Consider the following 72,089-nt stretch of genomic DNA (forward strand, 5'->3'; position numbering starts at 1 on the left):
TTGGAGAAAGCGTACGATAGAGTGGATTGGGGATTTCTGAAACAAACCCTGGTGAGTTTTGGCTTTCCTCCTCCGACAGTCAATCTGATTATGCGTTGTGTCACTGCTTCCTCACTGTCTATCCTCTAGAATGGGGATAGATTAAATAGTTTTACTCCGAGCAGGGGTCTTAGGCAAGGAGATCCTATATCACCGTATCTGTTTGTGTTGTGTATGGAGAGATTGTCCTATTCTATTAATCAGCAAGTTGATAAGGGCTTGTGGAAGCCAGTTGCGGTTTCTAGAGGGGGTCCAAGAATTTCTCATTTGATGTTTGCCGATGATTTGCTTCTTTTCTGTAAAGCTGAAAAACAGCAAGTTCCAACTGTAATGGTAGCTTTGGAAAATTTCTGCAGAGCCTCTGGGATGAAGGTTAATGTGGAAAAATCTAAAGCGCTATGCTCCAGGAATGTTTCAGCGACAAGAAAAGAGATTTTCACTGGAGTCTCCTCCATCAGATTCGTTCAGAACTTGGGCAAGTATTTAGGGGTGAACCTTAATCACTCTCGGGTGACACGCGCAACTTTCAACGATGTTTTGGACAAGATTCGGGGAAGGCTAGCCAGCTGGAAAGGAAGATTGCTTAATAAGGCAGGCAGACTCTGTTTGCTCAACTCGGTAGTGACTGCGATTCCTACTTATCGCATGCAAGTATCTCTCTTCCCTAAAGGGGTAACTAATAAGATAGAATCCATGATGCGAAACTTTCTATGGAAGGGTCAAGCTGATGGTAGAGGCCTGAATCTAGTTAACTGGAAAGTGTTGGTCACTCCTAAGAAGTTTGGAGGTCTGGGAATTAGAGATCATTTTTGTGCCAATATTGCTCTTCTTGGAAAACTAGTTTGGCAACTTTTTCACCATCCCAACAAGCTATGGGTTCAACTGTTGACGGAGAAATACCATTCTTCTAAGGATGATTGTTTTAGTCAGTCTCGAGGAAGGGGATCTTATGTGTGGAAGAGTATATGTCGAGCTTGGGATATCCTAAAGGAAGGTTTTAGTTGGTGCATTGGGGATTTGGAACAGAACTTTTGGTTTTCTAAATGGAGAAGAGATGGGCGACTGTGTCAGGAGATGGATTATGTTCACATTTCTGATTCGGATCTCAGGATCTTGGACCTTTGGTCATCTGGACAGTGGAACCTTGAGAATATCTATTCTCCTCTGAATCAGTCTCTGCAGAGCAACATTAATTCTTACAACCCAGATGTTCAAGCTGGTTCAGAGGTCGGTTGGTGTTGGACTGGTGCAGCCTCAAAGGTTTATGATGCTCATAGTGGTTATTTATGGCTCAGTAAGAAGATGTTTAGTTGGGAGGATAGGGGTAATTGGTTTTGGCTTTGGCGTCAACATGTTCCGGAAAAGCACAAATTTTTGGCCTGGCTATGTCTTCGGGAGGCTCTTCCTACTGCTGCATTTCGTTTTAGAAGGGGCATTTCGCACACGGATAGCTGTCCACGATGTTTCTCAAGTCAGGAGTCGGTTTTACATTGTATTCGGGATTGTCCAAAAGCCCAACTTGTTTGGCAACCTTTAGGGATCTCCGATCAACCAGTGGATTTGATGAGTTGGTTCTTACATAATAGCAAACAGCGCCCCTTTAGATTCTTTTCTGGTCTCTGGTGGATTTGGTGTTCGAGAAATAACGAGATCTTTCATCCTCACGAGCATTGGACCACAGACAAGGTGATTGGTATGACTTTGTCCTTAGAAAAGGAGCTCCGAAATATTTTTGAGTTGCAACGACTATCTATCCCCTCAACCATTAGTGGCTCTTGGATTCCCCCCTCAGTGGGTACCTTTAAGATTAATTGTGATGCTAGCTATCTTGGCAGTGGTGCTCGAGTTGGTTTTGCTTGTGTTAGCAGAGATTGGAAGGGAAGGTGGCAACGAGGCTGTCTGGGAACAATTGAGAGTCGTAGCATTTTGCAAGGAGAGTTGTTTGCTATTTGGAGAGGCTTTCTTTTAGCATGGGACTCGGGACAAAGAGACATTATATGTGAGACAGACTGTGTGGAGGCTTTTACTATTGTCAATAATTTACAAGATTGCTCTGGGTTTATTGATCCTTTGGTGTTAAAAATCCGAGATATCATGTCTTGGAAATGGCGTGCTGATCTTCGGTTGATCTTGAGAGATGCAAATACAGTAGCAGACATCATGGCAAAGACTGCAATGAGGACTATTTCTCTCCAAGTGGAGCTTCCATTGCCTTGGAAGGAGTTTGAGAGTAGTATTCAGCGAGACTGCCTTTCTTAAGCAGTTTCTTGTTTTTTTTTCTTTCTTAGTTTTTGTTTATTTTCTTTTAAGTCACCATAAAAAAAAATTCAATCATAGTTCGATTTTGATTGAATTATTGAATCAATTAGTCGACCAATTTAATAATTGGTCTGATTTTCATAACCTTAATTAAAAATTATATTTAAACCCATAATTTTTAAGTGAGTATAAAAAAATTATCATTTGAGTTAGAGTTTTTTGGCTACCGTATGATTGAATGATAATTGTTATATGTCCGTTAATGTGTATAAATCATCTTCGATATATTATCATTAATGCGTATATAATTTAGCTCCTATTTCCCTCTCTCATGGATTTGATATGATATATGTAATGTGTGTTTTATATACATACACGTGGCACCATATTACTTGTTAATTGATTAACAACGTGATTTACAATAACGGTCGTATCTCTTCCAATTTTCTTAACTAATGCATTTGGCTAATTCAATCATTTTCCCTTTCAAATCAATTCACAATATTTGACTAATTAATTGCCTCGTTACAACTCTTTTACAAATTCTAATACAATTTTTTAACGCTCGGTTGAAAGGATTGACAGAAAGATAAAGAAAAAAGAGAATAAAAGAAAAAAGAAAAGCATGTCACAAAATTCAAAGACAGAAAAGCTAACCTCAAAAAATTATAAAAGGAATTGTGTTTCGGAAAATGAGCCGTTGGTTTTTTAAGGATTTGAATATGAATATTCGTCACATACTCACATGTCCCAATCGGAATATGCCGTTGTAATCATGTTTCGAAATTCTTTGTGACGACACTCCTAACAAAAGAAAATTAAATTTAAATAAAAATATAGACAAAGCACTAAATTAATCCTCTATATTTGGATATAATTTTATTTTAGTGTTTAAAATTTAAAATATTTTATTTAAATCTAAAATAGTTTTATTTAATTTTATTATAGTTTCACCATAAGGTCAAAGTTAAATAATTAACAGCATATCTTACGTAACAACAGTACAAGAATAAGGTCGGTAATATAAAAAAACAAGTACAAGATCCAGAGATACAAAATCAACTGTAGATGCATTAATTCATTTATTTATCATTTTTTTACAATTTAAATGAAATATTTTCTATAAAACTAAAGAGAATGATAAATAAATGTATTGATGCATTTACGGTTGATTTTGTGCTTTTGGAGTTTGTATTTGGTTTTTAGATTATCGATCTTGTTCTTGTATTGCTGTTATGTAGGACATTTCGTTAATGATTTAATTTTGACCTCATAATACAACTACTAAATAAAACTTTTTTGAATCTAAATAAAATATTTTAAACTTTAAAGACCAAAACATGATTACGTCCATACGTAAGGACCAATTTAATACTTTACCTTAAAAATAAATAAATAGAGCTCGTAGATTTGGAACACTTCACTGAATTCTAGAACATGAGGAATTGAAGTTTCCAATAAATTTTAAAAAGAATTTCAAGTGTTTTTGAAATACTAATATTTTAATAATTTAAAAGGATATTCATAATAGGAGTTTAGCAAGAAATATCTTCACAAGATCGATTAAGAGATTAATTTTTTTTATTTATTACCCATAAAATGGTTTTTGTCACAAAAAAAATCAATGTATGATCGATTATATTAATACACAATAATATATAATTATTTCTTTAATTTAACTTTGAATAAGTTAATAAATTTAAAATTATTCTATATGAATATAGAATATATTAAAAAATATGATTAGTTAAAAATATCAAACTAATCAAAATTTAAGAAATAAGCAAGATGGCACGATCATGTGCTAGACTGATTTATTAAATTAGTATTTTTTAAAATAAACCAATAGAAATTTGATTGGTAAATACTTCTTCAAGTCAATAAGCTTACAAAGTTGTTTAAAATTATCGTTGACTATAGATAATTAATTTTTCAACCCACGAGAATGAAAGCCAATTCGATCTGCAAATTTTGTAACCCAAACTTAAGTATTTAACCAACTTTATGTAATATTTTAATTTATTTATTTAATTCCCCCCTTCCCCCTCTCCCCTTCCCTTCTCAAATCCAAACCGATCTAAATTAAACCGTTCATCTAATTCAATTCAAATCGAAAACTAACTAAAACCTCACTAATTCAGATTTGATTTGATTCTATTTTTTGCAAACCACTGGATCGGATCGGATTTCGGATCTACTTTTCATAACCGATCCAATCCAATCCAAATCGTGCAATGTGTTATAATATTATTATTTTATTATTATATTTACAATTATACTTTTAACATGTTCAATTTGTTATGCATTTTTATATTATTCATGTATTATTATTATTTAATAAATATTTTATGTCCAAAATATTATTTATTTACTTATTTTAACTAACCTAGAATTTTATTTCCATTGTTATGTTATCTTAGTTTTTTTAAGATATTGTTGAGATTTGTTATGTCATTGTTGATTATTTAAAATTTGATGTTGAGGCTTGTTATATGTATTTAATTTTTTAAATTTACAAAACCGTAAATCCAATATAATCTAAATCGCTTGAAATTGGATCGGATCGGATCTATTTAAAAAAAAACATCCAATTCAAACCGCAGCTCAAGTAAAACTAGTGTTCGAATTGGATGAGTTTTTACTCAAAACCGATCCAAACAACACTCCTACCCCTTCCCCCCTCAAAATTGTTGTCTGATGTCTTCATCCAGCTGTCTAAATCTAACGATTATTTTTATATGTATAATTATTTTTATATAAAATTTATAAATTATATAAATAAAAACTGTTAAGTGATTTTTTTTATGAAAAAAAAAATTATTAAATAATAATTTAGTTAATAAATTTATCAAATTATCTAACGATTCTTAAATATCAACTTCACACCAAAAAATTTGCATACGAGAACATCTAAAATTTGAAAAGTGTAAAACTGTAAACTAGTGCACTACTCATCGGTTAGATGACTGAATCTCAACACGTTTAAAATTAAAACGGCATTATCTTTTTTTTTTTGGAGAATTTATAGTTATATATGAAAAATTGTAATACACTAAATTAATTTTGAATTATATTAATATAATTTATGTATTAGACTATTAAAAATATAATTATTCATGTCAAATTGTAATACATTAAATTACTTAATTTGTACAATAATTTTTTTTATTTGTCTTATAATATTTGTTACGGTCTGCCCCAAACCATTTGTGAGCCGGCTCGACCCGAACACCACCCGACCCGGACGGTCAGGAGTGAAGCGGTCAGTAGTCGACCCGGACACGCGTCCCTGACAGCTTTGCTACAACTGTGCGAAGGAAGTATCGAAGAAGGTGAGCCTGTCCTTGCAGGGCCCACCTCTGACACGGTATATATGGAGAATGTCATACCCTTCCCCCAAGGTACGTCACATACCATTTACCCCTTTTTTGTCTACACACTTTGCTGACTAGAGCGTCGGAGTGTCTTTGCAGATGACACCCCCTCACACGAAGTGCTCGGGATATCGTCTACTCCAACCCGTTAACTTACGACCAGGTGAGACCTCCCCCTCATCAACCAGGATACTAATCCGATCCGTCTGGTACTCGACCTACCGAATACTATTTTTTTTATTTTTTTAAAATTTACCAAAAATCAAATTCTAAATTTTTAGAACAAAATTCTGATACTATGTTATAAAACCACTTTTTCTAAAAATTTAAGTCGATAAAAAAAACAATATAAAAAATTATTAAATGAATTCAACCATTGATCCACATATTAAAGAAAGCAACACAAACACAAGTATATAACTGAAGAGAAAATCTTTTTTAGAGGTTATTAGCACCTTGTTACAAAAAAAGAAAGGATGAGACATGAGCAAATAATTTTTGTCCTTCAATAGTAAAGGAATTCCTTATACATATACGGATTCTGAATCTCAATGATTTGTGTTGTGAAATAAATTAGGAAAAAGCTTCCTGATTCATACCCTCCCATGGTAGTATTTGTTTATAGCATGAGGAATTCGTGTAATTAATTGGTAGTTGTAGTGCTAGTACTTGTTAAGTCAATTTATTTTTTTTCTCAAAAAAAAAAAAATATCAATTTCTAATGAAAAAGACTTGCTATATATATGTTTGCTATGTATTTTTTTTTAATATTTAGATAATACACTTAATACCTCAAGTACATAAAAAATATTTTAATAATTTAAAACATTATTATTATGAAAAATATGTTTCAAGAGATTTAATAAGAATTTAACATTATTGCGAGAGGCAAAATATTAATTTGGCTTAGGTGATGATTGATTATTAGGGATGGACAGAGGCAATTAATTAAGAGGCTTGAAATTAACTTGACATATTTGTCCACACAATTGACAATTCCACATTAATTATAGCGAAGTACTTGAGGACAATATATTAAAAGCGAAAAAGGGTGGTTAAAATGGTTCATTCATTGTTCATAATGCTTAGCTGTTTAGCATTAAACTTGGACCCCCTTGCCTCTTGTTCATTTCTCTGTTCCTACTACAAATATATATAACTGTGGCAACAAATAAATAAATAAATAATGAAAATTAAAGCTAACTGCTACACTATTTGGTTTTATCTCTTAAAAGCCAAACATTATAACCTTGAAAGTTTATGGGGTACATTTGGGCAACAAAAAATTCCCACACTAAAGCTGGCAAATAAACACTATCGTAATGCATTGAATTAAATTAAGATTTAATTTGGTAAGGTTTTTATTTTTTGGAAGTAGCTTATAAAAGTTAATTTTTAAAAAATAACTTTTTAAAAATTATAGCATTTATATTTAGTAACAATAACAACAACAACAAAGTCTTGTTTCACTAGGTGGGGTCGGTTACATAAATCAAAGAACGTCATTAAGTTCTGTCATGTATAATGTCTATAGAGATACCGTTTACATGTAGATCTCGTTTGACCACCTCATAGATGGTCTTCTTAGGTCTTCCTCTACCTTTCATCCATTGTTCATCTTTCATTTTATCCATCCTCCTAACTGGGTATTCTGTCGGTCTTCTTCTCACATGTCCAAACCACCTGATATGCGATTCTACCATTTTTTCCATAATGGGTACTACTCCAACTCTCTCCCTTATATCTTCGTTCCTTATTTTATCCAATTGCGTATGACCACTTATCCATCTCAACATCTTCATCTCTGCCACACTTAACTTATATTCGTGCTCCCCTTTGGCCGTCCAACACTCCGTACCATAAAGCATAGCCGGTCTTATAGCAGCGCGATAGAATTTACCTTTAAGTTTTAAAGGCACTTTTTTGTCACGTATAAAACCAGATGCACTCCGCTATTTCAACTAACCTGCTTGGATCCTATGATTTACATCATTTTCAATCTCTCCATTATCCTGTATGATGCACCCAAGATTCTTAAAACTTTTAACTTTTCGTAGGATGTTTTCTCCCATCTTCACCTCTATATTAGGGTTTTTCCTTCTCAAACCGAACTTACATTCCATATATTCCATCTTGCTACGGCTTATGCGCATACCATACACTTCTAGAGCTTCTTTCCATAAGTCCAACTTCTTATTTAGGTCTTTCCTTAACTCTCCCATAATCGGCAAAAAGCATGCATCATGACACAGGCTCTTGGATGTGCTCTGTGAGTACTTCCAAGACTAATGTGAAAAGATATGGACTCAGTGGTGGAGCTTAGTTTAGACAAGGGGGGCCATGACCCCCCAAATTTTTTATAAAAAATTTAGTAGTAGTTTTTCAAAAGATAAAAAATAGTTCAATTGACTTAAATACTTTACTATGACTTAATGTATCTAATAAGTTCAATAAACATTCTCTCTATCTTTAAGTTCAAATATAAAAAATTAGATATTTTTTATTTATTTAATTTAATATTATTTTATATTTTACTATTTATTTAATTTAATTTTTTATATGATAAAAAATAATAGAATATTCAATAAGTATTAATATTATTATATTTGTATAAATTGATAAAAAAAATTTAATAAATATTATAAATTTTAATATTTGTCCTTCTAACTTCTTCTTTACATATTTTATAGAATATATATTTAAATTTTTATATAAAATAATAATAAAAAATTAAAGAATTGATACATTTTTTAAGAGGAAGGCTAATATTTAAGAAGGAGAACATATAACTTTTATAGATAGTTCTTCTACTTTAATAAATCATAAAGAAAGTGAGATATAACCTTCAAAAGTTTAAAAAGTTACATCTGATGACTTTAGCTTTTTTTGGAACGAGATCTTGAAAAACGGCTTTAAATTTGGCAATATCACCCAAACCAGAGAGATGAGATTAGACGAGCTTATCTTAAATGGAGTCCATATCAAAAATATTTTGACAATTATTTTCTATCTGGCCCCCCAAAATTTTGTTTCAAGTTCCGCCACTGTATGGACTTAAGGATGATCCCTAGTGTAACTCTATACCAATAGGAAATTTCTCTGTCACACCACCTTGAGTCTTCACACTAGTTGTGACCCCATCATACATGTCTTTAATTGAACGAATATATGCTATCCTTACTCTCTTCTTTTCTAAAACCTTTCATAATACCTCCCTTGGCACCCTATCGTACGCTTTTTCCAAATCAATAAACACCATATATAGATCCTTTTATTACTGAGATACCTCTACATCATCCTTCTTAACAGGTATATCATTTTGGTGGTCGATCTTCCTGGCATAAATTCAAATTGGTTCTCTGTTACTTGTGTCTCTTTTCTCAACTTCCATTCTATCACCCTCTCCCATAAATTCATGGTATGGCTCATGAGCTTAATCCCTCTATAGTTTTCGCAACTTTGTATATCTCCCTTACTCTTGTAGATAGGTACCAAGATACTCTTTCTCCACTCATCAGGCATCGTCTTTGACCTTAAAATCTCATTAAAAAGCTTGGTTAACTAATTGATGTCTTTTCCTCCAAGGCCCTTCCAAACCACAATTCGGATATTATCAGGTCGTACTACCCTGTTATTTTTCATCTGTTTTAGAGCCTTTTTTACCTCGAAGTCTCGAATCTTTCGATAGTAGTCAAAGTTTTGATCTTCTTCCCTTGTGCATAACCGACCAAGATTTGAAAGAGTCTTATGTCTTTCATTAAATAACTCGTAGAAGTAACTCTTCCACCTTTTATTAATATTCTCCTCTTGAGCCAGCACCTCTCCATCCTTATCCTTTATGTACTTAACCTGATCAAGATCTCTCGTTCTTTTTTCACGGCTCTTTGCGATTCTATATAAACATTTTTCTCCTTCTTTCGTGTCCAAAGAGTGGTAGAAACCCTCATATGCTCTTATTATTGCTTCACTTACAGCCACTTTTGTCTCTTTCTTAACCGCCTTATATTTTTTTCAATTAATTGCATTGCGGCATACAGACTGCTCTTTAAAGCACTCTCTTTTTATCTTTATCTTTTCTTTTACACTCGCATTCTACCACCAGGACTCCTTGTCTCTTGGTCCTATCCCTTTATATTCACCAAATTTTTCTTTTGTTGTTCTTCTAATAACTTCTGTCATTTTTCTCCGCATCTCTTCCGCGCTTCCATTCCCATATTTTAAAATAGCTTTTAAAATTTAAAAATATTATAATAGACATAAGTGCAAGCATTAAATTTAAAAATTAATTAACATATGAGGTTATATTAGACTTTTAAATTTTAAAAAATATAAATCAACTTTAAAAATTTATATCTTAGATGCTTTTAAAAGTACCCCAATTTTTAAAAGTTGTAAGTATAAGTACATAATCTTTTTTATTTACCAAATACAAAATGAGGAGCTTGAACTTTTAAAAAGTACATGCACCTCTTCAAAAAATTTTACAAAACCAAGTCTAAGAATATATACTCAAATTAGTCTCTAAAGAATAAAAAACTAATTTCGTTTCGAATGTTTTCGTCTTCAAAAAATTCTTATTACGTTAAAGTTGCTGGATTTTATAAAATCAAAATACATAAATCTCTATTTTAATTAGATTTATTGTTTTTATTTAGACAAATAAATTTTAAAAAATGTAATAAAAATACCTATATATCTTATTTTTATAAAGTTTAAAAATTTAAGATAAAAATATATGATCTAAACTTTCTTAAAGATTTATTTGGTGTATACTTTTAAAGTAATACTATTTGTCATATTAAACTCAAACAATATATATGAATAAGTAAAAGGTTTCTTTTGCTAACAAATTATAATTTAAATAGCATAAATTTTTTATCTTCACCTAAAAATTTTGAGTTTGAATATCATTTCTAACTTAAAAAAAAATAAAAGGTTTTTACTTATATATTTATGTATAAGCGTGCATGTATTTTTTATAAAGAAATAAATGTTTACTTACTAAATTTTATTGAAAACTTCCAAATTTTATCTTTTTGTACTTTTGCCTTTTTTATTTTTAACATATGTTTTATGGTTAACCGATTAATAGTCAAATTCGTTTTTAAAAGATCACTTATTTTTTAATTTAGTTCTCAAATAAATTTTTTAGTCATATTAGTCTTTGAAAGATAAAACGTAAGTCAAATTAATCCTTCTGTTAGTTAGATGATGACGTGTTATGTTAAGTGCTACGTGACATGATGATGTGGTAAGTTATGCCACGTGTCACCAGCTGATTGGTTGACGTGTCAGGTCAGTGACACCTAGCATGTCACGTGTCATTTGATATGTAACAAAGTTATTTATAATTAAAATAGTCCCTAAAAATCTAGACGTAAGTAATTTTCATTCGTAAAATTTTAAAAATTAATCAAATTAGTCTTTATATAATTTTTTTTATTTTTTTCATAATATTAAATTTAAATTTTTTTGATAGTACTAATTTTAATATTATTTTTTGAACCTTAATAAACAAATTTTTTTTACATAAAATAATAAAAATAATTAAATTATTACAAAATTATTTTATTATTTGTATTTTAAAATTTTATAATTTTAAATTATAATTTTTTATAATAAAATTTTTTATTTAAATAAATTTTTTAAATTATTGTTGATTATATATTTTAAAAAATTTAAATGAGTTTTTTAAACGAGTTTTTTATTTAAACGAGTTTTATAAATTATTGTTGATTATATATCTAAATAAAAAATTTTACTATAAAAAAATTACAATTTGAAAATCTAAAATTTTAAAATATAAATGACAAAATAAATATATAATAATTTATTGATTTTTATTATTTTATGTAAAAAAAATTGTTTATTAAGGTCTAAACAACAGTATTAAAATTAATACTATCAAAAAAATTTTAAATTTAATATTATGAAAAAAAATAAAAAAATTATATAATAACTAATTTGATTAATTTTAAAAATTTTAGGGATGAAAATGACTTATGTCTTGACTTTTAGGGACAATTTTGATTATAAATAACATTTTTACATGTCAAGTGACGTGTGACGCGATAGGTGTCACTGACCTGACACGTCAACTAATCATCTTGTGACACGTGACATTATCCTACTACGTCATCATGTTACGTGACACTTAACATGACACCTCATCATCTAACTAATAAAAAGACTAATTTGACTTAAGTTTTATCTTCCAAAAATTAATATGACTAAAAAAATCATTTGAGAACTAATTTAAAAATTGAATGATTTTTCATAAATGAATTTGATTATTAATCCAATATTTTATATTTAAGACTTGTTAAGAACTAAAAAAGAATTAAATAAATAAAGTAATACATAATTTTTTTATCTATTTAAAAAATAAAACAAGAGTTATAACTCGTCTTTATTTGTCAAAGTAACGATGATTTTAGTATAACCAAACAGTCAAAGTATCAACGACAACTATATACCTCATCAAAATAATAGCTATATGAGTCATCCTCCATTCTACCTCTTAACAAAGAACATGTCTTATGCTCTAATTTTGCATTTTCTATAATTCACTTACCTTAGTATAATGATATATCTCACATCTCTAATAATAATTTATATTACTTTACGCACATATAAGTATTACTAACTTGATTATTAATTAGAATGTCTTTTTAGAGTTAAGGATTAAGGAAGTCTCAAATTAAGTTTCCAATCTCTCTCTCTCTCTCACTCTTTCTCTTTCTGTTTTAAATGAATGAGTGTAAACAATACGGCAAGAGCGCCCATGGCCTAATGGATAAGGCGCTTGACTTCTAATCAAGCGATTGTGGGTTCGAGTCCCACTGGGCGTGTATCCTTTTTCTTAACCATTTTTTTGAACTACATTTACTTATAATCTTAACAATTATATATGTTGTGCTTTTTGTTTTTGGTCTTTATAATATATCAACAAAATGCATTCGGACTATTATGTGTTTATTGGAATGAAAAGTCTTTTTCAAGGTATAAGATAAGATACTTTTGTTTATTCTAAGAAATGTATGCAGTTAACATCGTATATAGTTCTCAAGGTGGCATGGATGTGTAGCATTTTAATATCTTAATGCAAATCCATTGAATTTTGGGATGCTATATAATATATATTATTCCATGGTACCTTGTAACAACTGAAGTTCAAGTTATATTTGATTAATTAGTTTTGAAAATCACACTTAATTATTGTTCTAAAATTATAAAAAATTACATAAATACCTCTTAATTTATTACTCTTTCATTAACCTCTATTTTGATTTGTTTAATTAGTATCCTTTAAAAAAGAAAAATTGATGTTAAATTTCACAATAAAAAAAAGTTAAACATATTTATTACATTAGAAAACACTTAATTATAAAATTAAAAACAATATAAAATTTTAATTAAAAATATTATAAAAATTTAATTATAAATTTGATAAAATTATAGAACTAACACAATAATTAAACCATTTTTCTATTCTTAATTTCTCTATACCATTACACCTATATAGAATAAAAACAACATTTACAGCTAGCTAGTTGTGATTAACAAATTGGTGGTCCATGAATTTGTCAAGTATTAATTAATTAAATGCTTGCAATTTAGAGAGAACAGACAAAAATAAAAATGTCAACAAATTATGAGTAGCTAAAAGTTGTGTATGTAGTCCCTAAATTAAAGAGAAGTCATAATCAAATTTGTTGATGAACATTATCATGATAATAATTGCATTGTCTTCTGTTTAGAACCTCATAATTGTATTCTAAGTTTTATGTTATTTGCATCCACCATTCGTTAATGTCAAAAGGGTAAAATAGGACAATAAATAATAATAAATGTGGAATGAATAATCGGACAAAGCTAAGAAAAAAGCTTTTTTATAAATAATGCCAACACTAACAGAGCTAATAACAAAAAAATAAGAAAAAAAGGGAGGTTGAGTAAATTATGAACCTTTCAAAATTGGTAAAGAAAACATACTTGTACAACGTGTATCATCACTTAGAATAATTCATGGGTAGTTAATTATATATTTAATTATTTATTCACACCTTTAGTCCTTTATGAAAATTCATATTATATATTTTCCAAGACAAACTGCATTTTCTTCTCTTTTTATCTAATTAATTATTCTCTTCATCACTCTTTAGTTTTCAATTATAGAATGTAATGCTTTTTTAAATTAATTATTATTAAAGAAAAAAAGAAAAGTAAAAAAAAAAAAAAAAAAACATCTTAAATCTCACTTCGTAAATTCTAAATTTTAAATTCTAAATATGGACTAATGATATAAAATAAATAAATAAATAAAATATTAAAATTTGTTTAATTAACAAAGAGTGTCATACTCGTTACTAAGTAAATAACTTTTAAAAATAAGCAGAAAAAAACTACTAAAAGCATCTTATTTTTAAATACATTAAAGTGATTTTTTAAAACTTGTTTTACTCTTCATTTTTCGCGTATTTTTTTTCTTCGTTTAAGAAAGTTATTAGTGGAAAAATAACTAATATTGAATTTTTGTTTTAGATAGACACTTAATTATTTGGATGCATATAATTTTTTTTAATCGAAAAAACTTATTTGAGAAGAAAAATGGTAGTTTATAACGTGATCGTGTTTAATTTGTTCAATGTGCGTGACATTAATAATCTCGTGGAGAATATTAAAATGGTTTCTAATAAAAAGTATTTTCTTCCCAAGATTAATGAACAGTTGACAATATTATTATTTAAGCACACATAGATCGCATTTAATTCAATCAATGTTTAAATAGTCTGTGTCAAATTTAAATTATTTGGTATTTGAATATAATATTATTCGTTGATTCGGATCAATATATGGAATGCCATTTAAGATAAAAATAAAAAAACTGAATTAATTAATTATATTGAACAACTCCGGTTCGAGCATGCATGCTAAAATAAATTAATTAAGATAAAAAAAAAAAGCAAACAAAAACTAACGACCGGTTTAATTTTTAAATTTTCAGTTTTTTTAACTCATCATCAAGACTTTTAATATTACCACCTAATCAATATTTTAAGCTTATATAGAGCTATGTTTTGCCATTAGTATTTATATATTTCTCTTGCTTTCCATTTTTTCCTATCCTTATTTTGATTCTTTCAATTATGAAAGTTGTGATTATTCGATACCTACAGAAAATCTTATCTTTCATAGAGACAAAACTTAAAAGAAGAACAAAGTTACGCTTTTTATCAATGACATAGAAAAAATTTCAATGGGTGTTAAAACATTTTAATTTTACAGATTTGAGAATATAGATGATTTAATATTTATTTCAAAAATGGCCTATTAGCTCAGTTGGTTAGAGCGTCGTGCTAATAACGCGAAGGTCGCAGGTTTGAGACCTGCATGGGCCAATTTATAATTAGTAAAAAAAAATACTTATTTTTAAAAAAATCAATTCTAATAGAATAATCTGAAATTAAATATGTCAACTAATATGATTTTTTTGTTCAAAAAAAGGAAATATTCCATGTGGATTGCAATCTAGAAAGTAATATCATTGTGAATATGGTGGGTTCTTATAATCATTGTGATGTCACTGCTGATACTAGTACTTTGTGCTCATTGAGCATATTTACTTTTATTTTTAATTAATTATTTTAAGTATTTATTTTAAATAAGAGAATCCGATTGGAAAGAGCATAGGATATAATATAAGCATTGTTGGCAACATGTAATTATTAGACAATATATATGCATGTGCTATATGATTAATGATATATCATTATTCATCTATAAAGGAAGAACTTATTGATATTAACAGATCATAGAACAATTATTTGCATGGTTTTGAAACATGTGTGACTATGTGAGAATACTATTTATTCCTCTTTTTATAACATTATGCAAATGCATAAATATTAATGTTAAAAAATAACACTAAATATTAATGTATTGAAAACATTAAAAAAAATCCGTTTTTTCTAAGAGAATTTTTTATTGTTTGTTATATCTGTTAACTAATGTTTTTAGAGTATTTATTAGTATGATAATTATAAAATGTCTTTGTCACTTCTCCTAGTGTGTTGTGCACTAAGCAAAAGGCTATTTCTCACTTTCTTTCTCCTTTATGTTAGGCATCTTTTTTTTTTTTAATTCCTTTGGTGGAAGAAATTGATCATTATTTTTCATAAAAAATTGATAATGAAGAATACATTATGCCTAATACAAACAATGTTGGGAAGGACCATATGTAAGTCACTGAAATATGCCTGAAAATATAACATGAATGTTCCTTTTCTCTTTTTTTTTTTTTTGGAAAGGAATGTTCCTTTTCATTTTTGGACCATGGTATTGAAAGACAACATTTACAAGGGCCCATTTTTAGGTAGATGGGCCCAAAAAATGGACCGCATCCTACCAAAAAATTAGAAATGAATCCTACTATAAAAAAAGTAAATACAGAGAACTTTTGTCCCAAAAAGAAAGGAAAAAACGTTTCACCGCAGAACTCAAGGATTATTTTTTTTTAAATAAACATTTGAAACATTTTATTTACCGAGCTAATTTAGATACAATTTATGTTTTTGTATTCTATTACTTATCTCATTACACAAGAATATAAACTATATCCAAATTATTTATATAGATAAATAAAAAATATTTAAAATATTTATTTAAAAAAAATTCAGAACCAAAAAGAGAAACAAATAAAGAAAAATTTTCTAATAGTAATAGTAATAAAGTTTAAAAAATTTTATTACTAGTAATAATTTTAGTACATATTCTTAACTAAGTCTTTCTTTTAAATGGTTCTTTATGATACTAATTCTTATGATTTAAGTCACAACGATAAATATAGCTAAGGTACCAATACCCTAGTTTATAAGGGTACCCAATGAAAAAAAAAAAAAAGTAAAGCAAAGAAGAATAGAAGATTTTAGTTACTAATCAACAAAAAAATAATAATATAATAATGAAATCAAATTAGCTGATAATAGTAAGTACAATAGTCAAGGTTCAAATTCTAAACAATACAAACTCCAAAAGCAAACTAATAAGCAATCAACAAAAATGAAAAATAAAAATAAACAACTAATGATAATTAACTAACAACTAAACTAATAAGAATCTGTCACCACATAATAACAAGAACAATAATTCATGGTGCTAAAACTAGCACAACTACAAAGGTGACAAGAAGAGCCATAAATGCTGAACCAATCATCATGAAACGTGATGTGGATGAAGAAGCATTGGAGCCATGATAATGATGATGATAATAGGGTGAAGGAGCTAGTTCTGATGATGAGGAAGCGTCTTCGGTTGGCGCAGGGGACGCGGCTGGCCGAAAAATTGCCATGTGTTGTGGTGATATAACTTCCACAATAAGTTTTTGCCCATTATGGCAGTGATTCTCTGTTCCACTTATGAAGTAGAAGAAACCGGACCTATCAAGAATCACTGTGCTGTTTCCATCATCATAAGATGTTATGGGATTATTTGGATCACAATGGAAGTACTTCCATTTTTCAACAACTAGAACTGAGTCATTTTGGTACTCAAATACTGCACAATGAAATTAATTTAAGGAGAAAACAACATCATCAATTAGTAGTAATAATTAATGCAAATAACATTATTCTGGAAACACTCGAGAGAGAAAAAAAACATGTAATTTGGATTCAATTTTTTAGGTATATTAAATCAACCATTAAATTAATTATTCGGCCTAGAATATACATTAAAAATATAAAAAATAACACATAATCTCATTTTTAATAGTAAAAACTAAAAATCTTATAAACTAAATAAAGTACATCTCTCTATTATTAATTTTTGTAAAGAAGAGAGTTTAACACAATAAATTAGAACCAATAGAGAACAATGCAAAAAAAATAACTAAAAAAAAATAAACCTATCCCGTTATTATTTTTAGTATTGTCATCAACAATAAAAAGATCTACACCACTCTCGACCTTATAGCTAATAAGATTTAAAATTCATTTTATATGAATCTCAATTCTATTTTAGTAGTAAAAATTGAAAAAAAAAAAAACAGAGTATGAACCATATATATAATACAAAGATGAAGAGGTGATTGAAGAGAAAATAAGCTTACCGAGAGAGTCACCAATTTGGAATCTGTTCATTTGAGCCCATTGAATGTAATATGAAATATTATTGGGGCCAGGTTCATGCCATCCCAAGTGATCACCAACTTTGAAATCTCTAGCACCTTCAACAGCTGAACTAGCACCCAAGAAAATTATCATCGTCATAATCATGCAGCTACACACTACTCCAAAATGTTGTGAAGCCATGTTAGTAATACAAATTGTTTTTTGGTGACTATGCTAGTAACACAAATGGTTCTGAATTTCTGATGATGATAACTAAAATGCAAAATGCAAGGTACTCGTAATATATAACAAACAGGGTTGCAGTGTAAACGTATATAGTAGCGGTTATTACTTATTATAGGTAGTTTTCAAATTTAACGTGTATGTGAGGACCGAGAATGTGGCTAAACGTGGCAACAACAACAATCATTCAATTAAGATCAAAGGATTAACTGAAATTTTTGTTATTCAAAACTGAAAATTCCAATTCAAATTCACACTAAGAGTTGATTGGTGTGTGAAAATATGTTTTGTTTTAGTTTTATTTTTTTTAATAATTTTATTTTTAATACATTTTAGAAAATATGATTAGTTTGTGAAAAGAAAATTCATTTTTAAGTATCAAAAATAATAAAAATGTTTTGTTGGTTTAGTTTTAAATTATAGTTTTAATAGTTTAAAATTACAAAACTATATTTTTATTAAAGGTACGACATTAGTTATTTAATTTTTTATTAAATTAACAATTAATTTTTATACGGTATTAATATGGAATAAATTACTATCTTATTATACTATTTTAAAAAATTTGGTATCTCTTATACATATGTGATTTTATATTTTTTATGAAACTATATAACAACAAAAAATATCAATCGAACAAAAAAATTATTATCAATATTTTTAAGTTTTTATGTATTCTTTTAATTTTTATTATCGATATTTTTATAATTGATTGTCGATTTAAAAAATTATTTTCATAAAAAAATTATTATTTTATACAAAAAAATGAAGGTAAAAAATAAAGAAATTTAATAAATACATGTTAATTTAAAAAGTACGTACTCAATCTTAAATAAAATAAAAAACTCAATAAATATATATTTTAATTATAATTAAAGCTCTATTTTTTTAATTACTTTATCTATATATTCAAAGATACAAAAATTAAGCCTAAAATAAGAGATAATACTCAATTTAGTCCCTGGAGTTTCCATTTAGTCTATGAAGTTTTAATTGCTTCTATTTAGTCCCCAAACTTTGTGAACATAACTCATGTTAGTCCTTGAAACAATTTTCAACGTACAAACGTTAACGGAACATTGTTGTGACAACCGGATCCATACTAAACTTTGTAAAATGATGTCGTTTTGGTTTTAGCACTCAAATAACCTAAAAACAACATCGTAAATGGTATTTATTAAAATTTTACCTAATAAAATAAGTAATACAATGCCGTTTTTGAGCTATTTAAATGTCAAAACCCTGCATCATTTTACAAGTTTTAACGTGACATGTGATAGTCTACAGCAGCGCTCTATTAACGTTTTTATACTAAAAATGGTCTCAGGAACTAATATGAGGCATGTTTATAAATTTCGGGGACTAAATAGAGGCAATTGAAACCTCAAGGACTAAATTAAGACTCGCGTGTAAGTTCAGGGACCAAATTGAGTATTATCTCCTAAAATAAAAAATTGAAATGGTCAAATAAAATTAAAAAAATTCATCTTTTTAAAGAAATGTATGTATAAATTAGTGAAAAATAATGGATATCCATAGAAAAAGACAGAAGAGAACGAACAAAGCGTGACAAAAAAAATGAGTAGAAGAGATTGAAACCTTTATCCGAATCCAAAAATATCGTGTTTTAGTTTGAAAACGTTTTCAAGAGTTAAGATTGAAAACATAAAAATAGCATTTTTAACTTTATTCTATCTTTTTAAAATTATTTTTATTAAAAGTATTTTTAAAATATTTTATAAATTATATTTTCATGTCTTATTTTTATTTTTATCGAAAATCAAAATGAAAACGCTTAATCCAATGAAACCGGAAGTTAGGTGCAAGGCAAATAACAAATTCTTTTAACAAAATAGAATTTGTTTCTTGGAGCTTGTTGGGTTCGAGCCTGTAGACCTTTAAGAACTTTTTAAAGGCCTATTTGCCAATGAAAAAACGTAAAATAGAGTTGCACCAACAGGCCCTATGAACTATGATCACTCATTTATTGTTTACAATGATTCTATCACTTTTGCGGAGGCAAAAGAGGAAGAGTTGTTCCAAATTGTCACTATTCTAACTGATTATATTGAGGCTTCTAGACAAACCATAAATATTAATAAATCATTGAGAAGAGAGTAAAAGAGATACTGGAGATGAAAGTTTGTGAAAGATCTCTGAATAAAGCTCTAACATGGATTGAAGAGAGGGTGTTAAACAAATTAGAGAGTTGGAAGGAGAAATTTATTCAATGCTATTTGGGTTAAGATCCTTAAATCTATATATTATCCTAATTGTAATTTTTGCAAAGCAAAGACAAAGGATGTGTCATGGGTATGAAAGAGTATAATGCATGGAAAAGAGATGTTTATGGAGCATGGCAAGTGGAGAAGCCAACGTGAAACACTTTTCAATTTCATGTGATTATGCATGTAAAGGTATCACTTAAAACTAAGATTAAAGTGCTCAAATTGCAACAGATATGTAAAATGCAATTAAACCTTAACTTGTACTTAGTATTCTTAGTCAGGTAGAAGATTGATCATAACAATAACACGCATAATACTCCCACATAATACATTCACATAAGGCCCATATATATTTTCATATGATTTTGTTATATAAGTATATATATATAATTAGTTATATATTGAAGTAAAACTCATGAAGAGTGTTGGGAGAGCCAAATTACATCTTGGACAGCAGAAATAGCCAGCAAGAAACAGCTGGTGAAAGTGAAGGCTATTGAGATGGCAACATGATCACAGAACTTGTGCAATGGCTTGCAGAAATTTGGCAGTGCCGTGTGCCGGATTCCGGTTCGGTTCAGGTTGGTAACCCCAGATGCAGCAGATCCAGCACTCATCAATGCATAAGCAAATGCCTAAACAAATTTCCACCAAAATGTATTAAAGTAATTTAGTGTTACATCCGATTTTTTATTGTTTAAAAAAAATTAATTTTGATGTATTGACAGTATCAATTACATCCGTTTTTTGGATGACCGTTCTCGTAGAATAATGTAAAAAGTAGTTATTTTTGTTAAAAACATATTACGTATCTAATAGTACATCAAAATTAAATTCTTGTTTAAATGTATGTCATTCTATTATCTTATTAGTGTATGATTCATCAAGTTGATCCAAATTAGGTTAGTTTTAGGGTTTTAGCACAAGTGATAGCTTAGGAACAAATGTGAGTATGTTAGAGTCACTAAAATTGTATTCAATATAACGACTTTAATTTTGATGCACTGATGCGTGCAATCACATCTGTTCTTTTGGGTGATCATTCACGCAGTTAATGTAAAAGATATTATTTTTATTGATGTGACATTATGTAATTAGATACATATATAAAACTATTTTACAAAGTGCATCAAAATTAAATTCTCAATATAATTTAGAGGGAATCATAAAATTTAAAGGGTACCTGGTCCCCAGCAAAAATAAGCCATGCATAGTTTCTTGAGGGAATGACAGAGGAATTCCTAACAAATCTTGATGTGCCAATCAGTAGTTGTAGCAATGAGTGAGCAGCAACAGCAGCTGAAACCCCAACAAGATATCTGCCCCACCCAACACAAATTCAGAGAAGAAAAAAAGTTTTAATTTAAATTAATGAACCACAAAGGTTTAGATCATTCAATACTGGTTACTTCAGAGTTTATTTATTTCTAGTGTATTAATAAGTAATTCACCTTTTTATAAATTAAATGTGTGTAATAATAACAAATGTGCTAGCTAGTATGTAATTATTCAAACTATATATTGTACTTTCAATTTTCAGATGCAGAATAATTAGCAAACTATCAAATTAGCCCTTAAAAAATCAGAGTGTGACAATTTGGAACTAAATATGTATAATCCATGTTTATCAAACACTATAATCTTTGAGAGACCAAATTTAATAATTATTTGTCCAATTAAAGTCAAAACATTTGTACCAACATCATGGAATCAATAAAGATCACACTTTAAACAAGAGTTAATTAAAAACTAACTGGTTAAGTAGACAAATTAAGGGTATGCGGAAAACTCAACAATTTGATGAATTGAAAAGACAAAATGGGTAGTAATAGAGGCAAAAGGGACAAACAAACACAAATAATAATAATTAGTGTTAGAGAAAGGGAAAAGAAGATATAAAAAAGAGAAATTCGAATTCACGGGTGCATGAAACTGTTCATTCAAATACTATGATGACATGACAAACCAACCCCCTCCCAGGCCCCCACTTTTTTATGGTCAATTTTGTCCTCATCCCTCGGTTATTAAAAAAATGTCCAAGGACATTGCTGGCAAGATAATAATAATAATAATAATAATAATAATAATAATAATAATAATAATAATAATAATAAGAGAGGAAAAAAAAAAAACATAACCTCTCATGTATTCATGAAGTTGTGGTTGGCTGCCAAGAAAATGCAGCAGACCAAAAAAAAAGGGGGAAAGAGAGTGAGAAACCAACACTCAGAATTGAACAAGATATTTTCCTATGTTTGCTTCACTATCTTTTAAGTTACTAAGTTTTAGATAGTTCATGATCACCATTCACAAAATAAAAAGAATATCTTTAGACAGAAAAAGAATATTTTTAATAAAATAAAAGTGAAAAAAGCAACCCAAAAGAGAGAAGCAGAGGAATGATGATGAAGCAATATAAGATCAAAGAACATGGAAGAAGAAGAAGAAGAATGGTTACTCGTATGATTGAGAGAAGGACCACTTTGAATTAATGGGGAAGCTGAAGCCATAGATGGAGACATTTGTAGCTTGTTTTGCAGTAACCATGAGAGACACTGCAACAATGGAAGAAGCCATGCACATCAACCTCAGACACAGCTCCACCGCCTCCTTCCTCCGCCGCTGCCGTGCTCCGACAGGGGCTCCGCTCATTCTTCCGCTGCTCTCCAAAGCTGCCACCTTTGATTCCTCTCCTCGTATCCTCTCTTCACTCACCATGGAAAACACTCTGTTTTTCTTTTTTCTTCTGTTTCCTCTGTTTTCTCTGTTTTCTTTTTTAAAAAAAAGAGAGAAAAACTAAAAGAAGTGTTTTTTTTTTCCTTTCTTTTTTTCTTGTTTATTTGTTTAATTTTTTTATTGAGACTGTTGAGTGAAACTATGAAAGTGTGTGGTTGTGTTGGTGGGGTTGTGAGAATGAATGAGTTATTGGTGTTTTAAAGGGGGAAGAGGGTGGGATTTGTGTGTGACATGGGAATTAATATTTAAACTCACTTTTCTTGGTTTAAATATGGACATTATATTTTTGTTATTCATCTTTTGTATTAGCTTTTTTATGAGCCTTAAAAAAAAAAAAACAAAAAAAAAACAAAAAACAAAAAACTGATGGTTAAGATCTATTTATATTTGAAAATAAATAAATAATGGGTCTAAGTGTCTAATCTAACTATTGTTGTTTGGGGAACTTTCACATTTCATTTTTCCTTTATGGTGACTAGTCCCTATGGCTTGTCCATATGTACCCTAAATAGGTCATGGACTAATTAATTATGGTAAAAATTCAGGTAAAATCGACTTCACGTGAAGTTGATATCTGAGAGCCGTTAGGTAAAAATTTAGTCAAATCAGTCAAATTATTTAACGACTCTCAGGTATTAACTTTACATGAAATCGACTGCACCTGAGTTTCCACCATTAATTATACTTTTTTCATTTGGTTTAGGTAATAGAAATTTAGTGAATTATATATATAACTTTTTGTTAGACGAATTTAATTTTGATGCATCGTCAATGTGTAAAAATAATTTTATATATGTATTTAATTACGAAATATTATATCATAAAAGATAATTATTATTTTTATTGATCACGTAAATAGTTATTTAAAATGACGAATGTAATCGTACAACTATGTAAAATATTTTATACTATCAGTACATTAAAATTAAACTATTTGTTAAATATTTTGTGTTTTTGAAATTATATTTTTATTTATTATTTTTATATAACATAATAAATATATAAAAATTATAATTCAATAGTTAAAAAAATTTATAAAAAGCATAACTTAAAATGATTATGTTCAATTTTTCACAATCCTCATTTTAGAATTATTTTTCATGAAATTGTACAAGAGGAGATAGATATAAAAGTAAAAAAAAATGTGATGAGATAAACCAAAATTCAAATCTAACATTCTAATCCTCTTCATGTATAAATAGAAGTATAGATAATGATCATTATGAATATTTTTATCCTTTTCAGAAAAAACCAGGGATTTTACCACTATTTAAAACATGACACTTTGTTTCTTATGTTTGCATTTAAAGCGTTTATTGTTTTTTATCTCAAGAGGGTTCACACTTCACAGTGAAGACTTAAGAGAACCTTACGTATGCTTTGAATGGAGCTATGTGAATTGTGAAGAGAACGAGTGAAACTCTAAGACTCTAATAACTCCAATGCATACATCATCCTTTCTATTTTACTCAAACATCAATTTTGGACTATATAAACAAATGCCTATGATGTCACAACTCACAAGAAAATCAATGGGATTGCGTTTTCGTTTCAAAGTGCTAAACATCAAAGAGATTAATTTGGTCATCACATAGTCGGTCTATGAAATATATGAATCTCATTATTGCACAGTCCAAGGACAATAATATACATAAATTTCATCTAGAAAAAGAGGAAAATACAACCTGTATTTGTGGGTATTCTATATATTACCATTCGGATCGGATAATTATCTTATCTTATGCGAATAAAAAATATTATTTATATACTAAAATTAATCATTATATATTTATCTATAAATATACGTATTTTTAATATATAATTTTTATTTTAATATATATTTTATTTTAATATATATCTAACATGCATGATTGTATGTAAAAATATTTTGATTGAGACATTTTTTTTTTAATGGAGTTGAAATTGGAAGGTGTTAAAAATATGGGAAGTTATTGGAGAAAGAGAGAAAAAGAAGTTTTCAGAGAATACAGTAAGAAAGAAAATGAAAAATGAATGAAATGAAATTGGCAATCAGTTACTGATTCTGTTAGTTGTCTGGCTATTTATATTGGCTATGACTAACAAATTCATTACAATAATAACTTAACTAATCAATCTAATAATTATTTAAATAATATATTATTAATTACTAATCATACTCTAGCTAAATTACGTAAGGGGTCAGGTAATTTGCCCCCTCAAGCTGGCAGTATTTGGTTGATGAAAATCAAGCATGCCAAGCTTGAAAACACAAGAAGAAAAGGGAGCTAGTGACAAGAGTTTTGTAAACACATCAGCCACTTGATCAGTGGTGTGAATGGGTAAGAGATGAAGCATGCCACTAAGAATTTTATCACGCACGATGTGACAGTCGATCTCAATGTGCTTGGTACGTTCATGGAAGACTGGATTAGTTGCGATGTGCCGGGCAGACTGACTGTCACAATACAAGGAGATGGGTTGAGGATGAGGAATCTGAAGATCCTTGAGGAGATAGGAAAGCCAGCGAGCTTCATAAGTGGTTGTGGCGAGTGATCTGTATTCTGCTTCAGAGGATGATCTAGACACTATTGATTGTTTCTTGCTTTTTCAAAAGATGAGGGATGAGCCAAGAAAGAAGCAAAATTCCGTGATAGAGCGACGTGTATCTGGACATTGAGCCCAATCAGAATCTGCAAACCCATAAAGTCTGAGTTCTGAGGATGCTGCAAAGAATAAGCCAGAGGCTGGTGCAGACTTGATGTACTTGAGGACATGAAATGCAGCTTGCAAATGAGAATCTGTTGGTTTGTCGAGGAATTCACTGAGCTTGCCTACGGTGAAACTGATGTCTGGCCGTGTATTCGTTAGGTACACCAAACGCCCAATAACTCTTCTATACTGCTTAACATTTGTGAGAGGGAAACCAGACTCTTTTGAAAGCTTCAGGGTATATTCTATAGGGGTGGAGGTTGGTTTGGCACCCAATAAGTCACATTCTTCCAAAAGATCTAAGGCATACTTCCTTTGATAAAGACTAATGCCAACTTTAGTTCTTGCAACCTCGAAGCCAAGGAAATATTTGAGATTACCAAGGTCCTTGATCTTGAATTGAACATCAAGGATGATTTTGATTGATTGAATTTTGGTTAGATCATTGCCGGTCAATACTAAATCATCGACATAAGCAAGTATGACAGTAAAGGAAGAATTAGCAGCCGACTTGGTGAAAAGGGAATAGTCATTCTTTGATTGTTTGTAACCATGAGTGAGAAAAACTGAACATAACTTGAGATTCCATTGTTGACTTGCTTGCTTGAGTCCATAGAGGGACTTGTCAAGCTTGCACACTAAGTCAGGAGATGAGATGGGTAATCCCGGTGGAGGTCGCATGTACACTGTTTCCTTCAAATCGCCATGTAAGAAGGCAGTGTTTATGTCAAGTTGGTGGCAGTGCCAACCATAGATGGCAGTGAGGTCCAAGACTAGTCTCACAGTGGTGATTTTAACCACGGGACTAAATGTATCCAAATAATCTAAACCATAGCGTTGAGTGTAGCCTTTCGCCACTAATCTTGCCTTATGTCGCTCCACTAAACCATCAGGATTGAATTTCACTTTGAAAACCCAAACGGCATCCGATTGCCTTCTTGCCATGTGGTAAAGGGTAAGAGACCAGGTTTTAGACTGTTCAAGGGCCAAGAGTTCTGTACTAATAGCCTTCCTCCAACAATCTTCTCTGATAGCATCCTCATATGTTTTTGGTTCATTAATAGTAGTAACAGTAAGAGAAAAAGAGAGTTGAGTAGAGGATAATGAAGAGTAAGACACATAATTAGAAATGAGATATTTGTAATTAGATGATTGTACATATTGTTGAGTAGTGATGCTATTTGCACATTAAAAAATTTTTAGATACACTGGAGGCCTCTTGACTCTAGTAGACCTTCTAAGATGAGATGATCTATCTATATGTTCTACAGGATTATGCTCTAAAGAATGCACTGGCAGTGGTGGTGAGTTATTTTCTGTGGAATGCAATGATATTGACGGAGGAAGAGGGAAAACATTGTTAAGAGGAATGACGGGATGTACACTTGTGTGATTTGTGATATCAGATTGTGTAAAGTATAAGTGTGTGTATGGATCATGTGTGAAGAGATCATCTCAATGAACAGAGGGGTTCGGCATAGCATGCATAGTAGGCGAAGGTGCTTCTGAATTGTCTTTTGAAATAAAAGGAAATACAGACTCAGAAGAAAACATTTCTCGAAAGAAAAAATTGTCTTGTTTTTAAATCATATAGGAAAAAACCTTTGACATCTTCTTTATAACCCAAAAAACATCATTTAGTTGCTCTTGCATCTAATTTCTTTCGATTATGAGTTAAAGTGGAAGCAAAAGCTAGGCATCCAAAAATTTTGAGATGAGCTAATCAGGTAATCGTCCATGTAATTTTTCAAATGGAGACACATTTTGAATAATTGGACTTGGAATTCGATTGATCAAATGCACAGCATGGGAGATCAAGATGCCAAAAATATTTAGGAATATGAGACTGAAATAAGAGTGATCTAGTTACTACAAGAATGTGCTAGTATTTTCTCTCAACAACTCCATTTTGTTGAGGAGTTTCCACACATGAATTTTGGTGTAAAATTTCTTTTGAAGCATAAAAATCAACAAGGTTAAATTCTGGACCGTTGTCAGATCTTATACATTTTATTGATTTTGAAAATTGATTTTCAATCATTTTTGTGAAATTTTGCAGTAAACTAGAGACTTCAGATTTTGTCTTCATGAATCTTATCCAAGTAAAACGGCTATGATCATCTACTATGGTTAAGAAATACTTATAACCAGAAACGGATGTAATAGAAATTGGCCCCCAAATGTCTACCTGTATAAGGTCAAATACAGACTGTGTAACATAATTACTTATTGAAAAAGAAATTTTCTTTTGCTTAGCTAAGTGGCAGGGTTCACAAGGTGAATTGTCATTATCACAATCAATAAAAGGGAAAACTTTCTTCATAGTTTCTAAAACAGAATTACTTGGATGCCCCAATCTTTTATACCAAATTTGATTGCTTTGGGCTCGTGATGATGATGCATGTGTGTTTATATGATGCGGTGTGTTTGGTGATGAATGAGAGACCTCAGTGTGTGTTTTTGTGTGATCGAGCGCATATAATCCACCATTACTCTTAGTTGTGCCAATCATCTTCAATAGATGATGGTCCCAAATCTGACAGAATTTGTGAGAGATGAGAAATAGACAATTTAGTAATGAAGTGACTTTAGAAACCGACATCAAATTAAACTTGAATGATGGTATATAAAGGACATTTGTAATGTATAAATCTTGAGAAAAATAGACTGTTCCGACAATTTTTGTAACAACTATGGACCTATCAGGTAAGTGTACTGAGATTGGAGTGATGTTAGTGAATGAATGAAAGAAATCAAGTGAAAAATATACATGATCTGTGGCACCTGTGTCTATAACCCAGGCACCAGATTTGAGAAATTTTTTATTAACAGATAACGAGATAGCAAGAATAGTACCTTGAGTGATATTGAGATTCTTGGATTGTTGTGTAGAAATTTGATTGATTGTGGATGATGGTGGTGTGGACTGTTGAAGAAGTGATATCAGTGCATTCCTTGGGTCATTGGTCAGGCTATAAGCTGAGCTCTCACCCTTTTTAACATTGGCATTTTGTGAATTACTGGTTTCATCAACTTCATCAGTGAATGTGTTGTTGGCAGCACCATTTCTTTGTAAGTGAGGAGGCAGACTATGCTTCTTATAGCATGTGTCTATTATATGGCCAGTTTTTTCACAAAAGAGCAATGTTTGGTGTTGTAACCTCTTTCTTGACCTCTCCCTCTGCCTGTAGTGCCCCCTCTACCCCTACTTCTGCCTCTATTAGAGTTTTGACCTTGTGTTACAGCGTACAAAATCTTGAAATCTTGTAAATCAAGTGAGGGGCTGAATTGGCGTTCTTGTTGACTTAACATGGAAAAACGGTGTCAATATCGGGGAGGGGTTTTAGCAACATGATCTGAGTCTTGGCTGTGGAAAACTGTTCATTGAGACCTCGGAGGAATCTTGCTATGTAGTCTTCATTTCTGTAAAAACGCATCACTCCTAACCCACAATTACAGTCACTGGTGCATGTGGTACACAAAGGGATTAGTATGAAATTGTCAATTTCTTCCCAAAGACCCTTCATTTTTGTGAAATAGGATGTGATGTTAAGATCACCTTGCTTAGCATTGTATAATTCTTCATACAGTTCAGACACATGATAGAGATCACCCTAGTAATATCTTCTTCGCAGATCATTCCATAAATCATATGCATCATCCCTCCATATCACACTTTGAAGTATATCTTGAGATAGGGACAGATTTAACCATGAGAGAACAAATGTATTACAGCGATCCCAAGCAGTGAATAAGGGATTAGAAATTTCAGGCCTGGAGAGAGAACCGTCAATAAAAGGGATCTTGTTCTTCGATTTCAAGACTAGCCATATAGATCAAGACCATGTAGTGTAGTTCTGAGAATTGAGTTGAAAGGAAATTATAGGGTTTCCTGGACTCTCACCTGGATGAAGAAAATATATATGGACTGTTAGGATTAGCCGAAGGATGTATTGAAGGTTGATTCAACCGATTATGAAGTTGAGTAATCTGAAGAAGCAACTGAGACAGAGTATTGAGATCGACATTCGGAGTAGCATTGCCGAGATCACCTTGTTGAGAATCCATGAGAGAAACCACGAAGAAAAAAAATTGGAAGCAATGGAGTAAAAGGCACAAAAAAAAAAGAATCAAGAACTAAAAAAGAATGAAGAGTAATCAATGAATCTTGAAATGTGAGATTCAGAACTTCTCCTCTTGAACTCGCTGATCGGAACACTGTCGTGGAAAGAACCAAGCAGCTCTCATCAGTCTCTATGGTGTGAGTTTAGGAGAAGAGGAAGAAGAAGGAGATGGTAAAGAGTGTCATAGATCTAAAGGCTCTGATACCATGTTAAGAATGTGGGAAGTTGTTGGAGGAAGAGAGAAAAAGAAGTTTTCAGAGAACACGGTAAGAAAGAACGATGAAAGATGAATGAAATGAAATTGACAATCAGTTACTAATTCTATTAGTTGCCTTGCTATTTATATTGGTTATAACTAACAAGTTCATTACAAGAATAGCTTAACTAATCAATCTAATAATCATCTAAATAATATATTATTAATTGCTAATCATACTTTAAAAAATCACGTAAAGGATCAGGTAATAGAAGGCATTCATCTCCACCCGCCTAAATATAAAAATTAATTTAAAATTTTCAAAAGTGAAATAAATTACAATCCAAAATTTTATTATTCATAAGTATTTAAATGGAATGGAATCTATATAAAATAAGGTACAAGAGTCAGATAGTATAATTTATTGTCATTCTTAATGTCAGGTCTAATTTTAACATATTTTAAAGATTAAAAATAAGTTTATAATTTTTTATTAAAAATTAAATTGTACGTCTAGCTAGAAAAATATTGTTAAAGACCAATTTAAAGTTTCATTCTAAGTTTTAAGATATGGAGCAAAAATTTAAATAGTATTTTTTAAAGTGATAACAAATTAATAATACATTTGATTTAACCGGAAAAAAAAATTACATGAACATAAATTTATGTAGGAGTTGATCACGTGCAACTTAATTTATATATACATTTTAAATCAATCCTTTTCTATAGTTTGAGAATCAAGCACCTCCTTGATTTTGTATCTTTTCACAAGAACCCTAGCATCCACTCCAATGAAAAATAATAATAATTCCAAAGCATAATTCCCTTGACTTTGCTGCACTCACATAATAAGAAAAATACTACTTGGTTACTCATATGTCTTGCGATAGGGATTTAACATATAGATATATAATCATTCATTAATAAAATAATTTTAAATATTTTAAATGTTTTTATATACTATAGATTTTTGGTAAATAAACAATAAAAATAAGTAGTTGAAGATATTTATAAACTATATATATGTCTCAATGTATATATTCCCAAAGTATAAGAAATTTAGCACAAATGGTTTTATAACGTTTAGACTATTAAATGAACCTATAACAAAATATATTTTTTAAATTTTTTAATAATTATTAAATAGTTTTTATTTAATTTTAATTATAAATTAATTTTTTATATATTATTTACTTATAAAATCTATTTTTAAGTTTTTATTTGATTTAGATACTCTAATCTTATTTTTTTTAATTAAGATTATAAATTGGTGAATAATCTATCATCAATTACTCAATTCTATAATTGGAATCATTTATCAATCTCTTTAATTATCAATTATTTTTGTTCATCATTTATCCATCTACTTAATATCTAATTTTTCTTCCTTGTTTATCCATCTCTTTAATATCCAATATTTGTCGTTAATTATGCGATAATCATAGTTGCAGCAATCGGCAGAGATCCAATCAATTTCTTCATTGTAATGTTTAGAAAATAGTCTATTGTTTTGATTAAAAAATCGAGGTTAGTCAATAGAATCTCTAATAATGTTGCAATTTTTCGTTTCGATTCTTTATTCTTGAAATTGATTGTGTAATGAAAAATATTTTTTTATCCTTTAGTAATTTAATTTACATACATTGAAGAATATTAGAAAGTAAATAAAATTTATTATTTTTTATTATTAATTAGCCAACAATATTTAAAAGTGTGGACTTAAAATATATTATTGGATTATTATACTAAAAAAATTATATAGTTTGTATTTCTTTTGTCATTGTGAGTCGCACTATGATGAACGTTCAACGTTTTGATAGTATTTATATAGCTTATATTCCATGATAAATCGAATTAGATAAATTCGATTTATGGAATTGGTTGAGCGTCATAGCAAATCGAATCAATTAGCATTTTATCAAATCTCTAAATCGAAGTAACTAACTACGAATTATATCACTGGTACTTATCTTTGAGGACAAAAACGTTCAATAAAAAATATTTTGGGACTAACTTAAAATATTACTCAAAATTATAATATTTTAAATATTAAATATTTAACTACCAAGTCTAGCAATTCAAACACTTCCATTGGATACGTTTATTTGTGTATCTTAGAAAAAAAATTAAAAAACACCACCAATCGATTGGGTAACACAATCAATCGATTGAATTGTGAAAATTCATATTACTTTGATGACTTCATTCGATTAGGTAACAAGAACAATCGACTGAATTAGAAAAAATCCACATGCCTTTCAAAATTTAATCGATTGTGTTATATGTCCAATCGATTGAACTTCTAAGAAATACGATTTTACCAGCGTTTAAGGATGTAACGGATCAATGATAAAATTCTAATTGATTAGGATTGCCAAAATATTTATTACGATTAATGGAAGATCTATTTTGTTATTGTTTTTGTTTTTGATTATTAATAAACATGATAGATGAATGATAAAATAATAATTTATAAAATAAAAATAGATTTTATAATTAAATAATATATAAAAAATTAATTTATAATTAAAATTAAATAAAAACTATTTAATAATTATTAAAAAATTTAAAAAATATATTTTATTATGGATCATTTAATGGTCCAAATGTTCTGAGACTATTAAATCTTATATCAAAAAACTTTATCTTTGACATAAAAATCAACACATACTACACATAATATCTTTATTATAAGATCGACATATATACATATATTATTTGAGTTAAAAATAAATTAATTCTCAATACCATTGGAATTTTATCTTTTCTTTATGATAGTCATTTTGCCACCACCATGATCCAATTAGCTTGAAAGGTTGCTATAATAATAATAATAATAATAATAATAATAATGCCAACCATAAATTATCAGAAATATATAGATGCAAATAATCACTGAAAATGATTTTTTTTAATATCGAACGAAGGACGACACAAAAGTAACAAATAATGAATTGATTCTATTCAATTTCAAATTTTCTGAATTACTATTAAATATGTTGAATTGGTTGTGATAGTAAAAAAACTTCTACCCAAAATACCTTTATTTTATACTTTTTTTCTAAAACCGTACATGACTATTTCATAGACCTCTCATGTTGTATTAATTCATCCCATGCACATTTATGTTTGTTTTTTGTTTATAGAAATGTAAAAAAAATGCTATAAATCATTCAAAGTAATGTTACACATATTAGGGTTCTAAAACATTGGCCATATAAAAACACGAAAAAGTAATCAATTTAAATTTAGTTTTAGATTTTTGCTTCTTTTTTTGTAATATAGTGTTGTTTGTTATATGATTGTATCCACATGAATGTTATAGGAGCAACGACAGAGAAAGTGCATTGGTAGGAGAGAGATATGGACCATGACTCATAAAAAATGATGACTCGTATATAAATGACGATGTCCGTGTTGTTGGTGTAAGACATATTTTTTATTTTTCACTTTTCTTTTTGAATTTACAACAGTGAATTTAAAATTAGTGTAACTCTAAATCTCCTATGTCTGCAAGAAGCAATTGCACAAATTGAGGGTAAAGATGCATCTAATAAGGAGCTTTCATAGAATGATCCCCTTACACAAGTTCTTGGAAAGGTGCACCCAAGACGAGTTCGTGGACTAGGTTTCGGACCATGTCCCACTTAGTGTTTTTGTAATATTACACAATAGTCGGACTTCGATGTGCAAATTGAGGAGAATCAGAAGGAGATTGCAGAATTTAAAGCAGAGGCAGCAGAACTAAACCTAGAGACAGCAAAGAAAAAGGCAAAGAGACAGATAATGGAGAATTTGTTAAGATACCGAATCCAGTAACAAGAAGATAATTTGCCACCTGACATAGCTGCAGATCTGGATTCTTTGAAAAATGCACCGACCTTATCCCGAGCAAGATTATCTTCTGGCACTAATAATGTGCATGATAAATCATGAGTTTGAGTCAACAAAAATAGATACACTTGAATCTGATAACTTTTTAATTGTTCACTCTTTAATTACTTTTGAGTTATTTATTTCTTCTTAATATTCACTGATGCACTTAAGACAAATTAATATTATATATATTGACTTTTGCGTATATATTTTTATGCTATTTTTTATTTTTTAATTTGATTGGTTGTTGTGTGTTTTACTAAATTAAAGCAAATTACATAGTGAAAGAACGTAAAATGAATTAACGAATTGGTCACCTATTAAAAAATTCGGCTTAAAAAAAACTGTAATACGTCATTTAGTAACAGTTATGAATCCACTGCTATAATTGAAATAAATAATTTTAGCATTGAACATTTTGCAGCGGTTAATAACTGCCGCTAGCTACAAGTAGGCTTTGTTTCATTTTTGTAGTAGTTAGAATTGCCGCCAAACCAATCCGCAACAAAATATCAACTAGCAGCAATTATTCCAGTGGTTATTATTAATTCCTGCTAAAAATTTTGTCGCATCCTATCTTAAAGCTGATTAGTAACTGCTGTTATTCGTTTTACAGCGATTAAAAATTGTTACTATTCAGCTCTATAACCGCTGCTAACTGTTAGATCTAGTGTAGTGAAAGTTGTATTCTGATTAATAGCTACGGGTTAATTAAATGTTGGATCTAACCTACAAGATAATGTGATGTGAAAAAACATTTTATCTATGATTTCTTACTCGAACGATGAGGCTATAAAATACAAGAAATTAAAGAGCATGAGACAGAAATGATGATATAAGTATGATGCAAGAAACAAAGTGAAGTTCAAAACACAAATGTAAATTGACGAATGAGTTGTTAAGAGTGTGAGAGTCCGTGACCACAAACAAATTATATATATATATATATATATATATATATATATATATATATATATATATATATATAATTTTTTTTTCCTTTGTAGTGCCAAGAAGATTATAGCCATTATATTTAATTAGATGGAGATAATTATAGCCTAGGAGTTTAGGTAGATGGAGATAATATATCGGCTAATATTTTTTGTTGATATAATATATAGGATAATTAGTGTTTGGTATATTTGGCTTTAGAAATTAAGGTAATCTTTTTGCTTGAAATAATAAATAATATTACTAGATAGATAAATAAGTTATTGTTCAACAAATTCTGCACTAAGGTACTAACTGTTCTAGAATAACCAAAAAATTATGATTAAACTTTTTTTTTTTCTTCTTTCCCCCTTAATCTTTATTCTTCTTCTTTCTCCCTTCACATTTATTAGACTTTTTTTTCCCGCTTCTGATATTGTTTTTTGTTCTTATCTCTCTTAATTTTCTTTTTCTTCTTATCTTCTCTTGCATTTTATTCCTCTACTTATTTTTCTATTTTTTTTCTTCTTTTCTCTTCTTATTTTCCTCAAGTTCTTTCATTTATACAAAATTTATATGTTTTATCTAAAATTTTCTATATTTATTTTCAAAAATTTTATGTCTTTTTTTATTTATGTGTTAATTATAAAAAATATCTATATTAATTTCATAAAACTTATGTGTTTTTACTATTTAGAAAAAAATTCTTTTTAAAAATTTAATTGAGACTTAGTTTAAAAAAATTAAAAAACACTTATTCACTTGACATTTTTATATATTATATTGGGCTATTAGAATATTTGGGTTACGCTACAAATAACTCATTATACTTAATTAGTTTGTAAGTTTTTTTTTTTTCAAAGTTAAAAATGAAATTTAAATCCAAAATTTTTAAATAAGAATGAAAAGATTAGACCATTTGAATTATACTTCGTTGACAATTAATCCGTAAGTTAATCGTACCAAACCTACAAAACCGTATTTAATGTTTAGATGTGGTCTTCCATCCACATATACTATATATACATAGAAAACAAAATCCTAAAACTATGAAAAATAAATCCTATTATATGCACTCCAAAGCTGTCCCCATTTTTTTCTTTATCACAATTATTTTGGTCGATATCATTTACCATAAATTTATTTTCAAATTTTTAAGTTTAATCTTTTAAGCTTTTGGTACTTACTCCAAAAATTACTGGGCCTTTCAGTTTTATAGATAATAATTACTCGGCCTTTCTTTTTATAATGACAACAGGAGTTTGGCCCAATATTGATGGCCCATCTTGTATATTTTTAACCTTTAAAAAATTTGCCTAGCAAGCACAAAACCAAAAAAAAAAAAAAAAAATGGTTAAAGAATAGGAGCTAGGAAGAAGAGGAAGTCTCAAATGTATATTTCCAACTTTGTCCTTTATTAGCAACATTTTCATTTACATAACTTAATCTTTCAAGATCAGTTTTATTTTTATTATTATTTTAAAAGGAGACTAATAAATACAAGCATGGAATAATATAGCTAAGCAATTGACACTAACTTAAAATGGTGCTGAAAGAGGCTCTTTTAGATTAACATGATTTGTGTTTTCATTGTTGAAGGAACATTGGCATTCACATTCTTTAATCTCATCATCATCATCATCATTAAGAATATCCTCTGCCTTCTCAATTTTGCCTCCATTTTCATCCTTCATTGGATGCATCAGCCCCTTCCATTCACAAAAATAACCATTATTCAGTAATAATTATTAAAGAATAATTAACCAAGTGTAATAATTAATTAATTAATTAATTCATGTACCTCAACAAAGAGAGCTGAGGCTTCTCTTGGTTCTAACTTTTGAACTACATCCGCAGCCACTTCCTGCATGAATAAATTTAGCGAATGCTTATAAAAATATTTATAAATTAGTTACAAATGAACAAATTTAAAAGTCAAATTCAGACGTGTAATGATCGTCCTTAAAATCAAAATCAAAATCAAGTCATAATGACAAATAAGAGAAAAAAAATTATTCGCATAAATTTAGAACAAGAAAATACCCTAAACACTAACAAGAAATGAATTAATAAACCTCCAAAGTAAATAAAATAATTGGGAATAAATAGTGAAACAAAATTGAATTACCCTAACTTGGATGAGTTGCACTTGACTTAAGGTCCTAGGCTCTAGTTCAATGGAGCAAGATCTCTTTTCCATGTATGATGACAAAGAAGCCTAGATTTGATCTCAAGAATATTTTTTGGTACACGAAAGAATATGTAATTTGATGGGTAGAAATTGTAGCCCATAACAAAAAGCACTTAATGTAGACAATTCATAGATTAGACCTATATATACATACCAATAAGGACCATTAATTTTTTTTCAATGCATTCACGGGGTCTTTTGGTGATTGGAAGGAAAAATATTTGTGGCCATAATCAAAGAAACGTTGCTTTAATACTTTTGGATCCCGTGGCCAGATTGGGAACAAAGTTTTCTTGCTTGCTTGGGACATTCAATGCCTGAGATATTTGGTTGGATTGTGGCCAAAAAATAAAGTGGGGGAAAAAGTGCTAGCTTATGCATGTTACCATTATTTTCTTTTGTTTATCCTCCATTAAAATGGCTTAGGCCCATCTTATGGTAGAGGTTTCCTTATTAGTAAGGTTCTTTTGGGGCTTCTAATTTATTTCAGAGAATATTTTTTAAGTCATTACTCTGTAAAGATAATAGTTAATAGGCCAAAGTATATTTTTTGTCATTAAAGTTTAATAAAAATTTTAAAAATATTCTTAAATTTTATTTTATTTTAATTTTGTTTTAAAAGTTTTTGATTTGTATCAAATATACTCCTGATGGTTAATTTTTCAAAAAATTTAAAATCAATTCAACAACAATTTCATAAGAATAACCCTCAACACAAGCAAATTAAGCATAATTTTCATGTATTATTGTTAGATTGGTCTTAAATTTTTTGAAAATTTAGCCGTCGAGGGTATATTTGATGCAAATTGAAAATTTTTGGGACAAAATTAAAACAAAATAAAATTTAGGGGTATTTTTAAAATTTTTGCCAAACTTTAGGGATAAAAAATATACTTTACCCTAATTAATATGTTGTTACATATTATATTATGCAATTTAATCAAATATGTTGAGTTATTTAATAATTTTTAGCTATTGAACACTAAATTTAATAAATATAGTTACCATACTTTTATTTATTGGGCATCGACAAATGATTTTGTCCCACTTTTTATTTTTTCATACTTTATTTACCATAATTTATGTTATAGTTGTTATTTTGTTTGCCAAAAATAAGAGACAAATTTTGTCCTGAAATTTATTAGTATACTATCTCAATAGGTTCTTATTATTTTTTCAATTATAATTTTTTAAAATATAAGATTTAATTAAAATTTTGTAAAATTATAAAAACTATTACTTATTAAACTAATTTTGAAGAACGAGTATTTTCATTTTTCAAGGACGAGAGATAAGTTTCTCATAAATTTCATACACGCATAAGAGTCAAATCTGCCCAACCTAGGAATACCCATTTTTTTAGTTTTGATATATATTTTTTAAGCTTATGATATGGTGATAATTAACCAAATTGGGTCGCCATGCTTGCCACAAAGCTATAGTCAAATAGATAAATGTTGACTCTATCATGTGCCAAGTGAATAGTTGGTGCTAGCTCTAAGTCTTAACTAGTTTGAATTTATTTAAGGCCTATATATGAACCTAGCTACTACTACAAAACCTACTTATCTTTTTAATTAATTATGGCATAGATGATATTTTTCAAGTAATACACACACAGCACCGATCACGCATATGTATTTGTTTAATTAATAATTATATATGTATATACCTTATTTATGTGAACTGAATACTATTAGGGGGGAATATGTACCCTATCTGCGGGTACTCAATCCGACCCTATCCGGTCGGGTAGGGTGCGGGTAGGGTTTTTGTGCGGGTCGGGTAGGGTGCGGATTGAGCCTTAACCCTACTCGACCAATCCGCACCCTATATATGTATATGTTATATACTTATATAAAAATATATTTTAAGTAGATGTTGAACTAAAGATTTCTCACTAAATACAAAAGATCCTTAGTCGTTAAAAGAAGATCATTAATTGATAATTTAATAAACTTTTTTTACATAAAAGTCAGTTCTATTTTAAATTATCATCAAGTTATATAATAACATTGCATTTTTTTTGTAATCCGCGGGTAGAGTCGGGTATCCGCGGGTTAAGAGCGGGTAGGTTAGGGTTGAGATATTCTCAACCCGCGAATAGGGTAGGGTTGAGTTTATATAAAAATCTCAACCCGCAGGTAGGATTAGAGTTGACTCCAAACCCTACCATACCCTACCCATTACCACCCCTAAATACTATATAGTAAATCCATGCCAGTTCACCCACTCGAATCAGAATCTAATGCCATTCCAAAATGAAAATGAAAATCACATAAACTAATTAGGTATCCACATAAACTTTGACTTTGTATGTCATTTTCTCATTATTATTTGATGCATGCCTTGAACTCAAAGGCCCTTTACTTTAATTTCTTAGTCAATATTACATTCTTGCAAGCCAAAATCTCCCTAATTATATAATAACTAGTGTGATACATAGGCTTGCCAAAAATGCTCCCAAAAATGGGAATTTATATGAATGATTTATATACTATTTATGATATTATATATGATAAATAATCTAATCCTCATGTATGTTGATCATTGACATAAATTTTTGTGGATAAATTAATTACGAAAATGTTTGATAACCAAAATAAATTAACAAAAAAAATCTAAAATTTATTATTAAATAAAATAAATTTTAATTTTTTTTTATCTTTCTAACATTACCCAATTAATTAATCCGTCCCTCGTCCTCACAATATTAAAAGTCCAATTATATTTGAACCCAAAAACGCTGAGTTCAAATTAAGCTAGACACCATAGTTGTATAGCAATCATCATAGGCTATGTTGGCTACAAATTTAGTGTTTAATTGTCAAAAAATTAAATAGTTAATACTTAATTTAAAAATTAATAAATTTTAAATATTTAAAATTTATTAAAAAAGTAAGTTCGATAAAAAGTCAATATTAAATAATAGTGGATCGGAGTTTAATAAGAAATTATTTTTTAATTAATATATTTTTATTTTAAATCTTTCAAAAATAAAGTTAAAAAAATATATATTATATTAAAATCTTTTTAGAATAATTATTATTATCTAATTAAAGTTGATTTTTTTTGTATAAAAAAAATATAAAGAAAAAAGAAAAAAAGAGAAGAAGAGAAAAAGTTTTTTGCTTGATAAATAAAGCGAATATATAATCATATTTTTATAGAATATATGGATTTTTTAAGTAGAAATAATTGATTATTCAAAAAATATTATTTATTTAAAGATTATTTTAAATAAAATAATATAAAAAATTAATTTTTAGGTAGCTAATATAATTGAATTAATCAAATAATTAAAGCATCTTAATCCAATTCTCAACCAAATTAACCCTAAGCGTTTATCTTCACCTATCACTAGTATAACATGCTTGTAGCTAGCCTTCGGATAAGAAAATAACGTGCATTTATATGAACTCTGTAGAATATATTAAGATTAACTAGTATTTATTAGAATTATGAGTTATGCTACACATACAAGTTTTACAAGTTGGATCAAGTTTAACAAAAATTATATTTACTCATTGGAGCGTAATAACACGCGCATCATTCAACCGTTTCCAAAGCGCGCTCTCACTCACCATTATGGAAGACGTTTCTTCTTCACGTTCCTTTTTCTCCTCCTCCTCTTCCTGTTTTTTCTCATTTTTCTTCGCATGTTTTATCTTTATCGTTGTTTTTTATTACTGTTGTTGTTGCTGCATTTTTTTTCCTCCTCTTCTTTCTATTAATTTTGTAATATTATGTATTTTTTTCTTCTTTGTTTGATTTTTTCTCCCAACAAAAATTATAAGAAAACGAAATAAGAAGATGAGGAAGAGGAAGAGCAAGAGTTTTGAATTATGTAGAACTTATCAGAATAAAAATACACCCAAAAATTCCTAAAATCAAGGTTGTGAGAACCGGACCGGTCAATGAACCAATAAAGTGACTGGTTTAATAGTTTAAAGGTTCAACCGAAGTTCAACCGATTTAACTAAATATATAATAAAATTATTAAAAATTTAATATATAATTTTAAATATTTAAATTTAATAATTTTTAGGTTAATAAAATTTAAAATTTTATAATTTTATATAATAAATTATTTATGGTTAAAAATTAACAAATTATTTCAAACATCAAATTTTATAACTAACAAAAATTAAAATAGACAAAAATAAAAAATCAAAATTTAGAAAAATCAGCATATTCATCTTAGAATTTTCAAAAATTTCAAACTCCACCACAACACATCAAGAACTCAGCATCAGAAAGAACAAGAAGCAGAATCACCAAATTAAAAAAATCAGCATAAACTCAAAAACAATTCAAAATCAGAATCATAGCATAAAGTCATAAACATCTCAACCAAAAATATTTCAAGATAAACAATGTAGTGAAGCAATGCATCATAACACCATCAACTGAGAATAAAAAAAATCATCAACAAACAAGTGAAGCAACTCATAAATCACAATAAATAAAATTAACAAATAAGCAGTGACTCGTTCCACACACAACAGAGAAAACAAATAAAAAACTAAAGTGAAAAAGGGAAGAAATCAGTGAAAATAAAGAAGAACACAAAAATGTTGAGGGACAGCGAAGATTGAAGAACACACAGCGACGGAGAAGAGCCGACGTCGGTACAGATATGTTCGCACTTCGCACAGAGTGGTGCTCGACACAGACAAAGAGAGAAAGAAAAATGCCTCAGAGACAAGGCATTTTTGACGACGAAAAAGAGGCAGCCGATGACGAAAAAGACAGAAAAGAGTGGCGGCGTCTAAGACTGAGAGTAAGATAGATTGGAGCATTTTGCCATTTTGTCATTTTTTAATTTATGCGTATCACACAAACTTTTTCAATGGAACCATATATAATGTTGCTTGCTAGCTTCGGTTATCACCTAATTAAAGACAATGACTCTCCAATAATGATCCCTAACCCGTGCTTCTCTTGCTAATAACATCAACCCTCGCCAGTAGTTATCCCAACACCCTCTCTCATATTCTCTTTCAAAAAGAAAAAAAAAATGCTGAAAATTATATCAACATGCATGATAATAATCACTGGTAGGTTGAGCCAACACTTTAGAAGTCTTTCTCTACATTTGACTATTTGAGTATAGAGTCGTATGTTTGATGATTTCTATTCTTCTCTTCTTGTGTTCTTCCAAATATTTTTTGAATTAGTTTTAAATTTGTTAAAAACGAAAGTGTTTTGTCATAAAAATACTTTTTTTTTTAAATTTAAGTTAATAGAAAGTAATATATTAATAGTTATATTTTTAAGTGATCGATTTTTATCGATTTATTTCAAATTTGACCGATTTATTCTGATTCTCTACTTTATTTAGTTTAATTAATAAATTGGATCGATTTAAAATTTGGTTCACCGATTTTTCAGTCAAACTGGTCAATCCGATCCAGTTTTAATAACACCGATATATGTTATATATATATATATATATATATATATATATATATATATATATATATTTTAAGAAATAAAAAAATCGAACTCTACCTTTTTTTATCATAAAAATTCTGATACTATATTATAAAATTATTTTTTTTAAAAACTTAAATGGATAAAAAAAATATATGAATAGTTAGTTATATATCTAATAATATATTTAATCTAAATTTTATTAAAATTAATTTAGATATTTATTGAAAGTAAAATAATATTCTATATTAGTTTTTTGCAGTGCTAATGCAAAAAAAGGAAAAATGGCAAATTTCAACTTGTACATGTTTGTTATTATCTAGGAGAGGATATATATTGAAGTGAAAATTACTGGGTCACATGCATAATTATTGAGAGATTGGATAGATGAGAGTACTACGTAGGTCACTTGTCATTTAATTTGTTGGCCATTATTCATATTTGAATAAGTGAAAATTTTCCTTATATGATTGGGGAATCAAGTGACTTATCATTTATGACTTGCTGCTGCAATTTGATTCTCTAGTCGTTATCTCTGTGAAATTTCCAATATTTCCTTGTACTATTCAAATAATATATAACTCCTAAAAGGGTCAATTCTATAAATATTCTTATTAGTATTAATTATTATTTTGACTAATATTTTATTTTTATATTATTAAATTTTGATATTTAAAATTTAGTTTTTAATATTCAGAACCAATCAAATACAAACTAAAAATGATAAATTTTGTTGCTTACTTAGTATTATTCATATCTTAAAGAAAAATTACAGGATCCTAATTAATGAACACTTAATTACTAGAATAACTTTGCTAGTACTATGTTACTAAAATAAAAATGTAAAAAACTCTTAAAATTTAGAAAAAAAAATAGATAAATCCTTAATCTTTTTATTTAAAGATACATAAGTTTTTTATTAATTAAAATTTAAAAATACAAAAATATTTTTAACTTTTTAAAATACGAAATATTTAAATTTTTTTCATTTAAAATATATAAAAATAAATTAATCTTTTAGAGAAATTTAAATGTCTGACATTTTAAAAAATAAAAAAATTTGTGTATTTTTAATTAATTAAAAATTTATTTATCTTTAGAATAAAAAGTCAGACACTACTTATATCTAAAACTGAAAATGAATAATTGCTGATATATACATTGTTGGAAGATTTTCAAGTGTACCGTTATATCGGTATATCAGTGATTTTTAATCGTTGATCTTAATTATATATATTATATATATTTTTTATAATTAAAATCAACGGTTAAAAATAACTGAAACACCGGTATGACGATACACTTAAAAATTTTTCTATATTGTTATGTATATATACATGAATTTGTTGTAAGAAACAATAATTTAAGGTTAAAAATAACTGAAACATCGTTATGATGGTACACTTTAAAATTTTCCTATATTGTTATGTATATATACATGAATTTGTTGTAAGAAACAATAATATAAGGGCCCCAAAAGAAGGGGCATGTCATATATAGAGACATAAGTGATGTAAATAGATAGGAAGCAATTAAGGATGGTGGGAGGGGACAATGCAATAACCCATTATTATTCATCTCACCTCACTCTTTACACACATAACATGCAAAGATCCCTTCACTATGGGGTCATTGCTCATATACCACCACCATAGCACTTATATATAGAGCCATTTCCTCAATATCTTTTTGGATTTATATTATCATCAAACAAATTCAACACACTACTCAGGCCTCAGTTATTAAATAAATAAATAAATAAAAGAAAATAAAAGTAGGTAGTAGTCATGCATGTCACTTAGCACATGTGCTTTGTTTCATCAGCCACATGCACACACATACACTTGACACTACTACTCTCCACACCCTTCCTTCTTCTTTTTTTTTTTTTTTTTAATTTTTTTAATTTTTTATTTTTTATTACCAAAGATAGGAGACTCGAACTCGCAACCTCTTAATTGAATATGAAAACTATACTATTTGAGTTATAACTCATTGGTCACATCCTTTCTAACTATAGCCATACATTCACATCATATTTCTAATAATAATGTGTTGTGTTACAAATTTTACAAATTAAATAAGTTTTTAATTAATTAAAAATATAAAAAAGTCTTTAATTTTTTAAAATACGAAATATCTAAGTTTTTTCGAATGACGTATTTGTCTTCATATATTTTGGAAGGAGAGACTTAGATATCTCGTATTTTTTTAAAAAAAATATATTTTTATATTTTTAATTAATTAAAATTTTATTTGTCTTTAAATTAAAAAAAAAAGTATAGAATCTTTTTTTTTTAATTTAATATAGTTGAAATATTCGCCTGCAAATTAAATATTTTCACTCCAAAAGTGAACAGATCTTTAAATAATTTTCTAACCCTTTGTAATTCGGCTCTCTATTCTATCTTATTCCTACATATGTCAATAATAATGCTAGCTATAATAAATTTCCATTCAAAGAAAATATTAATATATCTAAATAATAAAACTTATTAGTAACTACTTCGTTTTAACTAGCTAGTGGATTAGTGTGTAGTAATTTATTTTTTATTTATATTATAATTTTAACAATAATTGATGTGTAAATAGTAAAATTAGTCAACATAACAATATCTTTAATTTTTATAGTTAATGGTATTGAGTTTAAGTAGTTCTTTAATTTATTTTTTCTAAGTAAAAAAAAACCAAAGAATGAGAGAAGAGATCAAAGAAACCTATATATTCTCTGATTTGTGGTTATTTTGAAGCCAAATAGGTATTATATTTATTCAGTGATATATTTATACATTGTAATTATATTTATTAGTCCATCAATAAATACTAATGTGCTTATTAATTTATCTTTTTATTTATTAAATATATATAAAATTAAAAAAATAGTATTATAATTATTTAAAATGATAAATAACTTATAACTTAACTAACAAATTTTAAATAAATTATATAGAATAAAAAGTATTTACAAAAAATTGCACACCAATTTTTATATATTCTCTTTATATATAATATAGAATTTAGATATAGACATATGGTATAGAAATATATAGTTCCAGTTGTGTTGCATTGCATTGCATTGTAAAAGCTATAGAAATTAAAATGTGCTTGATATTGCTACATTTGTGATGCGGTGCAATAATGCGGTTAAAACTATGTAGTCAATAGATACTTATTTGACAAATTATTTTATTTTATTTTATAAAATGTTAGATTGTAATTAATAATGGATCTAAAAAATTTTAATAGTGAGGACAAAATTTATATAACATGATAATAATTTTTATAATAAAAATAATATATTATATAAAAATTAATTATTAAATTATTTATTAACTATTATGTAGTTGTGTATAAATACATGTATTCTTTAACTCATTTTTAATTGTGTATTTTATATTTTAATATGTATTTTATACGGATAGTTATTTTTTATGTATATAGAGCATGATTATTGTTATAATTATATTTTGTTATTGTAAAATATGATTAATCTTCAAAATATTTAATTTATAAATTAAAACACTAAAATAGTAATTTAAATAATAATATATAAGTTAAAATTCTATTTTTTTTAAGTTTTATATTTTTAAAAAATTAAGTAATTTTTTTCTTAACACTACAATCGAAATTTCTCTCTTTCTATATATATTATTAAATAATTATTTAAAAATTTACTTCCTAATATAATTAGAAGCCGACTCTTATTGATATTTATAGTTAGAAAAGTTCTTTCAATTAATACAGTTACTACGCAAAAACTAAACCTAATTTCAAAAGAAGATAAAATAATATTTTTTTGAGTTAATTTTTAAGAAAAAACACTAATTTTATTTAAATATAAAAATTGATCCTTCTAAAGAATATTTAATATAAAATTCTTAAATTTACTGTTAAATATTAAAAATTAAGTAAAAAATTGTTATAAAATCAAATTTAATAATCTAATAAAGATAAATAAATATTATTATCATACTACTTATCAAAAAAAATTTAAATTATAATAAAATACTTACTCCTACAACCCTACACTTAGAACCGTCACTGATTGTAATCATGTGAATGAAGAAAAAAAAAATACCAAGAATTCTATCTTTATTAATACAATCTTTATTAATATCTATAATAAATCAATGTCCACTCTATGTAAGCTATGTAAGTAGTTAGAAACATCATTAGAAACAAGAAATAATAAATAAAAAAAAAATTAAAAACAAAAAATATTTCTGAAGAGTGCCGACATATACAGTGGATAGCTACACACAAATTTGTACATACAGTGTACTTTGTTTGTACCATTTCTTCTCTTGAAATAGTGAGTGTATTATTATTATATGGTGGCTTTGTGAAAGGCTTAAAAAGCTTCAAAAAAAGATAACTATATCACTATGTTAGCCATATACTTAGCCATGCACTATGCATATGCATGGAAAGTTTCATAAGACCCTTTTTCTTTCTCTTTTGCTTTTTTATTTAATATTTTTTTCAATTTCGTTTATGAGTTTGAGAATTGAAAGTCACACTCACGCTACATGCTTTTCTAAAAGTGCGAGAAATAAACGAGACCTTATCCCTCCATGCATTATTTAGTAGGGTTCATGTGGTAATTAGTCATTTCCATTCTTTCTACATAGTTTTTGTCTTACTCAGATCATTGGTAATAATTATAAAAAAAAAACACTTCTTTCGTTTTAAAATAATTACCATTTTAATTTTTGTATATATTAAAAAGCTAATATATTTGGATACAACATAGGTTTAGGTGTATTAATTTTCTAAAAAAAATTAAAATAATAATTATTTTAAAACAGAAAGAATAATAACAAAAAATTATTATGAAAATACTTTTATTACACTAATAACTCAAATTCAATTACACAAGATCCCGTCAAAGAAGCAAAGTGAATTGAAAATTAAAGACTGATACAATATTCGACCCGATTTGGAGTGCAAGCGTAATTACTAATTAATATGTTACCTATTAGTTATTTGAAAATATTTGAGAAATAATAAAAATTAATCTAAAAGTATCTTATCTTATTATATTTATTAATTATTTTTAAAATAAATATATAATATTAAATATAATAAATATATAATTCTAAATGCTATATACATAAAATTATAAATGTTTCACGGAATAAATATTAGAGTCATTTACACTTAGTTTCATTATTGACTTAATTAAATATACAAAAGGAAAGGAGATTACTAAAACAGGATTAGTAGTTCTTGCTTCTCATTTCACCATTTTTCTATCTAGTTTATACACCAAATTAAACTACTTTATCAGGTGCGGCATTAACATATTGTGAAGAAAAATTCAGCCAATTCAGCCAAAAGAAACTAGTTTGGCAGGTAGAGAAAAGTGAAAACAACAGATTTATTGTGCAAAGTTAGGAGAATTAAACGCTTTTTTTTTTTAATTAAGCAAATAGATTTTGGAATTTCACTGGAATTAATTTTTTTTTCTAAGACAAAAGTTTCTCGAAAAATGTAACTTTTAACAAAGTATATTTTTGGGATAAATCCGAACAATTTTGTTAAAATTAATAATGTTAATAATACAAAGTAAAAAATAATAACGGTTTTCCTTGAAAAAAAAATAAAATAATTTTAAAAATGTATTTAGACCTTCTATATGAACAAAGGGGAATTAATTGAAATTGTGTAAAAAATAAAAATAATAATCTTAATAAAAAAATTTTAAATACGACGAATTAGTTAAAAATTGACTTTTTATTTTTTTTCTACGTTATTCATGACGAATCAAAATTTTAATAATTTAAGTCAATGAGTTATAACTCAAATGATATAGTCTTTCTATACTTAATTAAGAGGTTGCGTATTCGTGTCTCCTATCTTTGGTAAAAAAAAAAAATTTAATAATTTAAAACATAGATAAAATAATATTGAAATTTCTAATATTTACTTAAATATTTTCATGCGTAATGGGCTAATGGGTATGTTAGAAGAAAGAATGAGAAATTCACAGCAATTGACCCGTGAATAGTGTTACTTACTGTATTGCATATAATGAAATAGTGGAGCCCATGGAAGAGGATATGTCTAGGATCAGGTGGACAGTTATATCACCCCTCAATGTGTACCTAATTCTTTGTTTATTTATTACTCTCCTCACATGACCTTGCTGCACCATTTTGCAAGCTAAGCACTAAGCAGTAAGCACCCCCCTCATTTTTTATTTTTTAATTTTGATTTGAGAACTATAATTTAGGGCCTCCCCACGTTGGGGTTTCATAATTCCTATATATATTCTTCTCTTTCCTTTAACGCACTTCCATGTTAGAGAGAGATTATGGTACGTATAGAGGACGATGCGTGAATGGCTACTTGCTAACATTGAAGAAATCTTCTTTTTAATTTCACTGAAATCTATGCCAATTCTTTTTAGTATTTTCATATTTGTTCTTCTTCCCTTATCCCCACTTGTTTGGGACTCCTCAATGCACAAAACCAAGTGCTACTTCAGTACTTCCCCTTTAATCAAGCCTTCAAAATTGTTGGTGAAAAACGGGTCAACTTCATCACATTTGGTGTATGTATATACATGTGTCGGTTATGTTTTTATACTACTAAAACTAAGTTCAATTATCAATATCAAGACTCAAGAGATAGAATCACAGTTTAGTGGTTATCACTTACATTATTTTTCATATCAATATAATAAATTCTCATATTCTTAAAAATCAATATCTTTGCTAGATAAAAATACGCACATCATGATGATGATGATGATATTATTCTTAATTATTCCCTCCTTGCAAAGAGAAGAAAAATTACAATGGTATCAAGAGTAACGTAACCCACCTTTTATGATAAGGCAAAAAATATCAGCACATTGTTTCATCATTACATATTGACCAAATTAGCATATGAATCAAGCAACCATCGATTTCGGCCAATTTATTACTACTTACTATTACAAAATAAATGAATATCGCCCAAAAATCATATCCCTAGCTATTTAGGCAATCTGGGTTCTATGCTTTATTCATTGACCCATAGATACACTAGCATTTTAGAAAAGTGATCAAGCATTTTAATTTCTTGGTCTGGTTAATTTTTTCTTTTCTTTCTTTTTTTTTTTAGTAAAACGTAAATCTTCATAATTACCTCACTCTTGAACTTTAATTAATCCTCATTTAGTCATTTCCAATTAACAAAAGATAAAAACTTTTGATACTCAATTTGCCAAATTCGGCAATGGAACAATGAAGAGGCAGATAATTGATTCTACAACTCGAATGAAGAAGCTCTCTCTTCCCTAATTTTCCCTTCTTCTTTTTCTTTCTCCCCTTAATTCTACAATTTTTTTTTCTTTTTTTCGTCTTTTCCTTCTTTTCTCACTTTCTGCCATAAAAAGCAACATTAAGAAAAGAAAAAAAAGGAAGCAAAGCTACAAATTAAAATTTATAAGACAAAATTTTCAGAGCCAAAAGATATTTGAAAAAAACTTCTTTAAAAAAAAGGAAGTGCTGTGGTGTGATGTTAATTAAGTTTAGACCTCTCTCTTCTCCACCCTAAATTAAGCTAGACCCGCACGCACTAGATAACATGCCTAAAATCAGGGCCACAATGGTGTTGTTGATGATGATGGGGATGATGATGATGATGATGGATTAAGAACTCATCTCCACCGTTGGATACACCAAAAATGGAAGTTTGACTCATCAGTTGCTGCTGCTGCTGTTGCTGCCGCTGCATATCCTTCTGCCTCCTCAGTTCCAGAACCTTCCTATGAGAATTCGAGTGCTTCGTTGAAACGAATGTTGGGCTCGCCGCGGGCCTGTACTCAGGCACAAGTCGGCCCGACTTAAACCTCACACCGCAAGCGTTGCACAGAGTCTTTGGGCCCATGGGCCCTGTTCGCCACTGTGGCGTCTTATCTGCGCCGCAGTGTAGACACTTTCTCCCCAAACACTCCGCATTCGCCTCCCTCCTCTTCGTCATCGTCGGTGCCGCCACTTTCGGTGTCGGAGGCTTATGCTCCATCGCAGACGTCTGGAGTTTCGGCGGCGGAGGAGTCGAGAGGTGAAGCAAGCGCGTGGACCAATCCCCCGGCGCCGCGCGTGAGCGCTTGCTGCGAGCTTTGCCTGGAAGCGGCGTCTCCTGATGAAGAAGAAACGGTGCGTTTCGCGCGGTGTCAAATGGAGGATGGAGCGCGTTTTCCGAGGAAGATGATGACTCCGGCGTCTGAGGTTTTCTGCCGTTGATGGCAGCGGCGCCACCGCCGGAGAGAAGCTGCAGCGTTTTCAGATCTTCTTCGGTGGAGAACGAGTCCTCCACGAAGTTCGAGAGCCACTCCAGTTCCGCCATGTCATCATACTGTTAAAACAAAAATATACGGTTAGAACACTGACTTATCAAATTAAATTCAAAATTATCATCGTAATTTTCATGCAAGTTTGAGTTTCATTTTCATGAATTTTCGAATTATAACAAATATATATCGTAAATATTTAGTTTAATTTTCATGATAATGAGCCCTGTATGTTAAATCGTACTTCTCGAATTATCTCAACAATTGAGTTCAAGATTATCGTAATGTCTTGGTTTAATATTTACGATATCGAGGTCTGTAAATGCGGCCTAGAGAGAATTACCGGAACGCAGAGTTCACCGCCGGAGAATTGTGGATCGCCGGAGGAGAATGCACGAGGGACAATGCCGGCAGGGAAATGGTTGTCGCCACCGGAGACGGAGGAGTTACAGCTGTCAACCGCGGTGACGTTGGACGAGTCGGTGGAGGAGTTTCCGGCGACATTTTCAAAGAATCCGTCGGACATGATGGCGTCGGCGTTGGAGAAATCAAGTAGGTCGTCAATGGCAAACGGCTCACCACCGCCGCCATAGCCACCGTGCTTCTGGTCACCACCGCCGACGCCGTGCCGCTTCTCCGTTGAGAATTGGTCTCCTCCGGTGCCATAATAGCCACCGACGAAGTATTCCGGCACTTCCATTTTTCAGTTATTTAATAAATGCACTGACTCTCTAACAATGCTACGGCGTTGTAGTTTTAGAGAGAGAAAGTGAGAGAGAGAGAGAGGGAGAGAGAGAGTGTGTGTGTTTTTTTGTGTGAACGTAAAACGCAACGGAACGCACCGTTTTGGGAAGAGAGGGGTTTGAGGGGAAGTGTCTGAGAGAAAGGAGTGAGTGAGGGTGAGGGGGTTTTGAGGAGTAAAGGGGAGTGGCAGAAATTGTAAATAATGAAACATTGGAGCTTCTTTTTTTAATTGTAATGCACACAGATACATATGGGTGTGTCAATATAATAATAGGGAAGTGACTTGCAAGTTCTGTAAAGTCGTTTAAGCCCACTTTCATTTTATTTTTTCTTTCTCTCCTTTCCTTTATTTGGAAACAATTCTCAGATTTTCCTTTCCTTCTGTTCCTGCCATGAAAGCTTTTCCTTCTTTTCTTTTCCTTTTTTCACTTGTTTCTTCTCTTTTACTTTCCCTTAATAGTGATTTTTTTCCCCTCTTTCATTTCACTATAGGTGTTATTTAGGAAAAATAGTTTGTATTGGGTAAACTTTAAAAACCCAATGAGATAAATTTTTTATTTCATCCAAATTACATGATGAGTATGTTATATAAATTATTTATGTATTGATTTTAAGCAAATTGTTATATATTTTTTTAAAATAATTCAGTGATTTTTTTTAAAAAAATGTGAAAATAAATCAATAGTTTTAATATTTGTCAAAGCTAGTAATTACGTAAAATTGAATTGCCTTTTGACTTATTAAATGATCTTTAATGAGTTGTATTTATTCAGTTACATTATTTTTTCAAAATAAAAAGAAATATATTATAATACAACAAATGAAATAATAAGATTGAGAAAAATTACATAATAAATACTATTAAAATACTTAAAGAGTCAAACACTTATGATTAGAAATATAAATACATAAATACAAAGTCTTAATTTTTTTCTAAATTGGAAGACATACAATTTCAAAAAATCATAATTAATATGAAGAAAATTGGGGGGGGGGGGGGGGCGAATAATGTTATTCTTATTGTTTATTTGTTTCATTTTTTCCTTGAATTGAAGGAGTTGGCAATTGTGGTGAACACAACCATGACAATCAATAAGTTACAGTTCCCTTTGATTAATGGATAACCATTCCACCAACCTCTCAAAATATAGATAGTAAATACCAATTGATGTTCACCTATACAATAAGTACTAATTCATATAATTTTAGAAAGAAAATGTGTTGCATGCCATTTAGAAAAAAATAAAAAATAAAAAATAAAAAAAATCTGCAAGTGCCCTTGTGATGAGTGCATCACTTCTTTTTATTATTATTATTTTTAACTAATATCATATTTCTGGCACATCAATTATTGACTGCTTTGTATATAGAAACTATCAACTTATAATTAAAAGAAGATTGAGGTTTAGAGGTTTAGTTAAACCTATTATAAAGTGTTAAAACTCTGAATTAAAGGAGCATATAGTAGCACCATCCACTGACACTAGTGTGTTTTGATTACTTTTGTTGAAGATTCTTTGTATCTTTCATGAATTGGTAACGTTGGGAGAAAAAAAAAGTGTTAATTCTGTTATATATTGAAGTTTTATATGAGAGAAAAATTAAAAAGAAAAAGAAGAGGGATTAGTTGATGCAATGAATAATGATCATGTGGTGTGAACAGGAATCAAAGTGTTTTAAGCATTGCACACAATGGTGGGCTGTCACTTAGAAAGAAAACAGCTATGGCCACAGACACACTCTGCTCACTTTCCTTAACATTTCAGTTTAAGACACATACACACATACATGCACTCCATTGTAGAATAATCAACAAAATTCACCACAATTAGTAGAATTTAATCAATGGTTTAATTTTTAGTCTTGTGGGTATGTATGGTGTGATTTTCTTTTTTGGTTCTGTTTACAGTATCCTCAAATTCAATAGATTAAAGATTAATCTGTTGTATATCTGAATTTTATTTAAAAGTTTATTATTAAATAATAATTTTTAATAAACTGAATAGTAAAAAGTCAAAATAATATATACTTAAAAGGATTAAATTCAAATTAACTTCATTATTCTTAAACAACTAACAAATTTTGGTTATTGACACAAAAGAAATTTACTTTTTTTTCTTTTATTGGACAAATTCTTTTTTTTTTGGTTCATTACTTGTTGAAAACATTGATTAACATATAGTCCTTGTGTATATGTATGAATTTTACATAAATATCTCTTCTTCTTTATGCTAAAATTAAAGACAAATTTACTATTCTAAAATTTATATGGTGATTTTATTCCGAACATTCATATTACCGAAGATGGTAAAAGAATGATGAATAAAAATCCAACATTTAATTTTAGATTCAAAATTTCAAATAAAATGTAAATGACTTAATTAACCATTGAATTATGATTTCAACTGCTTATTCTCCATAGAATAAACAAAGTTAAAATTTTACTCAAATCGTTATAAAACCTTAAAGAGACTAACACCAAAGAAGAGAGTATGAATTATTGGACAATTAATGGCATAATTAAGAATGATTTGTGGAATTAAATGTTCAAGAAATTCAAACCCTAAAGAATCGATCTCTTAGCAGGTTTTGTCGCTGTGACTCCTCCAATAGTGTCCAAGTTTACAGCCGGATTCCTCTGCTCCTAATAATATTATTACTTGGAAAGCCGTGCAAAATCTATTAATTAAGGTCTTATATTCTGAATTATTACATTAGTTTAGTTGAATTAATTGTACTTTTTCTACCCCCGTTTGTTGCCCTATCATGACCCCTTATTATATTCCCTAACTCACGTTTTAGCACGATGCTTACAGCTCAACTTAATCCATTCATTGGCCATCACCCCATCCACGTGGCTACTTACCATCATTTTTAACTTTAATTTCACCTGCTACCAAGTCACCATTATTCTATAATCTATACCGTTCTTAATTTTGTTCCTTTTAACTGCAACATTTCCTAGCCTTTCTTAGGTTTGGTAATAACCATATGCTCTACACCGTTTAATTATATTGGAAAGGAAAAGTATAGGCAACTAACAATATTTTTGAACAATGTGTAAACAATATGAATTAATAAAGTTAAAAGAATAAATTTAATTAGTAGCATTAAATTAGGGTGTAGTGTATTTTTATTTAATTGGTGGTTGTTCATGTTGTTCAAAATATTCATTATTTACCTAGCACTTTTCAAGAAGGAAAACTGTGTCCAAGTCTAACACTTTACTTTATATGGGGTGAAATAAAATATAATTTCTTACAATTTTAAGCATGAACTAAGGTAGGAAAAATCGAGATTTTAAGTAAAATCAAAAAAATAAATTAAGTACGTAAAACGTAAAATTTTAACAAAGATTTAAATTGTAAAATCGTCAAATTTAGTACAAATTTCGTAAAATCGATTAACTCATTTAAAATCGTAATATCAAAATATTTTAAGAGTTAAATTGAGATTCTAGCTACTATAATATGAACGTTATTTTAGAGCAAAAACTCATATGCAATTGTCTTTATATAAAGTTGATAGTCGAAAACGGCTAGATGATTTTATAAGTTTAAATTAAGTGAATATCTTGTATTTTAAGATTTTGGATTAAATTAAGATGCATGTAGTGTTTAGGGTTTCTTTTTTTTTTCTCCCTCTAATCACATACATGTACTCAACTTACTCTTGTTAGGTAACATTGTTACATTGGATTAAATAACATTTGTTAACTTTTCAAAGAATCTCCTCGTCTTCTGGATATATAAACTATATGATGATGATAAGGTTTATGCCTCTAAAATATGTTTGATTTTGAGAAGTAAATGTGACACCCCATAATCAAACGGGTGCCTAGCTACACTATATGTATATCCAATTGTCCATATGTAAAATGTACTGGAATAATTTAATTTGAATTTTGATCTTTCGTATTTTTTTGGTCTTTTTCAAAATATTTTTGTGAAGAATTAAATTTAGTTCTTTTAACTTATATCTTTTATAAATTTTTTAACTATTAAATCATAATTTTTTTATATTTATTATATTATATAAAGCAATAAAAAAGATGTGCCTCGACGAATTTTATATATAACTTACAAAAAAATGTATTAATTTTAAACTCATTATAACATTTTATTTTTAGTATAATATGTTTATTATCTTAATTCAATTTAATTTTATTGTAACAACTATATTTAATTTATAAAATTATAAAAAAGAGTAAAATAATATATAGACACGTTAATAACTATTAACACATTATTATAATACAATTTGAATAGAAAAGATTTCGATTATTGGTGATAATTGGATTATAGGTCATGTGATTAGAAAAGGTTGATTTTTAGCAAAGGGAAGTTTATTGATATTTTATTTACTAAGAACATATTGTGTACCGACTTGTATAAATTCAAAAACATATTGATGAAAAATCATGTGGGTGCTGGAGGTAGAGCAAGCATATAGCTTTATTTTATTTATTTTATTTTATTTAAATTTAAATTATTCGATAAGATAAAACAAGGATTGAGTCAGATGGGCCGGACTCCGATCCCCAGGTTAAAGAAGAAGCCTCAGTAACTACTGGATAAGGTTTCCTTACCCCATTATTACTGTCATATTTTTATTCAAACTTCTAGTGCACTTTAAAAGAAAAAAAATAAAATAAATTAACTTGAATTGGTCGAATGGTTCGTTCATTCGTCCGTTTAACTAAATATAAGGAGTTTAAATTTTATCTTGTGTATGTAGTAACCCATTAACAAACAACAGATTATTAAATAAAGCTCAAATTATCAGTGAATTAGTCCTTAACATGTCGTGGACAAAAAAAAGATAACTAATATTTTATGTTACATTTGAAATAATATAAATTAATTTTCTATTTTTTAATGAAAAATATTGGCCAAACATTCCCCAAATATATCCCAAATTTCAAATGATTTACCAAATTTTAATTCAAATATTTTAATTTTCAACAATTTCAACTTCTATCTAAATTTAAATCAGCCTCTAATTTTTTTTTTATTTCATTAAATATATAATGCTTATGTCAAATCCTTATATTATTATGGGATAAGGAGCTCATATGAAAATTTTAAAACCTTTTAATAGTTTTCAAATTATTTTTAAATATCAATCCATATAGATTTGACAAAGTTTATTAGTCTCTAATAAAAAAATTGGCGCAAGAATTGATTTATTTAACAAAGAGAAAAAATTGAAGACTAATTTTAGTAACTAAAATATGTTAGTAAAATAGTGTTCGACTAAAAATTCGCTAGAGATTGATTTCAGCTATTATTCTAAAAAAATCCAAAATAAATAAATAAATAAATAACGAAAAATTTAGTGCATTAATTATTGTGTAGTTGTTCTTTTCCCTTGTCAAACATTGATAATTTTGCCAGTCTTTGAAAAAAAAATTGTCTTATCTTATATAAATTTTAAAATTAGTTAGATCCATCGATTTTAATATAAACTCTAGACATCGTCCAATCTCTTAGAAGCCAATAATTTTAAAATTAAACTCACTCAATTTAATTTTGTTTGAACTAGATTACACTATCATCACATGCAAAACTCTCTTAATCTTTTTCATATATAAAAGTTGAACACAAAATGTCTTATAGATTGTTAGTGTGTTCACTCATTGCACATTTCAGTGAAAAATAAGGCAACAAATGTAAATAATAACATATAATATATATTATAAGCTTTTATCTATATTGGGGAGTATTTTTATTTTTTATTTTTTATTTTCCCACTTAATTAGAAAATTAGTGAGATTGCAGTGAGCACGCGAGAAAGAGAGAGTGTGTCAGCTATCATGTGAGTGTAGGTATGAAGATGATGAGTGAGTCTTCTCAATGAAGCTTGTTTATTTTTTGTTCCAATGGGATAATAATATATAACTCAATTTTCAATTTGAAGGGTTTTTTATTTTTCATTTTTTTTTAAAATAAATAATAATTATGCTTGATCAATTTCCTTTGGTGCTTCCTCCCCCACACGTGCGTACTCCTCAACCATGTCTTATTGCTAACATGGAACCACGTGCACCGCACACAATATATTATGTGCAAGCATCTTTCAATTTGCAAGAAGCAACATGATATCAAAAGAGGGAAAAAAAACTATTTCTCTATATAAGAAAAGAGTATGAATTGAATATTCCATTTTTCTCCCTCTAAAATCTAATGCAATTAAAAAATAAAAATGGTAGTAAATCACTAAATCTTATCAACACATTATCTTTTTTTTTTTGGACATGGTGAGAACCGGGCAGCCCGGCCCACACCGAAGAGGATCCAACACATTATCTTAAATATGCAAAGGAATCAATACTTTAATATTTACTACATATTATTATAAGCAGCCCTGAATACACCCCTTTTTTTTGTTATATAGTAATGGATATCTTAGTTTTTGGTCATTTTAGTAGGAATTCATGGTTGACAATTCACTATATCAAAGCCCATAGTATGTTGGCCCAAAAAAAACCCTTAGAGTTGACCATTTAAATTTTGGACTTCCGTTGTTATTGCTTGATGCCATTTCCACAAAGTAACCACCAAAATGGGCTCTAGTGTCCGAAGCATACAAAAAAAAAAAAAACCCAGTATCCGAAAAAGGAAAGAAAAAACAAACACTGTCCAAAAATTAAAAAAAAGGAGAAAATGACAAATAGGTCCTGACTTTTTGTTCCGCAGACATTTTCGTCCCTAACCATTGAAAAATACTTTTAAGTCCCTGACCTTTACAAAACTTGGACGGATCAGTCCTTCCGTCCAAATGCCTCCGTCAGGAACTGATCCGTCCAAATGCCTCCATCAGGGACTGATCCGTCCAAGTTTTGTGAGGGTCAGGGACTTAAAAGTATTATATCCCCTAATCCGGCAGGTCAAAGACTAATCTGTCGCGGTACTAAGCTCCATTTAAAGGTTTGCTGCTAGCCAATGAGTTGCTGCAAACACAAGGCGAGATTCGAATCCCCGACACTTGCTTAAGCGAACTAGTAAGCTAACCACTAGACCAACCCAACTTGGTTTAATAGTAATTTTAATTTTATATATCAATCTTTATTCATTTGACATGAGATTTTTTTTTTTTTTAACGACATGAGAATATTAAATACTCACCTTTTGAAATGGGAATAACTTTAAATGTTCCAATTGTAGGAGTAACAGACACCAAAAAATTAAAAATTGTAAGAGTAATGTCTTCCCATAATTTTACTTATAAAAATAAAAATAAAAAACCTATTCATCGGCTCATCGCATATATTGACTTATATATAGGCTTGATGTTGCTCACACACTCATATCGCGATCTGACTATGATTGAATTTATCCAACATTATTTATGACCTTAGCTTTTGTAGAGATTGATTAGTAGCACTACTTATTAAGTCAATTAACTAACTTCAACGACTTTGGATCATCTTTCTATATGGTTCATTTAAGGTCCCGTGAAGAAGCAAAAGTTTGTTTATGTATGTGGAGCAAATTAAACTCAGCTTATACCGTATTGCATATTTCTTCTTTTCTTAGTCGTGTGATTAATTTTACCACAAAATTAAAGAATAAATTTAAATAGTAGTGTATATGGTTTCACCATGCTAGCATGTGAATACCGCTAACAACTTGTATCGGTGCCTACTTGGTATTGGACCACATCTCTAATAGCTATCTAAAAAATATTACTTTTAGTATGGCAAGATAAACTTGTTTATTGCATCACTATATTTAAATTTAGTTATCATTATAGTAATATTTTGTATTCCATATTTTTTTTTTGCAACTTTAGTTTTTGTTTATATATGCATATGGAATATGAATTTGGAAACTATATTATTGATGTTTTTCCATTGTAGCTTTAACTTCCATTAGTCAATTCAATTACATGATCCCAGATTAACGTGGAATAATTTTATGATATTAGCCTATTAATTATGTATGAAACTTTAAATATTACTACTATAGTTATTCACTTAATTTATTTGTTAAAATGTGCTATGTTAGTGTAGAACTATCTTGATCAAATATAGTTGGATTCAGATATAAGATCCACATAGGTTCTATAGTATGGCAACTGTTTACAAGTAGTTAAAGAGAATACACGTGACTCTTGTATTCCTCCCAACAATTAAAAATAAATAAATAGGATTATGTTACGTGTATATTAAAATTAGCTACCAATATAAAATATATGCTGAAATATAAATATACATTGAAAATAAATCAAATTACACATGTATTTATACATAAATACATTAGTAGTTAATTTTAATGGCTAATTTTAATATATAAATAATATTTCTCAAATAAATAATAAATTTAGTTATTATGTTAGTTTTTACAGTTTTATCAAATTTGTAATTAAATTTTTATATATTTTTTTAATTAAATTTTTATATTATTTTTAATTTTATAATTAGATCATTTTTAATATAAAAAATATTAAAATTAATTAAATATTTATCTATAAATTAAATATATCCACACAATTAAAAATTTAATTAGATATTTGACTATATATTTTAAAAAAATATATTATATTAATTTTAATATTTTTAACATAAAAATAAACTAATTAAAAAAAATAAAAATAATATAAAAATTTAATTAAAAAATATATAAAAATAAATTTAATAAAATTATAGAAACCAACAAAATAATTGAACCTAAATAATATAATATATACATTAATATTTTTTATATATTCCCTTGATTTGTAAAAGTTTTATGTCACTTAACAGTTCAGATTTAACTTACTCTTTGTATGATGAGTCTTGATCAGATCACATGATTAAATTATATATATATGTACACCGCATGAAAAACTAAGAAAATTTTTTTTTAAAAAAGAAAAGAAAAGAAAAAGTGTGCGGTTATACCTAGCTCTAGGCTCTAGCATGCACGAGAAAAAGCTAAGAAAGAAATGATGCAGTTAAACCTCGTGCTGCATTTGTCATTTTCATCAAAACCCTTTTTTCTTCTTTGGATTGTCATATACAACTACCAAACAAACGTGGATTGAAGCTCACTATAGTACTGAAATATTTATAGGTAACATAAAGAAAAAAACAAGGCACACTTACCTTTCAGGTTAGATAATAGATATACATTTAATTCAAACTTCACTCACAAAAAAGTTGCATTACACGAGCCATTGCTTTCTCATTAAATCAAACTCGAAAAATCTAGTAAAATTAAGTTCACGGCTTTGGAAAGTTGGCATTAAATTGAGTTTCTGTAGCATCCACACAAATTTATAAAGTTCTAGATTCAATTCCAAGAACCTAGCTAATTAATTAGTACCTAGAACTATTATAAATAGCATTGTTGTTCCTCCATTAAGATAATGTGTTCTTGCTCTTAGTTTAAGCCAAGTGTTTCACTACAAATTTTTCCTCAAACCCCACATAATTAACCAAGTTTTCTAATATCCCAATTCCCTATTTTGATCCTTCAATTAGGTTCATAGTTGGTGGTAGTGGCTAGTTTAATTTCACCATATATGGCACCACATGGAGAATCTTTGCCTAGTAGCACTTTCTCTACTAGGAGCAACAACAACATATTATCAAAGCCACCAAAGCTTTCATCTGAGAATCTTCAAAGAACCATCTCGGACATCTCCTTCGAGCTAGCGAAAGAAGCCATGATCGATTCTTCTAAGAATAATAACAATACCAAGCAGCTTTCGTCGATATCCGAGGTTGAAGTAGATGGAAAGTGTGAGTGTTGTGGCATGTGTGAGGAGTGTACTCTTGAGTACATGGACCGCGTCCGCGACAAGTTCCTAGGGAAGTTTGTGTGTGGTTTGTGTTCTGAGGCCGTGAAGGAAGAGTTGGAGAAAAATGGAGGGAAGAAAGAAGAGGCTTTGAGTTCACACATGAGTGCATGTGTTAGGTTTAACAAGTTTGGAAGGGCATTTCCGGTATTGTTTCAAGCTGAAGCAATGAAGGAGATGCTGAAGAAGAGTAAGTTTGATGGAAAAATTAGGGCTAAGTCTATTAGCCCTAGAGAGAAAGGAGGAGGGATCATCAATAAAGGAGGGCTTGCTCGTAGTTCAAGTTGTATTCCAGCAATCACAAAAGAGTTAAATGAAATCAAAATAGCTCATTAATTAATTTTTGGTAAAAATTCAGGTTCAGTTTACTTCACGTGTAGCTAATGATTCTCTACTATTAACTTCACGTGAAGTTGACTGCAGCTGAGTTTCTACTTTAATTTTATGTGTTTGAATGATACTATAAGTACAGTTAAGTTTGAGTTAAGATAAAAGAACATGGTTACTCACATGAATATGAATAAACTTTATGTTTGAATTAAGATAAAATGTTTTTTGCTGTATTAAATTATTATTGATAATTTGATACTAGCTTTCTAGCTAGGTATATGGGGACATAGTCTTGTATATTTTATACATGTCTCCAATAGTTTCTCTTCTTAGTGCAGATTAAAATATGCTTCATGAAACCCCAAAGTTGATTCTTAGGTTTTTTTTATTAGGTGATGGTCTATATCTCCCTATTCTAACCTTTGAGTCCTACAGGTTTCTTATGAATCTTTTATTTTTCCTTTTTGTATCTTTAAGTTTTGATATTTCTTCCTATGAAGAGAGTTGTTGGTTGTTTTTTAATTTGTTATTAGTGGTTTTTAATTTTATTGTCTTTTTCCTCCAAAGTCAAGATATGTATCCTAGATGTGACCAATAATCATGTATTATGGAATAAAAGTGTACTTGATGTAATGATGATGTGTAATATTTATTGATGCAATAAAATTTTGTTAATTATCTATGACGAGAGAAATTAGAAACAAACTCTATTGGCAGTTTAGCACTAACCCAAAAGGAAATTATAGGAAAAACAGTATAAGTATACATAAATTAGAAAATAAATTATCTTCTTTAATTCGTGTACGATGGTAATATAAATGTTGGTAATACTGGAGAGATAATATCTCAAATTATTTTATATAATATAATATTTATAATTTTATATAGATAATATATGTAATTATATATTTATTATATTTAAAATTGCACAATAAAAATAATAGTTAATAATTTTTAAATATAATAATTTTAAGATGTTTGGATAAATTTTTTATTGTCTTTTAAATATTATTGTATACATATATTTTATACATTTTTAACACATAAAATAATTATATATATATTTTTTTACCAAAGATAAAGATACTCGAACCCGCGACCTCTTAGATGAGTATAGGAAGACTAAACCATTTGAGTTATAACTTTTTGGCATAACTCAAATGGTATAGTCTCCTCATACTCACTTAGAGGTTGTGAGTTCGAGTCTCTCTATCTTTGATAAAAAAAATAATCATATATTTAACCAATTTAACACTTAATTAATTAAAGTTTGGATAAAAGTAAACTTTTAGAACACAACAAAATTGTCTCATGAAAATATAAATAATGAATAATTTATTAATATCTAGAATTTAATTCAAACATAATATTTTATATTTAGATAAAATATAGGGATAAGTATTGTTTTGGTCCCTCACGTTGAGGGTCAGAATCGAACCCATCTCCGACATAATTTTCGATTTAGAATCATATTTAACGTTTTTTTTTCGTATTAAAATCGTCCTTTTAATTCTTTTGGACAAAAATACCCTCACCACTACCAGCATAATTACCTCCTCCACAAACACCACAACCACCACCAGCACCACCAACCACAACCACAACCACAACCACAACCACCACAGAAACAGAAAACAAGAAAGCAGAAGCAAGACGTGAGGCGGAGGCGGAGGCGGCGAGGTGTGAGGTGGCAGAAGCGAGGCGGAGGCGGCGACGTGAGGCGGTGAGGCGGAGGTGGTGACGTGAGGCGGAGGCGGCGAGGCAGAGACGGCAGAAGCGAGGCGGAGGCGACGATGTGAGGCGGCAAGGCAGAGGCGGCGAGGCGTGAGGCGGCAGAAGTTAGGCGGAGGCGGCGAGGCGAGGCGGCAGGCGGACTCCAACGGCAGTGGCTCGCCGTCCCTCTCCCCCTTTTTCCCTTCCCCCTCCTCCTCTCCCTCTCCCCTTCCCCCCACCTCCCACCCCCACCCCGCGTTCTTCCCCCTTCCCCCTTCGCCGCCGCCGTCCTCCTCCCCCTCTCCCCTTTCCTCTCCCCTTCCCCCCACCCCCACCCCACCCCCACCTCGCGCCCCCTCTCCCCTTTCCCCTTCCGCCGCCGTCCCCTCCCCCTTTCCCCCACCCTGAACCCGCTTCTTCTCCGGCTTCTTTCACTTCCCCTCCTCCCTCTTTGCCGCCGGCGCCGTCCCCCCTCCCCCCTTCCCCTTTTCCCCCTTCCCTCTCCCCCTTCGTAAACCCTTCCCCCCCTCCCGAACGCGTTTTATTTTTTTTATAATTTTATAATTTTTTTATTTTAGGGGTAGTTTAGGAATAAATTAAAAAAATTTATTAGAAAGGACGATTTTAAATTCAAATACGACTTTAAGAATGATTTTAAATCAAAATATACATCAGGGGTTCGATTCCGACCCTCAACATAAGGGACCAAAACAATACTTATCCCTAAAATATATAACAGAATTTATTTCATGTGTTAAACAATGTAAAACTGAATTTATTATGCGATAATATATATATATATATAAAGATGATTTACTCTCCATCTTGAAAAGTACCAAAGAATAATTATTTTAAATTTATTTATTTATTTATTGTTTTGGTCAGAAAATTTATTTTGTTTAACACTTGATTAAAGGGACTAACTAAAGAAACCATACCACCAATTAACATAAGCTTGATGGAGTTAAATGAGCTGGGCTGTTTAACTGTTAGGCATTTTGATATTTCCCAAAGAAAAAACAACAATGTACATTCTTGGGCCCTTTTTCATTAGTTTTTAGCAGTTTTACTTAGATTTATGTCTTCTTTGTTCTTTCTTTTCTGGGTCTTATTCGTGTTGGATTTGGACGTTCGGCCTGTTTTGGGTTTAAAAATCTTTTCTTAGTTTTACTTCTTTCTTTTTTACTATCTAACTTTCTCTCTATTCTTTCTCTATATTTCTCTGCCGCCACTATTCTCATTTTCAATCATCTTTTCTTCTTCTTGAAATCTAATATGGTATCTAAATTTTGAGAGTCAAAGGGTAGGGTGATCTCAATAGATGAAATTGGTATAGTAGTAGATGCAGTATGAGATGGTGCATGGTACTAAATCTGTACTAGTAGTGTTACTATTAGTAGAGTGTACATGAGTCAGGTAAAATCGGGCTTGTTCTAACTCAGATCGGATCTTAAATATATATTGGGTCTATTTCTTAGATTCTAACCCAACTCTAAATCTGATGAAGCTTAAATATTTTTGGGTCACAATTATACCAAGTATAAATAAGGTGAAAACCGAACCTTTAAAACTTTAATAATAATTTATAAAAAAACTTATTTATGATGCAGCTATTTATAAAGAAGAAGCTTGTTATCAAGAAATTGATATCCATATTTAAATTTGAATTTGTTCATAAATTTTGATTTGATGTTTTTTTTATCTATTTTCTAATTCAACAAGTGTGATTAAAAATAAAACAGTAAGCTTATAATTAATATAACATAATATTGGAATTAATTTAAGACATATATAACTTTTTAGTTTTCTTAAAGTGCATATGGATCGGGTGAAGTCGAATTCGCCTTAACCCAGACCCGGTCCTAAATAATGAGTGGGTTTATTTTTAAGACTCTTACCCGACTCTAAACTCGATGAAATCACATGAAATTAGCCTCTAAAATGTTCGGGTTCGAACCGGATCTTCGGATCGAGTCGAGCCATGTAAACCCCTAATTGTTAGTAGCAATAGGTTGATTATTCTCATATGAAGAATCTGTATTAAGAGTTGTGTGTTGAGAATTAGTAGTTGTAAAATCTAAATTAGTAGTTTGTTTATGAGAATTACATTGAGTTGAAAATTTTGCAGATGAAAATTTATCTGCATGGAAAATAACATCCCTAGATACAAACATCTTTCCAGGCTGAGAATATACGTTTAGTAAGAAGGAATAAATTATGTGCAATATAATTAAGTAATAATGCATCCATAACAACATAGATTAAATCCAAATTATGGATATGTTAGATTTCTTTATAAAACCAGTAATTTACGTACCTCCAGCCATTGTCAATAAATTCTTTGATTTAATTTGGAACTTCCAATTCTTGAATCACAGAGAACCAGATGGAATCAAGGTGTATTTTTTTTTGTTGTTGTTGTGATCAGAATTGGGGACCCAAATTTTATAAAGTTTATGATGAACAGTCGTGTTCTTTCCATCAAAGAACAGACCAACTGTCAATATAATAATGAATAATTACAATACCACCCAAACTAATTTCTATATTAACAAATTGGACCACAATTAGAATAAAAATTCTAACATTCTCCCACTTGGTCCAACATTTGTTACGTATAGTTTGTAATTACATACTATACTTAAACAATTAAGACAAATTACACGAATCATAGCGGTAGTTTCTCATTAATCGAGTATTACCTTCTATGTATTACAATGTAATATCTCCTAACTGAATAAACTCTTCATGTGGTATTTATGTAGGAATAAGCCCAATGCTTATTCTAGGTCCTTCACTGAATTTTATTTGTCATTCTCAATCATGTATGCGCATATATACTGACCAAATGAGAAACAAACAATAATAGGAATTTCATATCCAAATATGTCATATAATATAACATGAGTCATATAAGTGACGTTACAGAACATAAACCCATACTAGTAACATGATCCTTAAACAATCCTGGTGGCATGCCTTTTGTCAAAGGATCAGCTATCATCTGTTTAGTACTAATATGCTCTATCTGTACCTCATTAGACCTAACTCGGTCTTTAATGGCTAAGTACTTAATATCGATGTGCTTATTCTTAGCCATAAATACAGCAGCTGAATTGTCACAATATATTCTTAATGGCCTAGAGATACAATCCATAATCTTAAGCTCAGAGATGAAATTCTTTAACCAAACACCTTGTGATGTAGCCTCAAAACAAGCAATAAACTCGGCTTCCATGGTAGAAGTGGCTACAAGTGATTGTTTTGCACTCTTCCAAGATACTGCTCCATCAGCAAGCATAAAGATGTATCTTGACGTTGACTTTCTAGAATCAACACATCCCGCCAAGTCTGAATCTGAGTATCCAACAATTTCCAAATTGTCGGTTCGTCTATATGTAAGCATGAAATCCTTGGTCCCTTGAAGGTACCTTAAGACCTTCTTTGTAGCTCTCCAATGGATAATTCCTGGATTACTTTGATATCTTCCTAACATGCTAACAGCAAAAGTAATGTCAGGTCTTGTACAGACCTGAGCATACATTAGGCTTCCAACAGCTGAAGCATAAGGAATATTTTGCATCTGTTTCTTTTCAAGTTCATTTTTGGGACATTGATCTAAGCAGAATTTGTCACCTTTCACAATAGGTGCAACACTTGGTGAACAATTTTGCATTTTAAACCTCTCAAGAACTTTATTAATATAGGCTTCTTGAGATAAACCTAAAATTCCTTTATGTTTATCTCTATGAATCTTTATGCCAATGACATAAGATGCATCACCCATATCTTTCATATCAAAATGTCTAGAGAGAAATTGTTTCACTTCATGTAACAACCCTAAATCATTTGTTGCAAGCAAAATATCATCTACATATAAGATGAGAAATATGATCTTGCTCCCACTAACCTTGTGATATATACATTGATCAGAAATATTTTCAATGAATCCAAATGAAGAAATCACATTGTGAAACTTCAAATACCATTGTCGGGAAGCCTGCTTAAGACCATACATTGCTCTCTTAAGCTTGCAAACTAACTCCTTACCAGCACTTGAGATAAACCCTTCGGGTTGTCTCATATAGACCTCTTCTTCCAAATCTCCATTAAGGAAGGCCGTTTTCACATCCATTTGATGCAATTCCATGTTAAAGTGTGCTACCAATGCCATAATGATGCGGAAAGAGTCTTTCTTTGAAACAGGAGAAAAGGTTTCCCTGTAGTCAACTCCTTCCCTTTGAGTAAATCCTTTGGCAACAAGTCGAGCCTTGTAGCGCTCAATATTGCCTGATGAATCCTTCTTGGTTTTAAATACCCATTTACAGCCAATGGCCTTTTTCCCATCAGGCAATTCTACAAGATCCCAAACTTGGTTATCTGCCATAGAATTCATTTCATCCTTCATAGCATCTAGCCAGAAATTGGAATTACGACTTTCCATTGCTTGTGAAAACGTCGTTGGGTCATTTTCATCACAAACATCATAGTCAGATTCAGCAAGATACACTACATAGTCACTAGAAATTGCAGGCTTTCTTATTCTTGTTGATCTTCTTAATGTTACATCATCAACCTCTTGTAAAGGTAGTGGCATAACAGGTTCTCCCTCTTCTTGAAGTTGCTCTTGAGCAATATGTTCTTGAACAACATTTTTATTATGAAGAGTTTGATCCTCCACCATATGATCTACTTGAACATTATCTTCATGATGTGGAACATTAGTAATAGGTTGTTCTACATTGACCCTATTTGTATGGGCATTGTATTGAACAATCATTCTTGTACATGGAGAGGTTTGATAAACATTATCATTCTCAACAACTTTAAGAGGATGATTTCTCCCACTTTCCACATCATGCTCTAAAAACCTTGCATTTCTAGATTCAACTATTTTACTTGAATGGGAGGGACAATAAAATCTGTAACCCTTAGACTTTTCTGCATAGCCGATAAAATAGGCACTTATCGTCCTTGGGTCCAACTTCCTTTCTTGTGGATTATAAACCCGAACTTCAGCAGGACAACCCCAAATACGTATATGATTCAAACTAGGTTTCCAACCTTTCCATAGCTCAAATGGCGTTTTAGAAACTGCCTTTGTTGGAACTCTATTTAATATATACGCAGCTGTCTTAAGGGCTTCACTCCACAAGGATAAAGGAAGATTGGAGTTGCTAAGCATACTCCTCACCATATCCAGCAAAGTCCTATTTCTTCTTTCAGCTACACCATTTTGATCTGGTGTACCAGGCATGGTGTATTGTGCCACAATACCATGCTCTTGAAGATACTTTGCAAATGGACCAGGTGCTTGTCCACTTTCAGTATATCTCCCATAGAATTCTCCACCTCTATCTGATCTCACGATCTTAATTTTCTTTCCGCATTGTTTCTCTACTTCAGCTTTATAAACTTTAAAAGCGTCCAATGCCTCATATTTATTATGAAGTATATAGAGATACATATATCGTGAATAATCATCAATAAAGGAGATGAAGTATTTCTGACCACTTAATGACATATCAGGACAACATATGTCAGTGTGAATTATTTCTAATATGTCAGAACTCCTTTTAGCACCTTTTTGAGACCTTTTGGTTTGCTTTCCTTTAATGCAATCCACACAAGTATCAAAATCAGTAAAGTCTAGAGTTTCAAGAACTCCATCACTTACTAATTTCTTTATTCTCTCAATGGAGATGTGTCCCAACCTTCGGTGCCATAACATGGAGGATTTTTCATTTATACCATTACCATGCATAATCATTAGACTAGATGGAACATTATTAGCTAAATGGACTTTAAATAAATCACCAATTAAAGTACCACGTCCAATAATATTAGAATTTTTAATAATGTCAACAGAATCATCATAAAAATTTATACATAATCCTTGTTTTACAAGCTTAGATAAAGAAATCAAATTTTTAGAAAAATCTGGAATATAAAAGGTTATTTCTAAATCTAAAATACAACCAGTACTTAATACAAGCCTAAATGTTCCAACAGCTTCCACACGTGAACGCATCTGATTGCCCATATAGATGCTCAGTTCACTTCCTATCGGTTTTCTTTTCCTTATGAAACCCTGCATGGTATTTGAAATATGAATTTCAGCACCAGAATCAATCCACCAAGTGTCATGACATATTTCAACAAAATTAGATTCAAAACACACTGAAGGAATAAGATCACAAAGGTTAGTACCTTTCTTTTCAAGCCAAACTTTAAATTTTGGGCACTCCTTCTTCATGTGTCCTTTCTTTTTACAAAAGAAACACCGTGCACCTTCTTTCTTCATAGGATGGGATACAATACCCTTTCCTTTCTTCTTATGAGCTTGCTTTTACTACCCTCATTTGTCACTAATAGTGCACTTTTACCAAGTTCCTGAATTAGCCTTCCTTCCTCTTGCACACACATCACCAGTAATTCATTAATGGACCATTTTTCCTTATGTGTGTTATAAGAAATCTTAAATGGTCCGTACTGGACAGGAAGAGAATTCAGAATAAAATGCACCAGAAATGAGTCAGAGATCTCAACCTCTAAAGCTTTCAGTTGTGCTGCAATGTCTCTCAACCTCATGATGTGTTCACGCACACCTCTTACGCCGGTAAGCCTCATAGATGACAATTGTGCCATTAGGGTGCTTGCAAGTGCCTTACTAGAAGACTCAAACTGTTCATCAATAGCCTTCATATAATCCTTGACATTCCTACAATCAGGAATTGAACCTCGGATACTAGCTGAAATACGAGACTTAATGAACATCATACTTAAACGGTTGGATTTCTCCCACCGTTCGTATAATGCTACCTCGGCTTGAGAACTAGCATCAGTAGGTGTCAGAGGCTCTTCCCTACGAAGAGCATAGTCAAGGTCTGCACACCCTAAGTGAAAGAAAATCTTATCTTTCCATTCTTTATAGTTGTCACCACTTAACAAATGAACTTCAGATACAGTTTCAGATATCATTACTGCTGCAAATAATAAATCATGCTAACATTACTCAACTTTAAATAGGCACATCAAAATCCATAATATATGATAATACATGCCAATGCAAGTCATATCAAAATAAATATAAATTATAGTGTCATTAAAATCTACCTGTGGGCAAAGATTTTAACACACATAATATTTACTATATGAACTAAAGTATTGAAACTAGAAAATAAAATACTACTTCTTAATACCTGTAGGCTAATTAAGAAGTAAAAAATATTTTCTATTTCAATCTAATTATATGTGAATAACATAATAAATTCCTGTGGGTAAGTTTATTATATAGTTCACAACAATTACAAATATATTATATTAATATTTATGTGATTTCTTTAAATATAATTATTATTAAGGATGCTGTGGCTACTCCTCAATAAATCATATATTAATCACAATATGATATGCAGCGGAAGAATTTATATTGCATGCAAATATAATCATTAAATAAATAAATTCAATAACATGATTAATATCAAAAGTGAAGATGATCTAGTGGATAACTATTTTGCCAATATTTAGAAGATCCAAGTTCAAACCTCACTCCAACCAAAATTTAAATTTTATAATAAAATTTAAATTTTGAAACACAACAACTTCAACGTAAAAGTAGAAAGCATTTAATATTATATAACAAACAAAATTCATCAATTGAAACAAGTTTATTCTGTCTTCTTTCTTCCACCGTCTTCCCTTTCTTCTTCTCTCTTTTTTTTTTTTTTTTAATTTAAGAATAAGAAAACTTATGGAAATCATGGAAAATTATACTATTATAAAGAACAACTACGACACAAATTTAGAAGATTCTTTCTGAGAATATTATTTATTATTCTCTCTTCTTATGGTACGTCAACTTTAACTTTCAATGATTTTTCTTATTTCAAAATTCATACTACACATTCTTCTTTTGAAAATAATTTATCAAAATGATGCACAGTAATCAAAATTTTCAAATGGCAAGGTAGAGACAATTTTGCTTTGATACCACATGTTAGATTTCTTTATAAAACCAGTAATTTACGTACCTCCAGCCATTGCCAATAAATTCTTTGATTTAATTTGGAACTTCCAATTCTTGAATCACAGAGAACCAGATGGAATCAAGGTGTATTTTTTTTTGTTGTTGTTGTGATCAGAATTGGGGGCCCAAATTTTATAAAGTTTATGATGAACAGTCGTGTTCTTTCCATCAAAGAACAGACCAACTGTCAATATAATAATGAATAATTACAATACCACCCAAACTAATTTCTATATTAACAAATTGGACCACAATTAGAATAAAAATTCTAACAGGATATATATGAAATTATTTTAAGTATAGCTGCTTTAATGGATCTATAATATCTGAGGCTGGGGATATGAATAACTTTTTCATGAATTTTCCTTTTCCTTTCTGTTTGTTTGTTAGTTTTATTACATGATGATTCTTGATACCTCGCCCGGAACTTGATTTTAATTTTCTTTTAACTCATTTTCATTCAAATAAATGATATACTTCAACTTCAGGAATACATTGTGTTTGGCATGTTATGTCAAGTTGCATTGTTCTAGAATAAGTTACACAAGCATATTAAAACAATAATGGAATGGATAATAACAATTAACAAACAAGTTGTTGATGAAGATTGAAGTAGCCAGCCTTTATCTATGAAGAGAATATATGATTAAATCTTAAAATATCTTAAAAACACTAGAGAAATTAAGAGTAACTTTAAAAATATTAGATAACTACATATTGACAATCCTTTTTTTTTTCTTTTAATCATTAGACCGCTTTAATATTTGTCGTTTTGA

The 72,089-nt window shown here is 29.5% G+C and overlaps 5 protein-coding genes and 2 non-coding genes across 7 annotated transcripts; 3 read left to right on the top strand and 4 right to left on the bottom strand.

Annotated features, from left to right (window-relative positions):
• The first annotated feature begins 12,450 nt into the window (after positions 1-12,450).
• On the top strand, positions 12,451-12,523 carry TRNAR-UCU (transfer RNA arginine (anticodon UCU)). The gene has a single exon. It is a non-coding gene; the product is annotated as a tRNA-Arg (tRNA).
• Positions 12,524-14,999: 2,476 nt separating this feature from the next.
• Positions 15,000-15,073, top strand: TRNAI-AAU (transfer RNA isoleucine (anticodon AAU)). The gene has a single exon. It is a non-coding gene; the product is annotated as a tRNA-Ile (tRNA).
• Positions 15,074-16,629: 1,556 nt separating this feature from the next.
• Positions 16,630-18,026, bottom strand: LOC107614831 (early nodulin-like protein 7). The gene is made up of 2 exons (XM_016316964.3): positions 17,782-18,026; positions 16,630-17,228 (listed from the first exon to the last, which is right to left on the bottom strand). Exons 1-2 carry the CDS (start codon positions 17,981-17,983, stop codon positions 16,822-16,824), a joined length of 609 nt encoding a protein of 202 aa, XP_016172450.1. The 5' UTR covers positions 17,984-18,026; the 3' UTR covers positions 16,630-16,821.
• A 2,561-nt stretch (positions 18,027-20,587) lies between these two features.
• Positions 20,588-23,205, bottom strand: LOC107619325 (CASP-like protein 3A1). Its single transcript, XM_088497819.1, has 3 exons — positions 22,712-23,205; positions 21,437-21,572; positions 20,588-20,888 (listed from the first exon to the last, which is right to left on the bottom strand). The coding sequence occupies exons 1-3, from the start codon at positions 22,969-22,971 to the stop codon at positions 20,667-20,669; spliced, it is 618 nt and encodes a 205-aa protein (XP_088353945.1). The 5' UTR covers positions 22,972-23,205; the 3' UTR covers positions 20,588-20,666.
• A 12,997-nt stretch (positions 23,206-36,202) lies between these two features.
• Positions 36,203-37,095, bottom strand: LOC107616968 (uncharacterized). Its single transcript, XM_016318822.3, has 3 exons — positions 36,935-37,095; positions 36,608-36,670; positions 36,203-36,515 (listed from the first exon to the last, which is right to left on the bottom strand). Exons 1-3 carry the CDS (start codon positions 37,004-37,006, stop codon positions 36,345-36,347), a joined length of 306 nt encoding a protein of 101 aa, XP_016174308.1. The 5' UTR covers positions 37,007-37,095; the 3' UTR covers positions 36,203-36,344.
• A 12,745-nt stretch (positions 37,096-49,840) lies between these two features.
• On the bottom strand, positions 49,841-51,727 carry LOC107619293 (GATA transcription factor 9). The gene is made up of 2 exons (XM_016321549.3): positions 51,058-51,727; positions 49,841-50,779 (listed from the first exon to the last, which is right to left on the bottom strand). Exons 1-2 carry the CDS (start codon positions 51,412-51,414, stop codon positions 50,000-50,002), a joined length of 1,137 nt encoding a protein of 378 aa, XP_016177035.1. The 5' UTR covers positions 51,415-51,727; the 3' UTR covers positions 49,841-49,999.
• Positions 51,728-60,776: 9,049 nt separating this feature from the next.
• Positions 60,777-62,249, top strand: LOC107616639 (uncharacterized). Its single transcript, XM_016318591.3, has one exon. It carries the CDS (start codon positions 60,966-60,968, stop codon positions 61,575-61,577), a length of 612 nt encoding a protein of 203 aa, XP_016174077.1. The 5' UTR covers positions 60,777-60,965; the 3' UTR covers positions 61,578-62,249.
• Positions 62,250-72,089: the final 9,840 nt, after the last annotated feature.

The sequence above is a fragment of the Arachis ipaensis genome, chromosome B9 (genome assembly GCF_059453495.1).
Source record: "Arachis ipaensis isolate K30076 ecotype BB chromosome B9, ASM5945349v1, whole genome shotgun sequence".
NCBI lineage: Eukaryota > Viridiplantae > Streptophyta > Magnoliopsida > Fabales > Fabaceae > Arachis > Arachis ipaensis.

Bases quoted from the DNA above. Each gene is read 5' to 3' on its own strand.
- LOC107614831 (XM_016316964.3), bottom strand. From the start codon at position 17,983: ATGGCTTCACAACATTTTGGAGTAGTGTGTAGCTGCATGATTATGACG. The intron at 17,229-17,781 runs GTAAGCTTATTT...TTCATTGTGCAG, and splicing joins CCAAATTGGTGACTCTCTCG to TATTTGAGTACCAAAATGAC.
- LOC107619325 (XM_088497819.1), bottom strand. From the start codon at position 22,971: ATGGTGAGTGAAGAGAGGATACGAGGAGAGGAATCAAAGGTGGCAGCT. The intron at 21,573-22,711 runs GTAACCATTCTT...TGGGTGGGGCAG, and splicing joins TCCTTCTCTCAATCATACGA to ATATCTTGTTGGGGTTTCAG. The intron at 20,889-21,436 runs GTACCCTTTAAA...AAATTTGTTTAG, and splicing joins TTATTTTTGCTGGGGACCAG to GCATTTGCTTATGCATTGAT.
- LOC107616968 (XM_016318822.3), bottom strand. From the start codon at position 37,006: ATGGAAAAGAGATCTTGCTCCATTGAACTAGAGCCTAGGACCTTAAGT. The intron at 36,671-36,934 runs GTAATTCAATTT...TTATTCATGCAG, and splicing joins TGCAACTCATCCAAGTTAGG to GAAGTGGCTGCGGATGTAGT. The intron at 36,516-36,607 runs GTACATGAATTA...TGTGAATGGAAG, and splicing joins CCTCAGCTCTCTTTGTTGAG to GGGCTGATGCATCCAATGAA.
- LOC107619293 (XM_016321549.3), bottom strand. From the start codon at position 51,414: ATGGAAGTGCCGGAATACTTCGTCGGTGGCTATTATGGCACCGGAGGA. The intron at 50,780-51,057 runs GTAATTCTCTCT...TTGTTTTAACAG, and splicing joins GCGGTGAACTCTGCGTTCCG to TATGATGACATGGCGGAACT.
- LOC107616639 (XM_016318591.3), top strand. From the start codon at position 60,966: ATGGCACCACATGGAGAATCTTTGCCTAGTAGCACTTTCTCTACTAGG.